The following is a 72,089-nucleotide window of genomic DNA, read 5'->3' as shown; positions in this document are numbered from 1 at the left end:
AACTAAATTATTATTCGAAGCAGTGCAAGTTTACTTGATTTGATTAGATGCATAATGGGTGCGACGAATAAATCATGTTCATTCAACAATTTATTTTTTTGAGTGTGTGAATCATAGTTTAAGATAGATATACAGTAAGTAGTTGAGACAGTGTTGCCAACTTAGCAATTTTGTTGCTAAATTTAGCAACTTTTCAGATTGCCCTAGCAACTTTTTTTCCCCCCTAAAGCACCTAGCAACAAATGTAGCATTTTTTTTTGTTTATTTGGGAATTTTTTGCAATTTTTGATAAGTGACTCTGCTATTTGCAATTGTTCAATTTAATAATAATTTAATAATTGTTCATTTATGATACACTTTGTTAGTAGCTTGTATCTGCGATTGTTGATCAGTTAGTACTCTGTAAGAAAAATGGAAAAGATACTAATAATTTTCCAGGACATTGTCCATTATCACCCTGTAACATGAAAACACGATGCGTAATTTAAAATGCAGGTAAAAAAATCAATATGGGAAATTCTTTCATATTTACACAGTAGATTGTGCCCTAATTTTACAGACCTTTCTTAGAGTGTAGCACACTAACTACTAATACACTGCTTAAAGCATAATTGTTGGGAAGGTGTAGTGTTACTAGTTTACTAGCTATTAAAAAAACTTAAATTGTAATCATTCAAAAACGTGTCAGTGTTCAATAATTCAATTAATTTAAAAATAAAGTCATTTATATTTTAATTTTATTTTTTACATATTATTTTACAAACAAATCTAAATTAACATTAAATTAAAAAAAATATATATATATATATATATATATATTTTTTTTTTTTTTTTTTTTTTTGCTGAGATTTGATGTTGTGAGACAATTTTTCGTCATTATTACGCAATGACGTCATCGCGCAATGACATCATAACGTCATTTAGCAACTTTTAGCAACAAATCAACCTTCCTTTAGCAACTTTCTCTGAAAATTTGTTGGCAACACTGAGTTGAGAAGGACATCACTTTCCTCAAAGTCGTCTATCAATTAATACAACTCTAGTTTTTTTTTTTTTTTTTTTCATTATAATGTCATGACACTTTCCTGCATTATTCCCACCCCAATCCCTTGATGTCCTAAAGTTGTCAAATTTCTCTCAGCAATTTCAATAATTGATTATGTTAATAAGATTCTTTTGTAAGGTGAGGTAGTTTCTATGGAAAAGATAACAGCAAATATGTTTCAACTGATACATACACCGGGGACATTTTGCTCTCACTGACATGTTATTTGTTTTGTTAAACCTGAAGGTTTATCTCATACATAAGTAGAATAGAACAGATATATGTGCTCTTAACACAAATAAATAAATAAATATGATATGATAAATGTTTCATTTAATGGCAAAAATGTATCTCAGTACTTTATTACCTTTGTTCAGTAAGTTTTATTAAAGAGTTAGTCCACCCAAAATGGAAATTCTGTTATTAATTGCTCACCTTAATGTTGTTTTAAACCTATAAGACATTTAACACATGTTAACACACATGAAGACATTTTAATGAAATCTGAGAAATTTCTGTCCCTCCATTGACAGTCCATGGAACTACCACTTTCAAGATAGTAACAACATCTTTAAAATCATAAAATAATCCATGTGACACCAGTGGTTTAACCTCAATTTTATGGAGCAACATGAGTGATTTGTTTGCAAAAAGAACAATTTACCACTTTATTTACAAAATACTAATCTTCAATGCATGTTCACAAGAGCACCACGGTACATACATGAGATCAAAGCTGCAAGCAGATGCCCCATTTTTCACCTTGTGAAAAAAAGAAACAAGGAAACCCTTGTTCCCATCATCAAGAAACATGTCAAACGTCAAAGGCTAGTTGCGAGTGATGAATTGAGAGCATATGCCTGTCTTTCTGAGGAGGGCTACAGGCATGTCAGAGTCGACCACAACTGGAATTATGTGGATCCACAAACTGGACTACACACTTGAAACACTGAGACAATGTGGCAGACATACAAGAGGGAAGTTTGGCATATGCGGGGGAATCGTTCTGAGAAGGCATTAAAAAAAAACAGCTCTGCTTCATAGAATGGACCTACTGGTTAGCAAGAAGATAAAAACGTGGAGTACTTGGAAGGGCTCCTTAAGACATAAGGAATTGTAACCACAATCCAGTTTAAGAAGTGTTGTTGGTTATGCATTAACTTGTATCCTCGACTAGCAATATGTACCCTTGTACCCTCGACTAGCAGTAGTTAAAGTGTGTGTGTGTGTGTGTATATTATTCAGATGTGCTGCTGCTGATACCCTATAAAGCAGGGGTGGCCAACCCTGCTCCTGGCGATCGACTGTCCTACAAAGTTCAGCTCCAACCCTAATCAAACACACCTGAAGCAACTAATTAAGGTCTTCAGGCTCACTTAAAAATTAAAGGCAGGTGTGTTTGATTAGGGTTGAAGCTAAACAATGCAGGACAGTCGATCGCCAGGAGCAGGGTTGGGCACCCCTGCTATAAAGAATAAGATAAGAATCTTAAGAAACTAAGAAACTAATCTTTAATTGGCAATCAACAGATGGTTAACTAAAGATTGTTTAAAAGTTTTCAACCATTCAATTTAATTTAATTCCCATTGTGTAAAGAAGATACACTCTTGATTATATGTTGATATGACTGTTTACTTCAACTGACAGTCTGATAATGAGGTGTTGGTTGCCAGCTTAGAAGATGGTGACTCAATTTACAGAAAGTTAGTTGACCATTATTTAATAAACTGTTGCAAAAATCATATTGACAGTCAACAGACTGTTTTTGTAAGATCTGTAGTTTAACACTTGAAATGCAACTTAAAGTTGAATGTATGTTACTTGTCTGTTGAAACAGTGTTATTGGATGTCAACTGACACACTGTTGACAATACTACTGAATGGCTACTAATAACTAATAGTGTCTCAACAGATGGCCTATCAAAATAAAGTGTTACCATCCATTTCTGTTAAATTCATTAAAAACAAATGTAAATCATATTTAAAAACATCAGCTTTGTGTAACAGGGTTATAGCGGTATCAGTCCAGCTATTTGAGGACAGCAACTTTTGTACTGCCTGCAGCCTGAAAGTCTTAATTCTGCTTTTAATATATATTAATCCTTGTCCACCTTCATATACTGGTAAGAAAATAATTGTCGCTTTAGTCCAGTGTTGTCCAGTCCAACAAAATCCACTAATCTTTTTTGTAATTCATGGACAATATCATCTGGTGTATCCAGGACATTCATTTTGTGCCACAGTGCCGAAGCTGCTAAATTATTTGTGACCAAAACTCTTCCTCTATAGGATAACTGTGGTAGCACCCATGACCACTTAAACAACCGACTACACATCTTCTCTTCCATTCCTTCCCAATTTTTCATCTTAAATGTTTCAGTCCCTAGATAAACCCCTAAACATTTCAACCCCTCTTGACTCCACTTAACACCACCTGGGAGCTCTGGTGGATTTTCATTGACCTTTTTGTCCACAATAAAACCCTTCACATTTTTCCCAATTCACTCTTGCAGTTGATGCATTTTCATACATTTTCAGTGTTTCTTTTAAAACAAACATCTCTCTCATCCTTAATAAAAATTGTAACATCATCAGCATATGCAACAAACTTAATAGGTTTTTCAACAGAAACCCCCTGTAATGTTTTCCTTAACTTACAAAGTAGGGGTTCAATGGCCAATGAATACAACATCCCTGATAACGGGCATCCTTGTCTTATTCCTCTCAATACTGGAATAGGCTCACTGAGCCCACCCCCCACTTTCAACATTGCAGATGCATCATTTTACAACATTTTAATCCATGAAATGAAACACTGACCAACCCCAAAAGCTTCAAGCGTTTTAAACAAATAAAAATGACTAACTCAATTGATCAATTGCAAAAATGCCAAAATTTTCACAGTTCAAACTTGCAATGTCTATTATGTCTCAGATTGTCCATTATTGTTGTATTTGGTATACAATATGTTTGATATTTATTGACCATACATTCTAAAAAGGGTTTCAATCTATTAGAAAGGCATTTTGCCAAAATGTTATAGTCAGTGCATAAAACAGCCACAGGTCTCCAATTTTTCAACAGACCAAGATCACCTTTTTTTAGGTAACAAAGATAAAAATGCTCTTTTACAACTTGTAGGCAATTCATGTTTTGATAGCAATAATTAAAAACTTCATATAAATCAACCTCTTAGAAGGTTCCAAAATTGTTTATAAAACTCAGCCGGAAGTCCATCTACAGTATACCAGGTGCTTTTCCGCTTGAAAGTTTTTGAACAGCATCAGACAGGTCTTTTCAAAGTCAAGCCGTTTACGCTGTTCATCAGAGAGTTTAGTAAGTCTTTATGTAACTCCTTGATGCATTCGACGTCACATTGTCCTTCTCCAAAAAAGTCCATATAGAATTCCATAGCAATTTTTCTCATTTCTTTAAGATCTGAAATCACATTCCCATTTACATCATGCAACATTATGTATAAATTTGGCAGAAGAGTGATGAGGTTCTTCTCCATTTCTATCCAAAATTAAATTTAATGTACAGTTCCAGTCATCCCCCATTTTCATCACAATTTTGTTTTAAAAACTGGTGTAACTTTTTAAAAGTTTGTATCCTTTTTTTCACTAGTATTTGGTGCATAAATATTAATAAAAACAAAAGTAGAACCATTTATAATTGTTTGAACAGCCAAAATTATACCTTTCTATTTCATTGACAGACACAGTGGTTATATTAATCATCCTTGAAAATAAAATAGCAACTCCTCCACTAACATTACCTTGACTCATAAATAAATCACTTCTCCACCCCATTTTCCATTCCACTTCATTCTTTATATCACTATGTGTCCCCTGTACAAATGTTACATCAATATTCTTATTTTGTATGTATTCATTTATACTTGCTCTTTTCCTGCTATTTCTTCCTCCATTAATGTTAATGGAACCTATTCTAAAGCTCTCCATGAAAGAAGAAGACAGAAAAAGAAAAAATAAAGAGGACAAGACAAAAAGGGACAGATAGTTCACCCCTTGTGATTCCTTCATAAATAAACTATGAGTTTCAAGAAGTTTGTTACCTTTTTTTCCAAACTGAATCTTTTCATTCTACTTAACTCTTCATAACTGACAGTCTTTTGTATCTTGATCACTGAAAAGATTTTTAGCTTCTACTTTTCTTCCAAAGGTTACATCAAGGAAATCATTAATCACTTTTACAGTATATAACTGATCTTCAACATAGTTGGAGGGAAGATCTGACATTTCAGAAAGACAATCATCATCAGCCATTTCTTCAGTCACATCAGTGCTTTCAGAGAGCTGAGACAGAGATATATTATCGATTTGATTCTCAACAGTGTCTACATAAATATTATCAGAACTCTCAAAATGGGATTTTTTGACATCACTTGTTCCTGCCTCTTCACAATTCATACTTTTATTTTTACAGTTATTTTTGTTTTCCTTTTTTTCTCTAATTTCTTTTCACTCGATTCCTTCTGTCCTATATCTTCAGTAGATACACTTTGTTCATGAGTACTCAGTTTATTATTTGTCCCATTTTCTGTCTCTATTTCTTTACTTTTATATGCATTCTCCACTTCACCAACGACCGCATGTTCACCTTCTTTTGCTTTGTTGATATTTTCTTCTGTATGCGGGCATTATTTTCCCAAACCTCTGCAGTTCATTTTCAATGCACGGATTGGGTATATATGGTGGACAATTAGAAATGTTCACCTTGTCGACTGCGATACCAACGGTGAAACAGTAACAAATGCTCCACATACCCAAACACCGCTCACGATGAGTTTACTCACAAAACTTTGATCTTTTAGAAAAACTACCAAGGCCTTGTTCATTTTGGATGAAGAAACATTCTGTTTGTTCTCCGATCGCCACGACCGGCGCACCGGCATCAGACACGCACCTGACTCCATGGCGGGGCAACAGAGAGGAAACCTAAAAACCAAAAAACTCAACTTGCCGACTATTACTCCTCAAAAATTCTAAAATATTTAAATTAACCCTATAACTATAGCCTACATAAACATTTAGAAAGAAGAAGAAGAAAAAAAGAAGAAAAAAAGATACAAGAATAGTAAAGAAAACTACCCCAGAACAACTCCAGCTCACATTTCCCAAACTCCCAGCATGCACCGAGAAGGAGAGAGAGAGAGAGAGAGAGAGAGAGAGAGAGAGAGAGAGAGAGCGAGAGAGAGAGAGAGGTTTAACAAGCACTTTATTACACTATAAAACACCAAATAAATAAATAATTACAATTAACAACCTTAAAAATTCACTTCATGTTGATCATCATGAATTATACAATGGACCTCGTTGACACTCCACACATCACAAAAAAAGTACAACATTATTTAGAAGCCTATAATAGGCAAACTCAGTTTCCAGTCTTCCTTTTACCAAACATCAATACATCATTTTAGGATCCACTGTAGCAAGTTGTAAACATTTATTCTTTCTTGTTTTCCAAATTGTCAATTTAGCTGTTCTGATTAAATCATTTAGGTAAACACATTTTCCCCCTCACTAAAAAGTTATATTTCATTCCCTCAATAAACACTTTATCAGAAAATACTTCATTAAAATTACTAAACAAAATCTTTAAAAAAAAAAACAAACAAACAAACAAAAAAAACGATTCAATTCATTTTTTATTTTTATTTTTAATTTAAAGACACATTATGAATTAAATGTGTCCTTTTATTATTGCATGGACAAAATGCTGTACATTTATTTGTGAAATTATAATATAACTATAATAATATACTAATATAGCACTTGCATATTATTGCTTTTTTTGTTGGTTTTGATTGCTTATATTGTCCTCATGTGTGAGTAGCCTCATGTGTAAGTAGTAGTTGGATAAAAGTTTCTGCTAAATGACACAATTTAAATAGAATGTAAATAAAAAATTTTAAAACAAGCCCCAAATCAAATAAATAAGTAAAACAAATAAAATAAATCTCTTCATATAAACAAAATAAGGCTTTCTCTGTGCTCTTTCCATTTAAAATTGGAGGCAACCACTGCATTTTAATCATGATCCAAACAAAGTTGCTGCATACATGCAACATGAGGAGTTTTTAATTGACATTAATTGTATAATTTAGAAATTTTGAAGCAAAAACAGAATGGTTTGACTTCAGTTTTGTGAAACTATACATAAAAATATTTGCATGAAACAGCAGACGAGCTGAATGAGACGCAGATTCACTAAAGTGTTTCCTTGGTTTCTGCTATAAATGAAGCAGCGCTTCACTTATGAACTTTAATATGCATTATACAAAGGCTTAGATGAGAAAAAAAAAATACCATCTAAACTTTTCTAAAGACAGTAAGTTCCCCTCAGACATGCATTAATATAAACTCCTATCAAGACACCTGCCTGCTTCAAAAAAAAAAAAAAAAAAAAAAATCAACACTTGCAGTTTTGGCCATGCCACATCTTTGTTATAAAGGAGTCTCTGTACAGCTTGTATCCTAAATGTCCGGATCCAACTTCTCACATCCACAAAGCCTTGACCCCACTCTTGAACTGGTAAACAGAGTGCTGCTGCATGGATCCAATGCTGTCCACTCCAAAATAAATTAGCAAATGTCCTTTGTATCATTTATACTAGGAATTACAATTCCTTTAAGAACCCTCCTCAAACTACACAACAATGGCTCAATCCACGAACTATATAACTGTCCAGAAAGCAGACTACCTTCTGTTTTTGTTGCTGCCGTATGCCTCTAGTTTGAGCTTTTTTACTATTGAAATCTATTTTATACACCATCATTTTTGTTTCTATAAACGTGTGAATATATCCTCTATCGTATTCTAAAACAAAAACAATCAGAGCGCCTTGTTATCACTAGTTTTATTCTGATTTCCCTAGTCCGCTAGTAGCTTATAGCCCATTAGCATCGCCAGCGTGGTTGTCGCTAAACCCGCATGCATTGCTAATACTCTATTCACACACATTACAATTGCTTTACTCACTGTTACTTGCTTTAATGGCGGATGTATGTCTACCTTTGAGTGCAGGTGACGACACGTTTGAGCTGCATTCGGTCTAAATGAGGCTGACGGAGACACTGAAGAGGGACTTCAGGAGCCTGATCAAGACGGTTTGCAGCATGACGCCCGAGGCGACGATCATCGTGTCAGGACCACTGCCCACGTATCGACAAGGACACGAAAGGTTCAGTAGACTTTTTGCTCTAAATGAATGGTTACTGTCATGATGTAAAGAACAGAAACTGCTCTTTGTTAATAATTGGAATCTTTTCTGGAAGTGTCCTAGGATCTTTCGTGCTGATGGCCTGCACCCCAGCAGAGTCGGAGCGGATCTCCTCTCGGACAACATCTCCAGGACTCTACACTCCATTTGACTAGTAAACCAATTCTCAAATAACTGCTATGTTGGCTTTTGTTCTATCTGCTTAAATGGTAGAAGTATGTGCGCTATCCAATCTATTAAGACTGTGTCTGTTCCCTGAATAGTGAGGTCAAAATATAAATGTAATGTAGGATCTAGAAAAAAAATCTTATCGTGATTAAACCAGAAAAATGTAAAATAAATGAACACAAACAATTTCTAAAGTTTGGGCTCATAAACATTAGATCACTCACACACCCAAAGCAGATATTGTAAATGAAATGATCACAGATAATAGTTTTGATGTACTCTGCTTGACTGAAACCTGGCTAAAACCAAATGATTATATTGGTCTAAATGAGTCTACTCCACTAAACTACTGTCATAAACATGAGCTCCGTCAGACTGGTCGTGGGGGAGGTGTTGCAACAATATATTGTGATATTCTCAATGTTACCCAGAAAACAGGATACAGGTTTAAATCATTCGAAATACTTCTGCTTAATGTTACACTGTCAGATATGCAAAAGAAATCTATTGTATCTCTTGCTCTGGCTACTGTGTATAGACCACCAGGGCCATATACAGAATCCTAAAATAATTTGGAGATTTCCTCTCAGACCTGTTGGTTACCGCTGATAAAATGCTAATTTTCAGAGATTTTAACATTCACGTTGATAATACAAATGATGCATTAGGACTTGCGTTTACTGACTTATTAAACTGTCTTGGAGTAAAGCTAAATGTCACCGGGCCCACTCATCGTTTTAATCATACGCTAGATTTAATTATATCGCATGGAATCGATCTTACTGACATAGATATCGTACCTCAAAGTGATGATGTTACTGACCATTTCCTTGTATTGTGCATTCTGCGTATTGATGATAATAACGATATGGCTTCGCATTATAGTCCGGGCAGAACTATTGTTCCAGCCACCAAAGACAGATTCGCAAATAACCTGTCTGATTTATCTCCACTGCTCTGTGTACCCATAAAAACACATGAACTAGATGAAATGACTGGCAACATGGGCACTATCTTCTCTAATACATTAGAAGCTGTTGGCCCCATCAAATTGAAAAAGGTTAGAGAATAACGTACTGTGCCATGGTACAACAGTAATACCCACTCTCTCAAGAAAGAAACTTGTAGTCTTGAGCGCAAATGGAGAAAAAGTTGGAAGTTTATAGAATTGCGTGGAAAGAAAAGGGTATTTTTAACTATAGACAGGCTCTAAAAACTGCCAGGGCTGAGCATATCCACAAACTCATAGAAAACAACCAAAACAATCCAAGATTTTTATTTAGCACAGTGGCTAGATTAACAAATAACCAGACGCCACCCGATCTAAATATTCCCTCACAGTTAAATAGTAATGACTTTATGAATTTCTTCACTGATAAAATAGATAACATTAGAAATACAATAACAAATGTAGATTATACAGCGTCTAATACTTTAGTTTTATCCATTGCACCCAAAGATAAACTGCAGTGCTTTACAACTATAGGACAGGAAGAGCTAAATAAACTTATCACTGCATCTAAACCAATAACATGTTTATTAGATCCTGTACCCACTAAATTACTGAAAGAGTTGTTACCTGTAGCAGAAAAAACGCTTCTCAATATTATTAACTCATTGTTATCTTTAGGTCACGTCCCAAAACCATTCAAGCTGGCGGTTATTAAGCCTCTTATTAAGAAACCACAACTAGATCCTAGTGAACTGGTAAATTACAGATCCATTTCAAATCTTCCATTTATGTCTAAAATTGTAGAAAATTTGTGTCTGCTCATTTGTGCTCCTTCCTGTAAAAAAAAAAAAAAAAAAAAAAAAAAAAAAAAAGATCCCTATGAGGAATTTCAGTCGGGTTTCAGGCCCCATCATAGCACAGAAACTGCACTTGTTAAAATTACAAATGACTTGCTTCTTGCGTCAGGCCAAGGCTGCATCTCATTGCTAGTTTTACTTGATCTTAGTGCTGCGTTCGACACCATAGATCACGACATAGTCATAGATATATTAAATATTAGATCCTACCTGTCATTATTGTCATGTGCATTATTATTCTTTAGCTTGGGTTAAACTAATTAATTTTACTTGGCTGGAACAGCAGCTACGCTAATCATGTCTCTATTTGCTTCTCTGTTTTGCCACGGTATTTACATCCTGTGGTAACTAGGATTTACACAAGCTCCAGTCTGGATCCAGAACACCTGAGAAGAGATGATGCCAACCCCTCAGAGGACCTAAGATGATGCTAACACTGAGACAACATACAGAACTACCACATTTTGCTATAAGTTTGATTGCATAATTGCTGTTAATAGTGTTAATCGTCTGTTCGTTTACATCTTTTATTGATTTTTCTGAACATTCTGTTATGTGTTCATTTAAACACATAAACTGACAGTCACCACTGATAAGCTACTCCTAAATATTGTAGAAACTTAATTTTTTGTAAAGTTAAAAAGCGCTATACAAATAAACTTGAACAACATTGCCTTATCCCTCTTGTGACAGATATTGGTGCACTTAATCCACCACCTGCTTTGACCATAACAGAAACATTACAATACAATAACTGAATATAAGATATAAAATCATCACCAAACCCCAAATTATTCAAAACATTAATAAGATACTTATGATAAACTTTGTTGAATGCTTTTACAGAATTCAAATGTTGACATGATTAGACTGATTAAAAGCAACTGCATTCCACAATAAAAAAAGATTGTCCATTATAGATCTTTCAGGTATATACTAAGTTTGATAATTGTGAATAATTGTGATAATCATCAGCACTTACAGCATCACAGTTATCAGCACTATATAACTGTTTATAGAAATCCCTTGCCATCTTTCTCATTTCAGCTGGATTTGATGTTACTGATCCACCCTGACGATGAAGGTAACACTTTCTTTCAAGATTGAAAAAGAACATACTCGGGGCATCCATATATTTGATAGAGCAGAACTTAGCCTTTATCAATGCTCCTTTTGCTTGTTCCTTTAAAAGGGAACTTAGCTCTTGTTTTTTTCTTGTTCAATACATCACCCTGTACCCTCTCATTATTACCATCAAGATTTTTCTGTAACAGCTGAATGTCCTTCTGTGCAGTTTTTACTGTTGTTTTAACCATAGTTGATGTGTATATATATATATATATATATATATATATAACAACTGAATTTCATATAAAACAATTCTGACAAAATAATTGCATATTTCCTTTACCCACATCACCATTTACAGATTTTCAAATGAAAATTTCTTCAACTTCCAATTATTCCAAAAAGCTTTTAAATTTTCACAAAAACAAATATCATGCAATGTGGTAATATTTATTAATTTAAAATGTCAATTGTAATTAGTTTTTATATTTTTATTTTTTTTTTAAATTTAAAACCCTGAAAAAAACATTTGGACAGATACAAACATCCATTGCTGTGTTGTTTCACATTTTCTTCAAATAAAATCTATCCAGTCTTGCACTGCAAACCCTATCATCACATACTTTCAACCAGGTATACTGTCTAACTCCTATATTATTTGTTCTCTAAACATCTGTTAATTGAAATTCATGCATACTTTTTAACAATGTAACACTGGATTGACTATAAGGCTCCTCCCCATTCCTGTCAACTGTAAAATCTGTTGTGCAATTCCAGTCTCCCCCATTTACAAGACACACAATATCATCATACTTGTTAATAGCATTTCTTAAAATCATAAAAAAATGTTGCCGCTCTGGGCCACTGTTGAGGGCATAGACATTAACAAACACAAACATAATTCCCTCACATTCAACTTGTGTTTGTAATAATCTTCATTCAACAATTTCAACATTTAAAATATTAACATTCATGTTTACTGAAAACAAAGTATCTACCCCAGGACTATTATGTGTTCCATGGCTCAAAGCAAATTTGCCCTGCCACCACATACTCCATTCAATTTAATTATCCTTATTAGTATTTTTTTTTTTAGAAAAGAAACATTGAACTTTTTAATACTTGAAAATTCTGAAATCATTTCTAATTTACTCCTATCTCTTCCCCATTAATATTTAGAGAACTCACCCTCAAAGCATCAATATAAAAATAGAGGCATAGAGTGGAAAAGGACAGGAAAAGATAGCAGAGAGCAAAAGACACCATGTGAGATTTAGTCATTTTGATGTTTCTAAGAAACGTCTCGGTTACGTATGGTAACCCTCGTTCCCTGAAGGAGGGAACGGAGATGCCACGTCGGTGACCGACGAAAATGGGATATCGCTTCGATAGACCAATCTACTTCGAGTGTAAACTAAACGAGCCAATGCTCATTGGCATGCAATTATTGCATCCAGCTGCCGCTGATCACAGCGTGAGTATAATAAGGCAGCAGGTGCAATGCATACCAGGTTTCACTGAGGAGCCGAGCCGGAGACCTGGCGGCTCAGTGGTGGTAAAGCAACCGTGGCGACGGGACGTGGCGTCTCCGTTCCCTCCTTCAGGGAACGAGGGTTACCATACGTAACCGAGACGTTCCCTTTCAGTCGGTCACTCTCGACGCCACGTCGGTGACCGATGAAAATGGGATCCCTACCAAAGCGCGATGGATGCTGCCCCTTTCAGTGCCCTGTGCGAGCCACCTGCGCCCCTATTAGGTGTAGGCCAGGGCTCGGAACAAGTAGTTCCACTCACCATTGTCAAAGCACTACCTCACTGGGTGAGATTGGATAACACTGGGAAAACGTACCCGTTCCACTTGGAGCAGGGACGCTGCGGAAGCCCCATCCTTCCCGAAGGAGGTCTCGGGAGCAAATACACATATAGGTGTTTATGGAGAAATTTGAGGTGATTCAAACCCTCTTGGAAAGGCAGAAGTCTGCCGGGGAAACACGGGCTCTAAGGCTATACCGTGGACTATACGCATACGAGTATCGCTTAGGTCTCAATATGGAACCCAGCCTTCCATGGTTCTCACGGATTCATCGTGAAGGCCTGGCGCCGGATGTTCCGCCGCGTCCAGCTGCCTAGGGTGATGGAGGATCTCAACAGGGTCTACAGTACGGACACGCTGGAGCAGTTTTAGCAAGCCGACACTAACCCGGGGCCTCTCGGTGCCACTACCCGTTTGAGGTGAGAACACAGGAGGATACCGGCTCTACACAAAGGCTATAGAACCCAGCAAACATTTTAGGGGTTGCCCGGCCCACAGCTCTACAAATATCTGTCAGCGAGGCACCACAAGGAAACGCCCAGGAGGATGCAACACTTCTAGTTGAGTGAGCTCGCAACCTGAATGGGCAGGGCACACCCTGTGCCTGATAAGCCAGGGCTATGGCGTCCACAATCCAGTGGGCCATCCTCTGCTTAGAGATGGCATTCCCCTTCTGCTGGCCTCCGTAACAGACAAAGAGCTGATCTGAGGTCCTGAAGCTTTGTGTCCGGTCTACATAGCATCTCAATGCTTGGACGGGACAGAGCAAAGCCAGGGCTGGGTCTACCTCCTCCAGGAGCAGCGCTTGCAGGTTCACCACTTGGTCTTTGAAGGGAGTAGTGGGAACCTTGGGCACGTAGCTGGGCCGGGGCCTCAGGATTACCTGGGAGTCAGCCGGCCCAAACTCTAGGCACGAATCGTCGACCGAAAATGCGTGCAGGTCCCCTACACTCTTGATGGAGGCCAGTGCAAGCAGGAGCAGGAGTTTTCAATGAAAGAAACTTTGGCTCGACTGAATGCAAAGGCTCGAATGGGCCCTACTGTAGTGATTTCAGCACCAGAGTCAGGTCCCAAGAGGCTATGGAGGGGGACCGGGAAGGATTTAACCTCCTGGCCCCTCTAAGGAACCTGATGACGAGGTCATGCTTACCTAAAGACATTCACGGGGGTCATGGTACACAGCAATAGCGGCAACCTGGACTTTGAGGGTGGAGGGAGACAGCCTTCGCTCCAGCCCTTGCTGAAGAAAGGAAAGCACGACCGCAGTCGGGCATCTTCGGGGCTCTTCTCAGCGAGAACAACACCACTCGACAAACAGGTTCCACTTCAAGGCGTAAGCGTGTCTCGTAGACTGTGCTCTTGCCGAAGTGATGGTGTTCACAACCTCCTGGGGTAGGTCACCTAGAACCTCCGCTTCCCGTCCAGGGACCAGACATGGAGTTTCCAAAGGTCTTGACGAGGGTGCCAAATGGTGCCCCGTCTCTGAGTCAGTAGATCCTTCCTCAGAGGAATAGGCCAAGGAGGGGCTGTCACGAGGAGCACTAGTTCGGGAACCAGGTCCGAGTGGGCCAATACGGTGCCACTAGCAAGACCTGCTCCTCGTCCTCCCGGACTTTGCACAGTGTCTGTACAAGAAGGCTCACTGGGGGAAACGCATACTTGCCTAGGCCCCGCGGCCAGCTGTGTGCCAGTACGTCCATGCCGAGAGTTCCCTCAGTCAGGGAGTAGAACAACTGGCAGTGAGCGGGCTCTGGAGAAGCAAACAGGTCTATCTGAGCAGCTCCAACCATCTCCAAATCAGCTGGACCGTCAGGGGATGGAGTCGCCATTCTCCCGTGAGCATTGCTCGAGACAGCTCGTCGGCTGTATGGTTGAGCAGGCCCGGAATGTGGATGGCACGAAGTGACCTCAGAACCTTCCGACTCCAAAGGAGGAGGTGGCGGGCGCGTTGTGACATGCGATGTGACCAAATCCAACTCCATACCAAGTTTGCGAGAGTTTACTCTTTTCCCAGTTGACCCGAAGGCCCAACAGGCTGAGGTGCCGGAGCACCAGGTCCCTGTGCTCACACAACTGATCCCGAGATTGTGCTAGTATCAGCCAATTGTCTAGATAGTTGAGAATGCGAACACCCTGCTTTCTGAGGGGAACAAGAGCCACCTCCGCGACTTTTGTGAAGACACGGGGGAGGCAGGGACAGCCAGAAGGGCAGGACCTTGTACTGATATGCCCGTCCTTCGAACGCAAACCACAGAAAAGGTCTGCGGCGCGGAAGGATCGACACATGAAAGTACATGTCCTTCAGGTCGACTGCTGCAAACCAATCTCGGGGACGGATGCACCCGAAGATGCGTTTCTGCATCAACATCTTGAACGGTAGCCGATGAAGGGCCCGGTTCAAAACTCGCAGATCCAAGATCGGTCGTAACCCACCACCTTTCTTGGGTACAATGAAGTAAGGGCTGTAAAACCCCGTCCTCATATCGGCTGGAGGGACCGGCTCTATCGCGTCCTTCACCAGTAGGACTGTGATCTCTTCCTGCAGAACAGGGGCATCGGACGCTTTCACTGTAGTGAAGCGGATACTGCTGAACTTGGGGGGATGCCGGGCAAACTGAATCGCATAGCCGAGGCTGATGGTCCGCAGGAGCCAGCGAGACGGGCTGGGTAGTGCTGACCAGGCGCTTAGAAACCGTACAAGTGGGACCAGCGGAACCACAGCCATACCCGCAGTGGGGCAGCGAGGTGGAACACAGGGACCCAACTCGGGCAGTTTGTGAGCAGGCCTGAGTGTGGTGCGAGCGTGGGGTGCAGAGCTCACCTGGTTCCACGGGTTGGCAGAGGGTGCATGAGTAGGGCCTTTGTTGTTGCTCTCGAGCCGCCCGCTGCTGCCATTTGGCGAAGGAGGAGGATGAGTGAGGTCCGGTTGTTTGGCCGTCCGCAACTCTCCGTGCCCTCCTGGGACCCAAATACAGAGAAAACGCGCTCTCTCGTCGAGATTTCCAGATTCTCCCCTGGCCCTCCTCCAGGGGAGGGAGAGGTGCTTTCACCATCCCCCAGAAAGCTGCTACCTCTCTCTGGGCCCACCCGTCCCGGGGCCTCTTGCTCTTCCGCTCACCGCCAGGTTTGACGGGGGTCAGGATGTGTGGGGCGGCTTGCCTACGACCAGCTCTACGGCGCCACTTGCTGGAGGCTGCTGCGAATGCGGCGCGGGAGTGGGGGTGGATGCAGGGGGCCGCCCTCGGCGACGAGCAGGCTGGGGCGCTGCAACCGGTGGACGGGTGGAGGCAGCAGCTGCCCGCCGGGCAGAAGGTTGGACCACCTCAGTCTGCTCCCGTGCAGCCGAGAACTGCTGGGCCAGGTTCTCGACCACGTCACCGAAGAGGCCGGTCTGGTATACAGGCATTAAGGAACTGATCTTTGTCGGCATCCCTCATTTCAACCAGACTCAGCCAGAGATGGCGCTCCTGAACCACAAGCGTGGACATCGCACGACCCAGAGAATGCACGGTGACCTTCGTCGCTCGGAGCGCAAGGCCAATGGCGGTTCTGAGTTCTTTCAGAACTTGCGTGGAGTTAGCACGATCATGAGGGTCCTTCAGTGCCTTGGCCTGGTGCACCTGCAGTAACGCCACAGCGTGTAAGGCAGAAGCAGCTTCCCCGCAAGCCATATAGGCACCGCCAGTTAGACCAGACGAATGCCTATAGGCCCGGGAAGGAATCACCGGGTCTCCCCGCCAGCAGGAGGCAGACTTAGGACACAATTGCATCGCCACAGCGCCTACCCGCCCGCTCCACTGGGGGAATCACCGAATACCCCTTCGCTGCACTGCCATCGAGGGTGGTGAGGGAGGAGGAGCCCACCAGCCAGTTTCTGGCAGTAAAAGGTGCTATCCATGACCTGGTGAGCTCGTCATGCATTTCTGAGAAGAAAGGCACCAGGGTTGGGGCACTGAAAACCAGCGCGCGCCACCTTGAGAAACCAATCATCCTGCCTCGAGGGCTCGGGACGCGGTGGAGATTTCCACTCGAGCCCTACCCTCTCGGCGGCCCAGGAAAGCATAGCTGTCATCCCCACTAGTCCCAGCTTTATGTGGGCATGTTAGTCTCTTATGACCAACATTCCCACATTCGAAACATTTCAAACTCCCAGTATTAGCATAAATCATACAAGCCTTTCCTTCATACAACACTCTAAAAGACACCTGAGTGACACACTCTAAAAGACATCAAGATCCTGTTTGTTCAAAAACATGAATACATGTCTTCTGAAAGACATGTAATGTCTTAATGTTTTATTTTTTAATTTTTATAGGAGTGGTTTAATTTTGATAGTGATAGTTAAATTTCAATAGAGTGATTTTTCTATTTCATCTTTTGTATTTTTTATGGTTATATTAGATATAGTTACCTTAGTGGTCGGCTCAACAAGTGGTGAAACTACAACAGATTCTTAACTTACCATAATTCTGTTGCTTATCAAACGACTCACTTGAACCTCCTTCTTCACAAAAACCACCACAGCCTTGTTCATACGTGAAGCTGACAAAATATTCTTGTATCCAATCTCCTCTCCAACAGCTATAAGCACATCTTCCACAATCACACCATTTGCCGGAACACACCTGACGCCATGACAAAGGGAAACAGGTGGCGTCACCCCCTCCGAGGAGGATGCCATGGTATTCCCACACAAAGTCCACTACCAGTTCACACAATGCGACATTTGAGGAGGATGAATTGGTTTTAAAAAAAAAAGTAATATTAATAATAATAATAATAATAATAATTAAACCTACTTTACATTCAAAATAATTTTGTTATTACTAAGAAAGAAAATTAAATATAAGGCAGAAAACCCGAAACAATCACGCTTTCCACGTGAAAGCTCTCAGACGCCCTCAGACACCCTCAAAGAGAAAGAGAGAGAGAGAGCGAGAGAGAGACTATATAAATATAGTTTACACACAATATCCATTAAATATATGTGCTAAAAATTACATTAAAAATGTGACATTTAACCTTTACAGATTTTATATTTTATTATTAACAGTAGAGCATGTATACTTTGACAATTTTTATGAATGAAATCCCAAATAAATAAATGCTTTTGAATTACAAAAGACTGCAAAAGAATAAAAGTATCACTGTTTCTTTAACATATTCAGTGAGACCAAGTAATGCTTGGCTTGCACTTGCTGTTGCTGAAGTAGGATAGTCCGCATTGTCTACATTTGCTGTTGTTATTGTTGCATTAGTTTTATCATTCTGTTATCTGTCTTTGTGTCTTTTGTGCTGCCTTTTACTAGTTCTTGTATTTTTTACTCTAATTACTTTTCCTTTTGAGCCCTCTGAGCATGGCTTCCCTCCCTCCACAACTCAGTGGTGTCATTCCCACTTTTTCTCCTACATTTGTTATTTCTCCAGTCCTTTCCCTGTTCACTAAACCTCCTGGTGGTCTGGCTAACCCTCTAAATAGCCCTCTTTTTTTGCCTTTTTCTGCTTTGGCCCTGTTTCTCTATAACTTCCTCATATTCTCACAACTCCCTCTGTTTTCCTCAGCTGCTCTTTCTTTCTCTCTTTCTTTCTTTCTTTCTTTCTTTCTTTCTTTTTTCTTTCTTTCTTTCTTCAATGAGATCATCAAGCTTTGCTGTTTCTGTTGATGTGCCACTGCTCTTCCCATCTTTGTTATATATGGCCTTCTACTTCAACTGTATTTTAATGTGAGTATCTCCCTAACTGACCTCTGAGTATTTAAGATCTTGAGAGCAATTCAGTGCATTTGCTATTGTAGACCAGGCTTTGCCCTTGTCAACACTGCCCTTCTTGTACGTCAATTGTTCTGTAAGTAGAATATCTCAATAAAGAACGTCTCGGTTACGTATGGTAACCCTTGTTCCCTGAAGGCATGCAATTATTGCATCCAGCTGCCACTGATCACAACGTGAGTATAAGAAGGCAGCAGGTGCAATGCATACCAGGTTTTTGCTGAGGAGCCGAGTCGGTGACCCGACCGCTCAGTGGGGGTACAGCAGCCGTGTTGACGGGATGTGATGTCTCTGTTCCCTCCTTCAAGGAATGAGGGTTACCATACGTAACTGAGTCGGTCTCTCTTGATGTCACATACGCATATGAACATCTGTTTAGCTGCATATGAAAAAATTGGAGGTGATTGTAACCCTCTTGGAATTGGCAGAAGTCTGCTCTAAGGCTATACCATGGACTTTACACATATGGGATCCACTTAAGTTTCACATATGGACCCCAGCGTTCTACCGGTTTTCAAAGATTCAGTGAGTGAAGGCCCGGCACCAGATGGTCCGCTACGTCTGGCTGCCGAGGGGATGGTAGAGCTCAACAGGGTCTACGATACAGCCTCTCTGGAGAGGTTTTTAGCAAGCCGACACTAACCGGGGCCTCTTGTTGCCACTAGCCGTTTGAGGTGAGAACACAGGAGGATACCGGCTCCAACGACCACATCCAGAAATGCACGGGTGAAACAGCATCCTTATAAGGACGATCTGTCATGTTTTTAACCCTCTGGAGTCGATTAACGCGTATACGCGTTTTGGGGTATTTTCTCCTGATAACCCCGAAAATAACTTAAATTACACTTTCAGTTTTGATCGTACAGATAAGAGCAATACATCAATCGAATCTGTAAAGGGTCTACATTTTTTTTTGTATACAGACATAATAACAACAAAACTTTGTGCACTTATAAAATAAAGATAACAAACAAGGTGTGCTGTCTGCAGCCTTTGTCTGCGCTGATCTTCAGTTACAAATGCGTCATTAAAATGAACTGTAACTCAGTGAATACTCAACGAAGAGACATGAGAGAGATATCTATAGAAAGCCTGACATGTCTAGCTTTTAAACTAAACAAGTGCTGCTGAAAACAAATATTCTGTGATAAAGTAATCCATATGAAAACAACGCGATGTCCGTTTTTCACGTCTCCCTTCATTATCTTCTAATGCGACCACGCCCCCCCGCGCCGAGCGCGCTTTTGAGATTCAAAATGTTTCACTGAAGCGCGCGGCTTTTGAATACGCCCACACAACAGAAGACAACGCAGCGAGATTGTTCTTCAAGTTTTTTTTATTTTACTGTTTGCTTCGCGATGAGAGGAATAAGACACAATTCACCCCAAAAAGATGTGATGTGGTTGAGGATGTGAGATTTGGATTTCCTCAGAAAAAAAGAATGAAGAACTTTATTCAGCAGAGATCATAAACATGAGTAAGTCTCTTTTTATTTATTTATATACTTGTACTAGTTTTCACATAACGTGTAAACATTTTAATAGTTAGACTTTTTCCAAAGACTTTTTCCAAACTATAATTCCTGACTAAATGTATAATCAAGTGAAATATTATGAAGTTTCAATAACAATATACACTACTATACCATTCAAAAACTTGATGTAAATAATATAAATGTAACAAATAAATGTAACTGTAACAAATGTAACAATCATTGCTGTTCTTTCAATTTATACCCCCTAAAAAACCTTAAAAAAATATTCTCAGCTCTTTTCAACATTAATAATTATAATAATAATAATAATGATGATGATAATAATAACAATAAATGTTTTTTTGTAGAAAATAAGATTGTTAAAAGGATTTCTGAAGGATTGTGTGACTGGAGTAATGATGCAAAAAATTCAGTTTGAAAGTCAGCTTTGATTGTTCCTAATAAACTGTTTAACTGCACTCACAAGTGAATATTAAATTATGTCGTGGGATACTTCCCTATATTCTAAATAAACTACAAACATAAAATTATATAGATTTATTTTGTCCTCACATTCTTTCTTGTAACTCATCCCTCTCAGTGACACAGCTGACTGAATGGCTCATTATGCAGCTCATTATGCAGGCCTTTGTCTTCTCAGGTGTGAACTTCATGATAGTTGACGCCTACTGGCATATGACTTTTACCAACAAAAGTGTCTTAGAAAATTTAAATCAATATATTGTTTTCTGTAAGTGAGTAAACAAGATGATTTTCACATCATTTAGAAAAAAAAAAATTCTAGTCTACAAGCTCCAATTCTCACAATTCCTGGGAACCAATTTTCTGTATGTGTTTTATTGCCTTATTCAAGTGATTTAACATTTTTAGTTTTTCACTAACCACGCATAACATTTTTTTTCTCAAAAACACAATCATGTACATACATGCTGCTCACATATTATTATAGCCCAGTTTGTGCTGATTACAGTGAGATTAGACTTTAGCCATTTAGATATTTATAAGAAACTGAAAAAAGCACAAATGTCAGGGCATGACAAAACTTCTCCAGGCCCCAAAAATACCCTTAGACTCCAGAGGGTTAAAGACGCATTCTTTAAGCTCTTTTAGAGAAAAAAGCTCTTTTAGGGAAATGCTCTTTTAGTGCTGAGGCACACAGGGGAATTGTCCGCTTGCAGCACAACAGGGGGGTAGTGGAGCCTGAAGTGTGCAACCCGCTCGACACAGAACGACCACCACTGAAGCATCATACCGCCAACACTAGAAGCTTGCAAGAGCACGTTGAACTTGTAGCTCACTTGAAGACACTGGATGGAGCAGAACGATGTTTGTCGCTCGGCTCTGAAGCGAAAAGCTGGTATGCATTGTATCTGCTGCCTTCTTGACACAAAAAAGACACTCCCTCTTTATTCATTGTACAAAAAATGAAGCAGTTTAGGGAAATGATATCTGCTTTTTCTGCATTATATTTTCTTTTTATTAATTATATATTACATTATATACTTTTCACATTACACATACAATTATTTAATTGAAAATGTTAATATTAAACTTTAACTTATAATGTAATAAATATATAAACATAAATAAAAGGTTTGTTTAACCTATTAAAACAATTTAAGTTGAATTCAGTTGATTGACTTGCATTGATACAGTCAGATATTTTCAGCAGAGAAGTAATCTTCAGCAGAGAAGTAAATTTACCCTATACTGGCAGATGATCTGACCAATCATAATGCAGAATCTTCCATTTTGTCCAGAAAAAAAAAAAAAAAAAATACAGACACAAGAATAGATTTAACGTCGGTGGACTTGAACTTAAAACAAGGTGTGTATTGACGTGTTTCTGCGGTCATGTTTATTTTGTGCTTTAACTAGTAAAGAGGAAGAGATGATGGGTTCACATGCTGCTTGAACTGAGGCACTACAGCAATCTGTCACAACACATTAAAAAGCCACAAAATGGTATTTAATGTTTGAATTTATTAAAAATTACTAAATTTGAAAGCTGAGACTTTGTTTCATGCCAAAAATAAGCTGTATCTTCTTTGCTCCATGATGTATTTTTCACTGCGTGAGAACATGATGTGTGGTGTGACAGCGCCATGGCTTGTCAAACGTAGCAACAGTAATTAAGGGGGGATGGGTCTTTGTGAAAGGTCAGGTGCACCAACTCTCTAGCGAGAAGTGAATCAAACTGACACCCTCCATGTTTTGTGTGATTGGCAAATAAAATGCTGTATTCTGCCTGGCAGGCCAGTAGTAGGCGATGTCACTTTGTGAAGAAACTTGTGGATGCCTGTACTGAACACATTATATGCATGTGCATGATGTTACCATTACCATTCACATTTTTTTAGTTTACACAGAGAAAACAAAGGCACCCAAATGAACAGCCAAAATGCATAAAAAGTTTTCCGTTCTCAGTTGAAACTGGTGTCATGTTAATAGCCTCTTGAACTCTGAGTTAGTTCAACTAGCTTTGTGCAGCAGGCCACTGGAACTGTAGCTTTGTTTCAAATTGTTGCTTCTCATTTCTTATTTGTGCATCCATGTTTCATTTCCTTGCTCCCTTTCCTAAACCTCAAAGGTAAAATATAAATTAAAATTATTATGATTTTTTTGAAGAGGAAGAATTTATATGTGTGTCAGGTTTTTCGAAGACAAAGACTTCTGCATAGGATACACCTGTGTACTGTATACTCATTCGTAGCTCCTCTGGATGCCTCCTCACTACTCGTTCCTCACCTCCTCATGGTGGATTTAGAGAATTGAGATGTCCTTCAAGATGGCTGAGTTAGATCGGTTTCCGGGTCACAGGCTGGAGGACGGATGAGCGAGGAAACAAGAAAGCATCAATTTGAGTATTGAGAGTCACCATGGAAAGTGACACTAAGCAGCAGTGTGCCTTACATTGTCTTTCTGCTTCTTTTGTTGAATACTGTACTGATAAACAGTCTTTGTGCATATCACCACCAACTGGATTGTTGTGCAATCGTTTTTAATATTATATTCTAGTCTTAAATTATTGTTTGGTTGATGCTAAATATATACTTGAAGAAAAAGAAGAAGAAAAAAACAGGTTATGTTCTAAGGTTGGTTTAGTTCATACATCTCTTAGCATCAGAGATATTCAGTATATATTCACTTTTGTTGAGGATGTGACCAATTACATGAAATTCTAAAAAGACAAACTACCATTTCATTCCAATCTCACTTTTAAATTTTAAACTTTTAAATTGCATGTAAATGTACTGAACTTTTGTACTGTACCTGGCTTCCACAAAAGTAAATACCATTGTTTAAAGGGATAGTTCACCCAAAAATGTAAATTCTGTCATTAATTGATCACCCTTATGTCATTCCATACCTGTAAGACCTTTGTTCATCTTCAGAGCACAAATTCATATATTTCTGATCAAATCTGAGAGCTCTGTTACCCCAAAACAGTTCAATTTTGTGAAGCTACGAGAATACTTTTTGTATGTAATCAGCATTGTTTACATTCAAGGGAAAGTGCACGCATGCATGGTACTCTCCAAAATGGCAGAAGACAGTAACTTGGGGGAGAAGAATTGTTGAATAAAGTCATTACTTTGTTTTCTTTGCGCATAAAACATATTCTCATAGCTTCACAAAATTGAAGTTGAGTCACTAATGTCACATGAACTGTTTTACCAATGTCCTTATTATGTTTCTGGGTCTGGGAACATTTCAGTAGCGCAGCAGTCTATGCAGGGTCAGAGAGCTCTCAGATTTCATCAAAAATATCTTAATTTGCGTTCTGAAGATAAACAAATGTTTTACGGGTTTGGAACGACATAAGGGTGAGTAAGTAATGACAGCATTTTCATTTTGGGGTAAACTATCCCATTAAAATTTTTTTCTGATCATTTTAAAAATTAAAAAGTGAAAACCTGACAATAAATAACTGTTGGTTTACAAAAGTTGCATTCAGTTAATTCAACCATATGACAGTTAATGTTAAATCAACGGCAAAGCTAGTGTGGACACTCATTAGTAGAGACTGCAAAACTGAAGAAAGAAAGAAAGAAAGAAAGAAAGAAAGAAAGAAAGAAAGAAAGAAAGAAAGAAAGCTGCCCTCAATGATCTAATGCTAGGTTACCAGAAGCTCATTGTCGCCACCTGGTGTCTTTAGCTTATCTTGATTTCATTGTTTATCTAATACAATTTAAAACGAACTAGCATAATTATGCATAATTACTATGATAGTACTTGAAGACCTTGATGAACTTGCCTGCCAAAGGTCTGAGTGGGTATTAATTGCAGGTCAGGTAAATGTTATTAAGTTATTAAATGTTGTTGTTATTATTTTATTATTTAATGAGCAACTAGTATCATTGGCACACTCACTTGAACGCTCTTTTTTTTTAATGTATATTATTACATTCATTATTTAAACATTAATAACAGTTAATACCAATTAATTAAAACAGTTTAGGTTTATTACATCAATAAACAGCATTACTGATTTATATATGCAGTAGTACTGTTGTTATATAAATATGATATTGATTTTAATAGTAATTTTACATTTTTATATTAAATTATACATTCACAAATGAACACAATTATATATATATATATATATATATTCCCAACTGAGCTTGCCCGTTTACTCTGTCCTCACTCAATCAGTCCCACTCCTACAGATCTTTTTTGAAGGGAGTCAAATGGCCTGATTTCCATCTGCGTTGTCCATCCAATACAGCACTTCCCAGCTCCTGGACCAAACACAGAACCACAGGTGGGATCCAGCCATTGAGGTTCTGGTCTTCCTTTTCTGGCTGGCCAGTTTAACATCCTGCTGTGTGGTGTCTAGGGCATTAGACAATCATGCCCAAACCCACTGGTCTCTTATGCTCATTCATTAAGTGGCAGAGGCAAAGAAACATATAATACAACAAGTGATAAATGGCCCAAACGTTTAGGGTTCACAATTAGAGAAGGCTGGACCTCAAGCTTTTCAGCAGTCAGTGGGTGCCTTTGATGGTTCATGTACCAAAGTAAATGGGGAATCCTACAACCAGTGCTACAGATACCACAAGCTGTTCCCCCTCAATCCAGCTCTAGGCTGTATGTGACCACAGTGCCAAGGTTATTGATGTGTTCACTGGTTTTCCTGGCTTTGTACATGACTCAAGACTCCTCTGACACAAAAATATGACCATGTCCTGGCTCATACTGCTCATCGTGAGACCAGGCAGAGTTGCTTGACAGCCCTGGCCCATCACAGGTGAAAGAGGCCAGGGACATGGAGCACTGGAGGAGGAACTGCGTGCCTCTGACACAAAACCTTATACTTTAGGGTGAAAAGGGCCATGATGCAGCTGTGTCATCTCCCTTGTCAACCCCTGACCCAGCTGGTGGGTTTTTCAACTTCTACAGATGAATAATTAGTTGTATTTAAAATGTAGAATGGAAATCACAATATGGGCTCAGGAATACTACCAGAAGACATTGTCGGTGAACACAATCCACTGTGATATTCGCCATTGCCGGCTAAATCTCTATAGGTCAAAAAAGAAGCCATATCTAAATATGATCCAGAAGTGCAGGTGTTTTCTCTGGGCCAAGGCTCATTTAAAATGGACTGTGGCAAAGTGGAAAACTGTTTTGTGGTCAGACGAATCAAAATTTGAAGTTCTTTTTGGAAAACTGGGACGCCATGTTATCCGGACTAAAGAGGACAAGGACAACCCAAGTTATTATCAGTGCTCAGTTCAGAAGCCTGCATCTCTGATGGTATGGGGTTGCATGAGTGCGTGTGGCATGGGCAGCTTACACATCTGGAAAGGTACCATCAATGCTGAAATGTATATCCAAGTTCTAGAACAACATATGCTCCCATCCAGACGTCGTCTCTTTTAGGGAAGACCTTGCATTTTCCAACATGACAATGCCAGACCACATACTGCATCAATTACAACATCATGGCTGCATAGAAGAAGGATCTGGGTACTGAAATGGCCACCCTGCAGTCCAGATCTTTCACCCATAGAAAACATTAGGTGCATCATAAAGAGGAAGATGCGACAAAGAAGTCCTAAGACAGTTGAGCAACTAGAAGCCTGTATTAGACAAGTATGGGACAACATTCCTACTCCTAAACTTGAGCAACTTGTCTCCTCAGTCCCCAGACGTTTGCAGACTGTTATAAAAAGAAGAGGGGATGCCACACAGTGGTAAATATGGCCTTGTCCCAACTTTTTTGAGATGTGTTGATGTCATGAAATTTAAAATCAACTTATTTTTCCCTTAAAATGATACATTTTCTCAGTTTAAACATTTGATATGTCATCTATGTTATATTCTGAATAAAATATTGAAATTTGAAACTTCCACATCATTGCATTTTGTTTATATTCACAATTTGTACAGTGTCCCAACTTTTTTGATAGCAACATTTCTTTCAACATATTTCATTCAACTCATCAAAGGCCATATGAAAAGATAGAATCGTATTTAAGTTGATTGGCCAAAAAGTTTGCTGGGATCATATAAAAATAAAAATAACATATACACACAAAACCCATACATACATACACGTACATGTTTACACAGATAACATTAATCTGTTAATGTTAGCTGATGTTGTATGACGGCTAGCATAGGTGTAACTTTTTTGGTGTTTTCTTTTTACTGTTTTGGTGGCTTGTGTTAAAATAATGTAGTGCATGATGAAAGGACACGATTGTTTTGTATGTGTCTGCGTCTAGCATTCGTTGTATTATGTTAAAAAGTAATATGAGGAGGTTGTTTTCACATTTAATTTTTTATTCATTTCAAGAGATAGGATTAGCATGGAAGCACTCTTTACATTTTAAATGTATGCTGCCACCCTAAAAGTCAAAGTCTTTTTACATGTGACATTAACACGTAAGTGTTTTGAACTATTTTTGGTATATTTTGGGGGTTAATAAAGGTTTTCTGAAGTAAATTGTTGCATTTCTTTAAGATTATTATGGATATTTAAAACTTTATAAACTGTAATGTCTAGTTTCTAAAGACCTAGTCCTATGCGTGTTCATGGAAGAGTGGCATTCCATCAGATGACGTAGGATACTTATTGTATTTGTTTGAAAGTTATATACACCTAGAATGGCTTGAAGGTGAGCAAATCATGGGATAATTTTCATTTTTGGTTGAAAAATCCCTTTAAGCGCTGTCGTAAACTTGTGCTTAGGAATCCTAACTATCATGCTTGTGTTATGTTAGAAGGAGATATATATGCATAGTTGAGCTGAATGTGCATTGGACAACTGTTGTATGGATTTTAGAACGACAACAAAATTGTTGTTGAAACATATAAACTGTGAGCCCTGGTAATTTGTATCACATCCTAAAAAACAGCAATTTTGTCCAATTCAGTACAGTTAAAAAAATAAAATAAATAAATAAAAATTCTGCTGGGTTTCACAAAAGAAAAAGTCATGTAGGTTTGGAACAACATGATGAAGGCTGAATGTTTTCCTCAGTTTGGAACCTGTTATTTGAGTATGCTATGTTTGCTTATTTCCATCTATCTATTCTAAACAAAATCAGACTAAACTCATCTCTCTCTCTCTCTCCCTCTCCATCTTCTGCTTGCTTGGCACATGTTTTATGCCCTTCCTACCACAACCCAGTGCTGAGAGTGCACTAAACTATGCAAAAACTTAGCCTTATTTCTATTGTCTCAAAAATAACGTTGCCTTTTGCTTACATGGCATTATGGAAAATTACTACTTGTGGCCATACTGTGGCATCCAAGAGAATGGAGCATTCCCATATCATAGTTCTTTTTGAGTTTGTTTGTGTGTGTTAGACTGAGTATGGTGATCATTTAAGGCAGTACAAATGTCAGGTGTGTCAGACTTGTTACAGTGCTGATTGGCAGACACAATCTCCAAGAAGCCAGGTTATTTGTTTACCAGAGTAATTACCTTAGGTTGAGTTCATGTTGGCATTGCAGTCTCATGCTTTTCCACATTCATAACAGATAAACAAGCTTCCTAACAAATAAACATGCTGTTATGCTTAGTAAATCAGCAGGGAATATTACAAAGAACAATAAAAGATCATCACTGTCACTGCTGCAAAGGTTTACATTTGACAGGAAGTTTCATTGCTCCAAAACATAGGTTGAATCACTTGTTAAATTGTTATAGACCCATGTATAAGACTGTCAACCTGTTAATTAATGACCTATTAAAACAAGACACTGTCACACTGTGCCATCATTCACTGTTTGCTAAGGCAAGCAACACTACTATTGCACAGTGTTAGGGTTAGGTATACAAACCCCTAATTCTGCTCATACCAATTGAGGTACAGCCATAAATGATACATCAAATTGTTGAGGAGAGTTGTGCTAATGCTTTTCTAAGCAACCAGACAATGCAATATATCACACAAAACTTATAATAATATGATTCCTAGGAGACCAAGTTATTCTAAAGCCTTCTAAAGTTTTCTTCATAAAATGTAAAAATGTAGTTGCAATTCATGATTGCTGTGTAAGGTAAAAGTCAAAGTTTCATTACTTTCCATGAAACTATTCCATAAAATTATCATGAAATTATAGGTGTGTTCATTCAAGGTTTGACTCCCTGACTAACCTCTGCATACTGAAGGTTTGGAAGAAAATACTTCAGAGGTGCCACACCCCTGCTGAATCTTCATTGGTCAGAAGGACCCACAGCAGACTGACTGATGGCCACATAATGAAAGAAGGCTCTAAAGCCATGAGCCACATCCATAATGAATATAAAAGGAACATTCACATCAACATCTGTTTTTCTGAATTGACGCAGAGGGGATTTTATTTTATTTTTTTTATTTTTATTTTTTCTTGTGAGGGTGGATGCCTGTATTTGTCTGTGTATCTTACAGTGTTAAAGTAGAGAATCGAATAATTTGTCAGAATGACATCAGATGTTAGTTTTATGCTGGAGGCCGCCTTAGAACAGATGGATGACATCATAGCTGGTAAGCTCCATAATTCTAAAGATTAATTTGACTGCTTCAGTAAATGCCTAAAAGTGGTGCATATCTTTGTTCCTGTTTTGTATGGTTTTTAAAGTGTTGGTCACACAATGTGTGTTCATATGGTCTACTTTGTCCATGTGCACTTGTAGCCCATGGGAAAAGGTATTTTCCATACAAAGTGTTACATTTAGTACTGCTTTGTTTATTAAACTTTAGGACCATCACACATAACCCCTGATGACTTTAGGTAAAGAATGAAATACATAAAGCTCTAGGTCATACTAGTTTTACACACAATTGTCTCTTTTAATTTCAAACTAAGTTCAAAGTAGTTGACTTCTAAGTTAATTGTATATATCTGTGTGTCAAATGTATTTAACCGTATTTATTTATTTTTTAATACAATATATTGAATGAACATATCAAAATCAAATATGTTAAATAGAAAGTTAGCCATTAGATGTGTTGTCTACTTATTGAAAGATTAGAACATTACATAAACTCTCAGGAGAAATGTATAAACCCAATATCTAAAGGGGCCATAATTGAAGGGTATTGTGTGTTAATTTAGGGTTTAGCTAACTAAACTATTTGACTGTTTTACAAATACTGTGAATTCAGACATACAACAAGTATGTCATTTAGGATGCAGCCATTGTGTCAGATGTGTACCATGATACTCAATGAGTCTGTCTATGTACAGTATGTATGTATGTTTGTATGGATTTATTGATTGATGCTGAATATGTAAGTAATATGCATGCTAATAAGCAACTTGTTAATAGTGAGAACTGAATCCTAAACTAAAGTGAGACCCTTTAATTCGATGGTCCCCTTTAGACATTCAGTTCACTAAAAGTAACTTTCTTATCAGCTACCAGTCATTAGAATATTAGTAAACTGTCTGCTTATCTGCTAACATTTTATTTTGATAGCCACCCAACACACATTCTACAATGATGCATATTCATATTCATTAGACTTTAATTAGAAGTCATCTTTTTTTTTCATCTCGAGGGAAGCTCAAACATGTTTCGTCACATGTGAGAACATATATTTTAACAAAAAGATTGATACAATCACATTTCAGCATTTATGCCCTGCATATCCGCATTTACATTGTAAATGCCTTACCATACCATTAAGTACAAGCCAAATTAAATTTTGTGCTCAAACATTATGTCACATGTGAAGTCATGGCCTAATGGTTAGAGAGCTTGACTTCTAATCCTAAAGTTGTGGGTTTGAGTCTTGGGCCGGCAATACCACGACTGAGGTGCCCTTGGGCAAGGCACTGAACCCCCAACTGCTCCCCGGGTGGCGCAGCATAAATGGCTGCCCACTGCTCCGGGCATGTGTTCACGTGTGTGTGTGTATGTGCACTTTGGATGGGTTAAATGCAGAGCACAAATTCTGAGTATGGGTCACCATACTTCGCTGTATTTCACGTCACTTTCATACAAACAATGCTGTTGTTTTCACTTGTAAGTGAACCCAGATATAGTATATTAAGGATTTTTTTTTTTTTTCAAGAAATAAGAGATAATATAACATAATGAAGAATGAAGCCTTTAGTAAACCCCAAAAACTGATAGGCAGCATTTTTGTTGTTCATGTTGTTACAATTTCATGTAGGCCTATCCAGTTGTTTATTTAATACAACTGAATAAACAATTTTTTTGACATATCACAACCAGCATATTAATGTAAGAAGCTTATTTACATCAATTGCTATTTAATGTTTATGAACCTGGTGGGGGCGTTGTTACCCATGCAAAGAGGTTAGTCCATCATAATAGAGGTTATATTATCTACATCTAGAGTGCATGCCAAACTCCCGTCCTGAAGGGTCATGGTCCTGCAGATTGTAGCTGATTAGCTGGTTCTGGAGCTAAACCCTCCAGGAACTGAATTTAAACCCATGAGAACCCCTAGAGATTTACAAAAACAAAAGCAGTTTGTTTAAATATCGATAACTAACTAACCAAAAAAAAAAAAAAATCTATCTATCTATCTATCTATCTATCTATCTATCTATCTATCTATCTATCTATCTATCTAGGCATTTTCGTACAGTGTTAGGGATCAACTGTTAATTTAATTTACTATGAAACGGAACGGATATATAAGAAACTGAATACAGACCTGTTCTAAACAGAGTTCTGAGCCAATGCAAAATGTTGATTTCTGATCAGTCAAAAATCCAGAATGGAACGTAGCTGCTTTATGTCCAGGGAAGAGGATACAAAAGTGTCAGAGCTAGTTAAGCAAGAGATCTGGGAAATTAAAAAAATATTGATTATACTAATATACTGATTAGCATGAAAACAGTATCGCCCGCTGGACTCTCGCTGCTGCTTCAGCCATCATATGGTAGATTATCCAAATAAAAGTGTGTGTTCAATAAGCTGACAGAAGTTGATCCATTTTTTTGTTGGAAACTTTTAAATGACAAAGTATTATTGTTGTCATTATAAATATTAATCTTTCCATGGCCACAGAGGAGAATCAGAGATTGTGGGTCACATTCAGTGAACAGTCACAAACTCACTGTACTTTTTGTATTTATTTCAATAAATGGCAAGCAAAATCAAATCCCTAGAAGCTTGTGAACAGTTTTGTAGCATTTTAAAATGCTGGTTTAATGTACTTAGACAGTGATGCTAAAAGACTTAATGCAATATGTTTAAATGTTAAACATAAAGCGTTTTCCTCTCTTTAGAAAACTGTAATGTAGAAAGCCCTTTTGGATTAAGACAGTGATATTTAAAGTTCATATTTTTGGCTCATCTGCACATATTATGCTTTATTAGTAAGATGTGTGTACTGGCTTGGTGCATTAAGCATGTTCTTTAAATGAGAGGAAAATGCGAAACTTGTAAATAAACGTGTTGCGTTCACAATTTAAAACTACAGTTCAAATTAAGTTTTTTTTTTTTTTTAATCTATGATCTGTGGAATATCGCTGTAATCTGTCACTGTCTAACATCTGCTGGAAATCCAGGTAAACGTATTCCTTGTCCGGATTTCCAGCAGATGTTAGACAGTGACAGATTACAGTGATATTCCACAGGTCATAGATTTAAAAACCAGTGCGAACACATCAAAAACCAGGAATTTCCACCAGTAGTTCTAGGAACTATGAAAAGGTTCCTCCAGTGTTATGGATCAACTGGGGATTGTTAACTGGTGATGGGTGCATGCATTGCCTTGTCCAGACACCCACACTTGTGGTCTTGGCCTTGAGAGCATGTGCACGCGACAGGAAGTGCGTGCACAAGACTGTCCCAGGTCTTAAAACCGGTAAAGCGCAGTGCCCTTAATGCACAATAAATCCACACTGTCTCGAATACTGCTCCAGAGCACTATTTGAGGCTTAGTGTATCCCATCTTGCATCATGTTCTGAAAATATATTGTAGACATTCTAGAAATCGTAGAAATAAATAAGACTTTTTGCAGAGATCTTGCGAGTTAAATATTAATATAATTATTAGATATTACATATAATTTGGTAGTTAAACAGTGTTTTTACGTTTTATTGGTGCACAGATGAGTAGTGGTGATATTTATTTTGTAACATTTGCAACTGCTTTTATCACTTAATTAGCACCACAAATTAAATTGTCATGTTAAAGAAACTACTGAACAGACATTTAGAAGTTGATTTTAAAATGCAAAGTATTTAAAATAAAATAAAAATAAAGCTATGTAAACACTTGCATTTTTTCAACACTATAAGTGTGTCCCATCAGGTAATGAAAAGTTCGATACACATTAGTGGTCTTCATCCTCACTTGAACACTTGGGCCAAATACAGGAAAATCTGTCATATATGTTTTCAAGTGGTCAAGTGCAAAGACAAGTGTGGGTATTTGGACAAGGAATATGTTTACCTGGATTTCCATCATATGTTAGACAGTGACATATTAGAGCGATATTCCACAGATCATAGATTAAAATAATAATAATAATAATAATAATAATAACAATTTGAACTGTTGTTTCAAAATGTGAACACAACATGTTTATTTACAAGTTAGGCATTTTCCTCTCATTTAAAGAACATTCTTAATGCACCAAGACAGTACACACATCTTATTAATAAAGCATAATATGTGCAGAAAAACAGATGAGCCCAAAATATAAACTTGAAATATCACTGTCTTAATCCAAAAGGGCTTTCTATATTAGGCCCGACGGTGGAAACGCTGTGCAATTTTGTCTTTATCACTTTCTTGGTACATTAAGCCACTTTAAGCATTTTAGAAAGTCCCCTGTTCAAGTTTGGCTAATTTACAACACTATAGTGAGAGTCATGCTCACAAAGAAGGTAATTTTAACTATTGAACCAACAAAATCAAAACTTTCAAAAACACACAGCAATGTGATTCTTTTATTGAGTGAGAGTCAGTGAGTTTAATCAGTGACATTAACAGATTTACTATTCGGCGTCTTCTCTGCAACCTCCTTCAACATAGAATAGGTGAAAAACATATTGCATTGTCCAGTTTTCTCTCAAAACGATGATCTGAGTTACTATTGCAATTCTCGATGGAGCATGAATGACATACACCGGAGACATTTTTCACAGTCACGACAAACAATCAAATACTGCCCTAAACTCAATAGTGGAAAGGCAGTGCTATCCTGCAAGTATGGCGGATAAACAAAGCAGTTTCCCAGAACTCAATGCAGTGTTACGTCACATTCTCATTCTTTATAGGAACTATCAGTGACACAGTGTATGCTGATTGGCCAAACGCATACGAAACACCGGCTACCTGGCATTTTAAATTAGCCATGTAAATATATTACTCCACGAACATGGAAAACAGCGATAATCGCATTTTGTTGGCTGCAGCGTTGTGTTCTTTCGTCAGCCTCGATGATAACACTGCAAGTTGTCATAGGAGATTTATTTAGAATATTGTGCTCTTTTAATCATGTAAATTGTGCATTTACATTCCATTTCCATTATCATGAAACCCACAATAAATGAAACCCATGAAAAATAGCTCCGGACACAGTAACTGTGGCAAAAGTCTACTGTCCACTTAATTTGATTAATTGATTAGTTGATTGTGAAATGTCTGTTTATGATTATGTGAAATGACTCTATTGTGTTACTGCTTTTGTACAGTTGAGCTTGGGAAAGGCGCTATATAAATTAAACATATTATTTTTATTATTACCTCTTTTGTCTTTGTCTTGTAGGGTCTAAGGCTGTGGTGTCAGCGGATGATGTTAACTCACTAGAGGTACATACCTTTCCAGTGTGTCCTGCTCATCTCAGGGTTCTCCAGCTGGCTGAGGAGCTGAAATTTTCTCTGGAGGGACAGATATGTGCAGAGGACAAGGACACCCTGCGGAGACAGATGCCCTCTGCCACGGCTCAGTCTCTGCTGCTGTGGCTTGACAAGAGATCAGAGATTTCAGTAGGAACTTTTTATTATTTGATTTTATTTGATTTATTTTAAAAACTTAGTCCTTGCAAGAGTTAAATTTTGCTATTTACAGAGCATAACTGTCACAGTACAGTTTAATGATAGTGGTATTTTATTAGTGATATTCTAATGAATGTGATTATTTTTTGCACAACAGTTTGTTCTGGTCTTATCCACCTTATTCCAAATGTGGAAGTAAGCCTATTGGCGAGACTTCCAGTTCATTGTCCGCTTTAGAGAAATGACGAGAAGAATAACAACATGCAGGAAACTGTAAATCTGTTTGAATTACAAACCAGTGTGTTCCTAATTAAGATAATCCACTAAAATAATATGGTAAGACACTCCAATTAGCAATATCACGCAGCAAAACAAGTGGTTTTGTACAGCTAAAAATAGCTGGAAGCAAATGAGACCGGAAGCAAGACCCATGTGAAGAATAAGGTGGATAATTTAACTGGCTGAGCAGCATTCTGATAATTTGTGTGACACCACTGAGATGCTTTGCTATTTGCATCACTTCACATTTCTTCATTTGAGGTTCTCCAGTCTACAATATGCCAGTGATGAGTTGTTTTTTTTTTTTTTTTTTTTTTTTTTTTGGCTGGATCGCTTTGAGTAAGGTTTCTCTTGCCAGTGAGCAGAAAAAAATAAAAGAAAAAGAAAAACCACAGTGGAGCTGAAAAGGTGCTGTGTGAATTGTTTGATTGTACCAAAGCATATATTCAATCAGATATTTAAGAAACATGCTAAGTTCATATACATGTTTTTCTTAGAGAGAGAGAAAAAAAGTTCTATAGCCAGCTATTCTGTTTTGAATATGCACTTATGTCAGATTGTTTGTTAATGTTTTGGTCTGTGTGATTCCGGCCACTGCCAATTTACCCAATAGTATTTTGACCCCCAGGTTGCCAGCTGGTGGAAAACACAGCAGCCATGGATGCTAGCAAAAGAACTGTCTCAGAGATTATATCCTAAAAAGCATCTGCTTCCATCTAAAAAGCTCAGAGTCAAATTAAAATAATAAATTATTGTCACCATCCATTGTCAGTTGTGCATGATCATTTTGCGTGCCCACAATCTGGTAACCTGTGTTAATGTTGAGTCTAAGGAGATGGTATAAGTTTAGAAACAAGAGGAAAAAATGGTTTGGCAAAGGAAAAAAGAGTGGAGGAGGAGTGTAAAGGAGGGGAAAAGGGAGGGGAAAAAAGAAAAAAAGAAAATGAGGGCAGTTGGCAGGAGTGAGGCCTGATATTACAGACCGCTTCTTCAAACCAGATGCTCAGGAACCTAAACCAAAGGCTAAACTTAGTAGTAAAGACAAAGAAGAAGAGAAAGAACTCACAGTCTTTACACGAAGGGTGAAAAGAAAGAAAGAGGCATTCACTCTCCTCATGTCTGAGATAGTTATAATGCTAGGAGACTTAAGGATCTTATAATGGCCCTGCAAAATGGAATGGGACGTTGATTTTTACAAACACTTTGCATGGCTTAAGAAGGTAAGCATGACCTTTTCTGTTCTTGTATACTTCTTTTTTTTTTTTTCATTCATGTCCATCTAAATGCTTAATATTGCATTTGAAATACTTTAAGAACAACTTAATAATCTGTTCATTAGTGGATGTTTTATATGATTAATGGGTTAAGCACCAAGTGAGATGCAAATCCATGCAAAAGCCTTTTTTAAGGTTTATTTAATTGTTGGTTATGACAACAGTACTTCTATTAGATATGCATTTATTATATTTATATTGTGTATCCAGATGTGCAGTGTAGTCAAGTGCACAGTCCCATTAAAGTATGCCAGATTGTGGTAGTCAACTGAAAACTGAATCCTCCACAACCACCTAGAACTAGGAAATTTCAGCATGCAAATTGTGGGAAATAAATAAATAAATAAATAAATAAATAAATAAATAAATACTCAGTGGGTGCAATTACTTAAATTAAATAATCCCTAATGTAAAATGCATGTGATATTCAATACGTGTTCATGGCATTAAAAGTTTATGTTGGATTGTGAGTGCTATATACTGTATAAGGACAGACTGCTTACTTTTGTTTTAAGCATGCAACATGTTTTTCATAAGATGCTGTGCAGCATTCTGTGGGATTGTCCAAATGCATATATATTAGCTACATCGCCCAGCCCTAGAGCCTGCGTTGTATGCCATCAGCTTTTTTGTCTTTGAGAGCTATTTGTTTACATAGCAGCATATGATTATTGTGAAACTCTCAACCAACCATTTCAGGAAGTGTGTCCACCATGTCGTAGATATCTGACACATGCAGACACACAAGTTGTGTGTTATGTGCTTGGGTGAGAAGCATGCATGTTCAGTTCTTGAGAAAGCTGATGAAGAAGCTCGCATTTGAAGTTAGCATTTGTCTCTGTTTTCTAGAGAGATGTGGTAAAGATGTCTGTCCCCCTGGCTTTGGACCCTCTATGGCCGAGGCACAGCATATACTCATCTTGTAGGGGCTGCAGTTCGAGTTGACAGAGGAATTGGAGAGAGGTACGTCTCTCTTGTGGTCCTGTCAGACACTTGAGGATCCTGGAGAGGCATCTTTTGAGTCTTCTGATCCAGCAGATAGCATTTTGCTGGCAATATCCAAACAGGAAGAGATGGATATGATCGAATAAGGCATGGATGTTTGCAAGTGAGCTTTCCCAGCCTCCCAGCCCTGCATACAAGGAGCTGCTGGATGTGATTTCCCCATTATGTTTGGGCAGTAAAGCTGTAGCTCTCCTGTGGTTCCCTATGGGTACAGTTTTTTAGATGATATGTTTGCTCGCCTCAGGTAGTGGCAGGGTAAGGAAACTAGAAATGTTCTCTCTGGGTCAGTATTCCCTATAGGTGGTGTCTAGCAGTTGACCCACAAGGAAGGGATGCCATGCTTCGGGCCTGCCAGCAATGTTTTCTTTAGACAAATAAATTAATGATGTACATTCATGCACCCTCTTATACCCTTGGGCACACCTGTAGTGATGTCATGGACTGTCGATGGCCAATGGAATTGTCAGGATTTGACACATGCTTCAGACACTTCATAATCAGTATCTCGTTCCTCTTCTTAGGGTACACTCGTAACCCAAGACGCTCTTCTAATCTTGTCCTGGAGGTCCACTGTAGAGTTTAACTACAACCTTTATCAAACACAAACTAATCAAAGTCTTCAGGAAGACCAGCACATTGCAGCCAGGTTAGATTGATAAGGAATGAAGGTAAATTATGCAGGACTGTGGACCTCCAGGGTCAATATAAAGAACACTTGTGCCGCCCTTATGTACACGACTTTCAAAGTCCTTGAATTGTTTGTTTGTCTGTTTGTTTGTTTTTCAACACAGTACACAACTGTCATTGTCAGTTCCAGTCAAAACACATTTTATACTACAGGACTTGGATCGGAGATAGAATAGATATTGAACCAGCTAAATTGGCATTTAGATCATAGGGGTGGGAATCTTTAGGCACTTCACAATCTGATCCGATTCTGATTCTGGGAATTCTGATTCCGATTCCAAAATGATTCTTGATCTACATTTTTTCCCTAATTAATTCTTCTTCTGTGCAAATGAATCTTTACAACTTTACATTTTAACCAAAATTGTAGTTTCTATGCTTTTTTCTTTAATAGTTGGAATCTCTGTATGTCAGTACTGCCATCTTAAAAATAGGTGTGAATCTTCACTGGTTTCACGATTCAATTCAATTATCATCATCATTATCAACTCAATATCACGATGCATTTCATTCTCAGTTTTCTATATTACTGCACATGGATACATTTTCATATTAATTTTATATCAAATTTAATGTGTTCAAAATTTCCTTTATTTATTAAATAAGCAGACTACTTTTTAAAAGAATTACTTTAAGTTTTATTCAAGTATCCGAAAGTTTACATACAATAGGCTTAGTTATGGGGTTTTCTTTTTTCCTCAGCATTACTGCCATTTGATTTTTATTGAAGAGATCGTAGACAGTGGCAGTTTTAACAGGCTGCATTTACACTAATGCACAGATCTATTTTGTTATAGCAGATGTTCTGTCCTGCTCTGAAAACATAACTGAATGTATTTACATCAATTTAATATAAAAGTATTCGGAGATGCAAGTGCATTTAACTGCAGCCGCGATCGAGCTTCAGGAAAGCAAAAACAAAGAGCATGTGAAAGTCTGCCAGAGCGCGAGTTTTGTGCATCTAATAGTACTGCATTCCAAACAGCATAAATTAATTTAAGTCCATGTTCAGTGCTGCACACTAATATATATATATATATATAATATATATATATATATATATATATATATATATATATATATATATACAGGTCGTTCTCAAAAAATTAGCATATTGTGAAAAAGTTCATTATTTTCCATAATGTAATGATAAAAATTAAACTTTCATATATTTTAGATTCATTGCACACCAACTGAAATATTTCAGGTCTTTTATTGTTTTAATACTGATGATTTTGGCATACAGCTCATGAAAACCCAAAATTCCTATCTCAAAAAATTACCATATCATGAAAAGGTTCTCTAAACGAGCTATTAACCTAATCATCTGAATCAACTAATTAACTCTAAACACCTGCAAAAGATTCCTGAGGCTTTTTAAAAACTCCCAGCCTGGTTCATTACTCAAAACCGCAATCATGGGTAAGAGGTTAACCCAGAAGGCCATCATTGACACCCTCAAGCGAGAGGGTAAGACACAGAAAGAAATTTCTGAACGAATAGGCTGTTCCCAGAGTGCTGTATCAAGGCACCTCAGTGGGAAGTCTGTGGGGAAGGAAAAAGTGTGGCAAAAAAAACATTGCACAACGAGAAGAGGTGACCGGACCCTGAGGAAGATTGTGGAGAAGGACCGATTCTAGACCTTGGGGGACCTGCGGAAGCAGTGGACTGAGTCTGGAGTAGAAACATCCAGAGCCACCGTGCACAGGCGTGTGCTTTTGAACCAGAAACAGCGGCAGAAGCGCCTGACCTGGGCTACAGAGAAGCAGCACTGGACTGTTGCTCAGTGGTCCAAAGTACTTTTTTTTCGGATGAAAGCAAATTTTGCATGTCATTCGGAAATCAAGGTGCCAGAGTCTGGAGGAAGACTGGGGAGAAGGAAATGCCAAAATGCCTGAAGTCCAGTGTCAAGTACCCACAGTCAGTGATGGTCTGGGGTGCCATGTCAGCTGCTGGTGTTGGTCCACTGTGTTTTATCAAGGGCAGGGTCAATGCAGCTAGCTATCAGGAGATTTTGGAGCACTTCATGCTTCCATCTGCTGAAAAGCTTTATGGAGATGAAGATTTCGTTTTTCAGCACGACCTGGAACCTGCTCACAGTGCCAAAACCACTGGTAAATGGTTTAATGACCATGGTATTACTGTGCTCAATTGGCCTGCCAACTCTCCTGACCTGAACCCCATAGAGAATCTGTGGGATATTGTGAAGAGAAAGTTGAGAGACGCAAGACCCAACACTCTGGATGAGCTTAAGGCCGCTATCGAAGCATCCTGGGCCTCCATAACACCTCAGCAGTGCCACAGGCTGATTACCTCCATGCCACGCCGCATTGAAGCAGTCATTTCTGCAAAAGGATTCCCGACCAAGTATTGAGTGCATAACTGAACATAATTATTTGAAGGTTGACTTTTTTTGTATTAAAAAACACTTTTCTTTTATTGGTCGGATGAAATATGGTAATTTTTTGAGATAGGAATTTTGGGTTTTCATGAGCTGTATGCCAAAATCATCAGTATTAAAACAATAAAAGACCTGAAATATTTCAGTTGGTGTGCAATGAATCTAAAATATATGAAAGTTTAATTTTTATCATTACATTATGGAAAATAATGAACTTTTTCACAATATGCTAATTTTTTGAGAAGGACCTGTATATATTAGCAGTAATATATATATATATATATATATATATATATATATATATATATATTACTGCTACTTCGTCTTTATACCCACAAAATGCAAACACACATTGTATTTAAGAACATTTGTATTTGTATGTGAACATGCATACGACATTTAATTAAACATCAAAACAACCATTCTTGTTATTTGATGTTTTCTGTGACATAATACAGACCATTATGCACTGTTTTACATTGTTTTATAGAGCAAATATTCAGATGCAAATCTTGTTAGTACATTAAATATTTTACACATCACTGACATATTCCACAGATTACTTGAGCTTTAATGCATGGAGCTTGTGTACCAAAACCTTATTATCAAAATAAACCTCTTAAGAAATTCCTCTCTAAAACCCTACATGGGCTGGGTATAGTGAAATCTTGCCAAAGAGCTGTGAACTATTCAATAGAAACAGAATCATACAGGGTGTTGAGAAACGATAAACAGCCGGTTACTGTATGCATATGTAACAGTAGTTGTGGGCTTTATGTGTAATGATTCTTAGTGTTTCACTTTCTTCTCTGTTGATTGTTAACATAACTCTAACTACCTGTGAACCACAGATCAATGTTCAAGGCTCAGGCAATGGTGAGAGCTACCAGGAGCGACTGTCTCGTCTAGAAGGAGATAAAGAGTCTCTTGTGTTACAGGTAAAAACGTGGGCAAATTGTTACAATTACTTTCTTAAAGTGCATCTAAAGAGCATTTGTTTCAATAAATAGTTTAAACATCAGTGCTGTATGACATCAATGTAATCAAGTTTGAATAGGAACAACATTGACAGCATACAAAATGTAACATTAGTTTCATAAATGTCTGTTTTATGAAGACATTTTGCGAAAACCTTTTTAGTTATAGCTTAAAATAATTGAAGAAAACCGTTAAGTGTTCCTACTGTAGCCAAACCAGTACAATTGTGGTGTTTCATGGGTACAGACAGGGCTTAACGGATTAGTCCTGTTCTGGCTTGTTGGGTTTTTGACAGTAAGTACACGTGGGTGCTTCGACTGGGGTTGACGAGAATATTGCTTTAATTTGTTTGAAACTCTGAATAACCCAATGATTATTTATATGTTGGGACTTTCAAATGATTAATCATGATTAATTGCATCCAAAATAAAAGTTTTTGTTTACATAACATATATATGTATACTGTGTATATTTATTATGTATTTATAAATACATACACATACACTATATATTTAGAAAATATTTACATGTATATAGATTTGTATATTTATATTCTTATATTTTTATATTAGATCTAAATATATTTAATATATAATCATTACATTTTTCTTAAATATATACATGCATGTGTTTATATTTATACATGTATAATAAATATACACAGTCTACACATATGTTATGTAAACAAAAAAAATATATATACATTTTGGATGCAATTAATCATGAATAATTGTTTGAAAGCACTAGTATATGTATATTCAGTCTAATTAGGAATAGAATAATGAGTGTGATTAGACTCTGAATAATTTATACTTTACTTTTTTCATACCTGGGATAAACTTTAGAAGGACAATGGACAAAGATGATGAACCTCAAATGAAACTTAAATTAAACCTGTTCCTCAGGTGGGTGTGTTGACAGATCAGGTGGAGGCTCAGGGAGAGAAGATCAGACACCTGGAGAATTCTCTTGGTGAATATCAGCACAAGCTCAACTCCACTGAGGAGATGCTTCAACAGGTAGTAATATATATATATATATATATATATATATATATATATATATATATATATATAATACATTATATATACAAATTATTTTCATTTTCCTGTTTGTATTAGAATTTATTCAAACACTGAATAATTACAGTAAATCCATCAAAGTATTTGCCACTTTGCAAAGTATGCATTAGACTCTGTCAGATTCAAAAAGCAACCAATGCTGATATGTGTTGCGCAAAATGTAAAGAGCACTAAAATATTCACACATTTACATCATTAGTCATCTGCTGTTTATCCAGCGTACATTCCTTCACACTGACTGGGACGGCCTGGAGCGGTCATGCATTAAAGAGTTCGGGTTTCTGAAGGCAGTAGGTTTCTTAGTTGACTTGTCACTTTTTTGACAGTGATCCTATTTTCAGAGACCTGAGCCATATCTATAGATCTGAATACCATAGAGACTTGACATTGGGCATTTGTGATTCAGAAAATATAAAAATGTGGTTCCTATAATTTTAGTCTTTAAACAGCTATGATTTAAAAGGAATCTAATTGCTCACATTAAGAGAAAAAATCTGCACCTGATGTGCCTGAAAAGCAACTTTGGCATCTGTGTGGAAATTCTTCGGTGGGATTCCAGGAAACTGGTCATCACATCACCTTGGCAACTCAAATATTTAAATATATAAATATATAAATATAAGTAGTGGTGGTGTTCCAGAGCCGGCATTGACATGGACATTCAAATTGGCTTGGGAATTAGCTAAAAGCAGGTAACCTGCTTTTTCTTCTGTAATCAGCCAGTGTCCAGTAAAAAAAAAAAAAAAAAAAAAAAAAACAATGTTGTATGAAAGTAAGAAGTAAGAGAGAAGCAAAGTTGTCTTGAAGCTTTGACGTTTTAGTAGACCTGCTAGAGGCATTAGGACCATTTATGAAGATAAAATCTTTCGAGGCATGGTAAGACATCCATACCATTTTTCAAGGACAAAATTGACATTCCGCTGCTTGTAAATTTATTTATTTTTCTCATAAGCTAATTGCATATTTCTGTTTAACTCACCTTTGCTTTGAAAACTCTTTGGTTGATTAAATCTCCAGTCTTCAGATGGGAAGCTTTTCAGGGCATGTGGCTGTGGTCATTGAGGTTTTGGCCTTCAAAGGCAACTGCTATTCCAGTGACATGGGCCTAATATTTTCCATATGCTGTCTTTGAAAGACTTGGAGCTCACGTAAAACTCTTCAGCACAAGCTACTGACATTTTGAAATGTTTTTTGGGGCTTCTGTATTGTGAAATAGATTTATGTTCAGTGTCTGAGTTTAACCATCAAGATCAAAGAAGGCAAGACACTGCTTTTATGTTTTACACCAAGGGTTCTCAAAGTTTTATTTTATAAATCGACCACTTATTCAGTTGATTTGCATTGAAACAAATCAGCCAGTCTATTGGGCTGTAGCTGCTGGTAGCATGTTTAAAACAAGCATTCAGGTGATCTTTATTTAGTGTTGATGTGTATTTGTATTTGATCATCTTCAAATTGAAAAATACTGTTTCACACAGGTATGTACAACAGCTTCTCGCATCTCAGCATGTCTAACAGACATTTCTTGTTAAATGACGGACCATCACCTTCAGCTTATCCTGGCTAAGACAGAACTGTTTGTGGTTTCAACAAACCCATCACTTTGTTAAAATTTCACCATCTAGTTAGGCTCATCAACCATAATTACTTAAAAAACAGCTAGAAACCTTGGAGTTGTGATTGCTGATAAGCTGAATTTCTCAGACTACATTGCTAAGCTGCAGATTTGCTTTATACAACATAAGGAAGATCAGGCCTTTCTTTCAGACCATGCAACCCAACTCCTTGTTAAAGCTCTTGTTCTATCCAGACTGGACTATTGCAATGCTCTCTTGGCAGGTCTTCCAGCCACTTCTATCAAACCTCTACAATTTATCCAAAATGCCACTGCAAGATTAATCTTTAATGAGCTGAAAAGAACACACGTCACACCTCTGTTCAATCAATTTGCACTGGCTACCGGTAGCTGCTCGCATAAAATTCAAGGCATCAATATTTGCCTACAAAACCAGCATTGGCTCTGCACCCCTTTACCTAAATTCATTACTTTAGAGTTATTTGCCCTCTAGAAGCTTGCGTTCTGCAAGTGAACAACACATTATTGGGCCATCTCAAAGAGACACAAAATCACTTTCACTGACTTTTTCATTAACTGTTCCCTCCTGGTGGAATGACCTGCCCAACTCAATCCGAGCAGCTGAGTCCTTAGCCATCTTCAAGAAACGACTAAAAACACATCTGTTCCATCTTAATCTGACCCTCTAACTCCTAGCACTTTCTATTCTATTTTAATTCTACTTTATCTATTTATCTTCTTTTTTTTTTTAGAAAAAACACTAGCTTTATATTTCTTCTATTCTATCTACCTGTTTTTCTTTGTGTGTGTGTGTGTGTGTGTGTGTATATATATATATATATATATATATATATATATATATATATATATATAAACTTGCTAAGTGTACTGTGTTAGGCTGACTGAGACTTATCATTTGCACTTATTGTTGCTCTTTTGTTAGTTTTGATTGCTTCTATTGTCCTCATTTGTAAGTCGCTTTGGATAAAGGTGTCTGCTAAATGACTAAATGTAGTTTTATTTAATTGTTTTATCTTTGATTCTGTGTTGGTGTTTTTACACCCATTCTGTTTACTATAATCAAATGTAATGCACTTTTCCCACTACGATCAGAACTTTCAAGATCTGTCTCATGCTCTCTCTCATGTGTCAGTCCCTGCGAGAGAAGTGGGTAAATATAGCCCTCATAACCTGTGTATATTTAGCCATTGTGGGACAGCAAAGTACAGAGATTTTGAACGGACTTTGTGCCTCTTTAAGAGTCCAGTTCCTTAGTTTCCTTCATTTGTGTGCATGTGCATGTGTTTACATTTGTGTGTGGACTCTCATAGGAGCTTCTGAACAGGAGTTCTCTAGAGTCACAGAAGCTGGGGTTGATGGAGGAAGTGTCCTGTCTAAAACTGAAGCTGGGGAACATGGAAGAGAAACACATCAAGAGTGCTGAGAGACAACATAAAGCTGAGGTAAAACTCTTATAAAATCTAAGATAAAACTCAACAGATTCTGATTGCACCCAAAATGGATTAAGAGATGCAGATAGAAGACTATAGTCTGTATACAATGTGGTCTTATACCCCCCCTGAAGCTAACTTATTTAGGCTACAACCAGTGGATATGTAGTGTATTGAATTATATAGACATAATATATATATATATATATATATATATATATATATATATATATATATATATATATATATATATATATATATATATATATATATAACATAGAACTTTGTGAATTGCACAGATCCAATTCAGATCCAATTTTACCACAGATCTGGAGCAGAGTGGCACTGATATGTACTCAAAATTGCTGAAATGAAATGATGTAACCTATGTTCACATGCAAGAACAACAACAACAACAACAACAACAAAAACTGTTAAGGGACCAAGTAAGCTCAGTTTTTGACCAATAATCTCAAAAGCGCCATATATCATTAAATTTTTCAGTCTTGTAAACAAAGTCTTGTCTCTTAAAGTCTTGTAAACTCTGTTATCTATTTTCTAGAAGAAAAAAAAACCCTGCTGTTTTGACTTACGTCAAATAATTTGTGTCTTTTAATTTACAGTGTTCTATTTTCATGTAATTACTATGTTCAGAGTAACTACTGTGGGACAAACTGGTTGATCTAAAATATACCTTTCCTCTGACATTACGATGTGCTGGCATAAGCTGTGTGTGTTTGTGTGGTTGTGTACCTTTCATTTAACCATTATCGGCCTCATGCAATACAAGCAGACAAATTTCTATGTAATGGTCTTGAACAGTCTAGTCTAAATGAAAAGCCAGAGTGTTTTTAGCAGGGATAGAGTGTTAAGAATGACCTCAGTGTGATGTCTGACAACTGCTGGGCTTCACACAGTTAAAGAATGACACCAATCCACCCGTGAGCACTCTCTCTCTCTCTCTCTCTCTCTCTCTCTTCCTCACTCACGAGGTCCTGGCTTTCTACCTGATATAGATAGGCCAGTTTATCATCTAGTTTACCATGCTGTTGGTGTCACATGGCGTCTCACATGAAAGTTATTTTATCCACGTGCTGGAGACGACAGTACAACATTTTTAACTTTTATTAGAACACATGCTCCTTTGCTGTAAAAGATGCTACAGGAGTCTGTGTTTGACAGGTTATTATTATTATTATTATTATTATTATTATTATTATTATTATTATTATTATTATTATTATTTTACTTTATAAACTTCATGGCTGTCTTTGCTTTTGAAAGTTACAGTTATTTTTGTCACAACTTTTGGTGCCTGACATACTAAAAGTTAAGGGGTTATTATAGGTTATGAAGCCATTATGGTTCACACTGGAAAGCCAAGTTCCTCAGCTAACGACAGCTTTATGCATTAAATTGTGAGTTAACTTGATATGTTTTTAAAGATTAGTACTCAGACGATGAAGTTATTTCAAACACCACATTGGAAACTGGTTTGTGTTCAAATCATGATTACCCATACAGTATATCCTGGAAAAGAAATTTAGTCACTTGGCTCTTTAACAAAAGCTCTTATATTTGAGACCTTGGCTTGTGTGAAATGGGTCAGTGAGATATTTACTCGTTTAAAAGAATATTTCAGAAAGCCCAAGCTGATAGGAGCAGACAGCATGTTTTCTCATTGCGGTTTGTTTAAAAGGCTAGTAGATGAGCTGTTGAGTGATGTTTATGAATGATCCTGAAATGTTCCATTGTATTAAACCAACAGAGTGTCCTGGAAAAGCAGAATGAAAGAAACACTAATTTGTAAGAAATAGCATGCTCTCATGATTATGCATAACTTTTAGTTTTGGTTATTGAGTACTCACCTTGTTAAAACAAACAAACAAACAAACAACAAATACTACATTTGTATTGTATAAAATGATAGACCACAGTTTATTATATATATATATATATATATATATATTTTTTTTTTTTTTTTTTTTTTTTTTTTTTTTTTTTTTTTTTTTTTTTTTTTTTTCTCGATTGGTCATAATTTAGTTTGGGGATCAATTCTCAGCTTTGTGAACATATGTTGATTAGTTATCTAGCCAGAAAGAATCATGAGCAGAAACGTTTTTATTTTGGGTATGTCATTTCTATCTCCATGCCGAAAATGGGGGGTGACTGGTAAGGGGTTAAGTAACTACAGAACTATGCCTTTTGCCTCAAAAAACTCATAATTTGCTGCTCATTAATAGTTAGAAAGGTAGTAAGTTTAGGTATATATATATACAAAATATATAACACTTATATTTAAACTATGAATCTGTTGTTTGTAGTGGTACTAAACTGTGTTTATGTGTAATGACACTGACTGATAATTATTATACATATAAAATGATGTTACCATTCATTATTTATAATGGTTGGGAAGAGAAAAGCACAAGAGGAAAGGATATATCAGAGGTTACATCTAGAAAACACAAAGGAGACAAGTGATTTAATAATCTAATTATTCAAGCAACCCGCAGAACACAGACAGGAGGAAAATACTGCATGTCTGCTTCCCATAATCCATTCTTTCCACTTTCTCTTACCTTCTTTTATCCATTCTTCCCTAATGCTATTCCTTTCTGACAGAGTGTAGTGAATCTGATTAGCGAGCTTCAGGAGCAGATGTGTAGGATTCGACAGGAAATCTCTAGTAAGATCCAAGAGAAGCCAGCGGAGATGGTCCCAGGGGAAAGTTGTGGCAGTGAGCCAGCACATGCCTCTCTGACTGAGCCAAAGCCAGCGGTGGGTCTGAGACCTGGACACATTTAAACACTGTGGAAATGTGAAATAAATAATTGTGGACACCCTTTGGATCTGACAGGTTTAAAGTCATAGTCTGTAATCTGCAAAACACAAAAAAAAACAAACATAGTTTGTGTTTATGAAATGGTGTCCAAATTAGTAACACTTTATTTTGAACAGCCCATTTTAGATATGAGTATATGAGATATAAGTAACTTTGCAACTTCATGACAACTACCAGACAAAAAGTATTAGTAGACAGTCTGCTTAATTTCTGCAAAAAATTTATTTTGATGGTCCCTCAACAAGCCTTATGCTAACTGTAAGTAACTTTGCAAGTATATATCAACGTATTCTACTAACTCTAACCCTAACCCTAACCTAATAGTCTAAAGAGTGTTAGTGGAAAAGTGATTGCAAAGTTACTTATATTTTGTAGATTGTCTAAAGTGGACATGGACAATCAAAATAAAGTGCAACAGTTAGAATTGTTTTGTATTAAATGGATGGCATCTTTCTATACTTATGCATTGTTATTGATCAATAGTGTTTGTTTTAGTATGATTTCTAATAGAGCTCATCAGTGACTTTATTTTAAAATAATGTTTAACCATTTGAACATGTTGCGCACAGAATTTAGAATGAACTGTTTTTCAGCTGTTTATGCAGACATCTTACTGGGATCAAGTACTGTAAACTGTGTAATAGAATGAGTCTGTGATTTGTTGTTGTTGTTGTTTTTTAAATGCAATTTCTTGTCAGACAATTTATTGCTGTGTTTTATGAGGCCAGCTGCATAAACTGTTTAGACTAGTCTTAAAAAAGTTAGTCATCTATTTTTATTTATTTATTTATTTATTTTAAAGACTGGTCATAACTTTTTAAATTCAGTTATGAAAAGGTAGATTGTTCTTATTTGTATTGGAAAAGGAAGACTGATACCCCTTGGCAACCGTTAGTTGGTCAAACTAGCTCTTTAGACACAGTCTTAACATGGTGGATAAGTTTAGGCTACTGGCCCATGTTCTAGCATTACCAAATCCCATACTATATATGCAGTCACTAGCTAACTTCATCAAGATAGCCTGACAAAACAGTATTGCTAGATGCATTTCCCATTGCCATCTTAAAAGTTTATTTTCTAATTCAGCAAGCTCTTTTTTAAATTTGGAAAATGTAATTCTACACCTAGAATTTGGCTATTAAACTATTCATTTTAAATCAAATGAATGGCTTATACAGTAGCATACAGTATATAATTGCGTAAGAAGTTCTGGGAAGGTCTTGGAATGATTGGTAGTGCATAAACTGTGCTGTCTCTTATCTGTCAGTAGATTTATTTATTATTTATTTTTATTTTTTTTTGGCTGTAGTTATGTCTAAATTGCTTGAAAAAGCAATATTTTCTATTGTTTAACCCTTTCTATTGTTTACCAGAAGGGTGGCCAGTCCTGTTCCTGCAGATCCATCTTCCTGTAAAGTTCTGCTCCTACCCTACTGTAATCAAACACACCTGAACCAGCTAATTAAGACTGGTGTGTTGGTGTAGGGTTGGACCTAGGCTGCGTACAGTTCACTTTTAGACATGCACTCGCGAACTTCCCTAAGCACTTACCCCCGGGGGAATCCCCGCCGTCATTTTGAAGCACGTTCCACTTCGTCAAGTGGACAATGGGAGTTTACATGGAAATACCCTCAACCCCTCGATTTTGACTGAGGGACCGAGTCTGCTTCATATGCACACTTCAGGCCGCTCTATAGATCACAATGCAATACGGCTATGACATCATCACAAATCACGTTTAATTTACCCCCACCCAAAAAACTCTATAATATATAGAATCTATATACGATCTGGGAAAACCCATCAGATGTCGCCTGGGACATTTGCAGAAAATTTGAAAAATAGGTAGAATGTCAATTTTTGTCAAAATTAGGGTTTCATTCAGTTATTATTCTGTAACATCTTGTCTATCATCTCTGAAAATATATTGGCAAAATTTGCTTGTTCAGTGCAGAAAAATTGTGATTTATTGCAACATGCAGAAAAGACTGTCTTTCTCTCATGTTAAGAACACGCTGCAGAGGTTCTTTCTCTTAAACAGTTAACCTATCAAAATAAACCACGTAACATATATAATAAAGGTGCATCAATGCACTTTTCCCGCCAGTCATGTGTAAACTATGGCACGCAAAGTTTATTTATTTATTTATTTTTTAAATATTGTGAGATGCGGAGCGCAAGAAAACAACACAGTCTGATGCTGCTCACTTAGATGATCTTGCTCGTCTCAGTCTGCTCAATCATGGTGATGTCAGTGTCCTAAAAGATGTTATAATGAACTATTTCATATCCAGAGATGAAGGATCGGATGATGAAGTTACTAAAGAGGAGGAGTCCGTTGACAGTCTGTTATATGCGCAGGTGTGCTGCGCTCTCTTTTCTAAAAATGTAAACTACAAGGTACACTATTCGTGCTATCTAAAGACTATGTCCATCATGATAAACAGCGGAAAACTGTCCTCTTCAGGGTAACGTTAGTCTGTTAGTGTAAATCGTTAAGTAGAAGTGAAACCCGTCTCACTTTAATCCCGTTTTTCTCCAAATTCCATTCCAGAAAATCATAGCTATCAGCCAACTTCAGATAGCCATAACTTTTGTTACGTTCAAGCTATGGACAAAATAAAAACAGTTTTGGAAAGGGCTTAAATCTTTCATATAGTATCAATACCTAAAAAAGGTCAAATTTCACCATGTGTTGGGTTTTCCTAGATCGCATCACATTTATAACAGCCCAAACACACCTATATACATATAGAATGCTGCACCGAACAAATTTTCTAAGCGATCAAGGGCTTAGGATGTTCCAATTCAGCCCATTCCAAGGGTTCCGCCAGTAGTGGGCACTCATGTAACTTAATCAATGTCATACATCCGAGTCAACGAGACGGAATGAAGTTAGTGAGTGAAGGGCATAAAAAAAGTGAACTGGAATGTAGCCCTAGACTCTGCTGGTATCACAGCTGGTTGTAAATGTAGTAGTTGAAGCAGGATCTATTTGCAACAATATTAAAATTTATTGAACAAAACACAGGATGCATGAAACATGAGACTGGACAACAAAAAAAAATATGCAAAAATAATGGACAACTCAACTGAAGTAAACACAGGGCTTAAATACACAGAGAACAAATCAGGGTAAGCAGAAACATCTGTGAACTACAGTTCTGAAACCATAGAAATTAACCAGTGGTGGGAAAATTGGAACAAAAAAATATTGGGTTAAACACAGGAACAAGGAAAACTAGAACAAAACCCAAGCAGACCTGCACAATCATGTGACAGCCGGAAGGTATTTATCCAGGAACAGGATTGGACAACCCTGCCTAAATAGACCATGGTAACCATGATGTATTACAACAATGTATTACAATACTTAATTGTTTTTTTTTTTTTTTTTTTTTTTTTTACGTGGGGACATTATTTATTCCCATATTACACTATTCATTACTGGTGTGTGCATTATTACACAGAACCTGCTTCAGGAGCTCAAGATGCTCAAGCATCGAATTGAAGAGCTGGAGCAGGAGAAGATGCAGTACGAGCAGAAGCTCAAGGTGACACAGGTACTGCAGCACAAATGTGATTGTGAATCACAAAGGCACACATTTTGTCCCAAAGTTGTTGTTCACATATTCCAATCTAACTCATGTTCTGATCAGCTGTGGTCAATGTAGCAATGTCTCTGCTTTCTATAATGTCCTTTTTATACTCTTGTAAATATTTACTTTGCCTTTTTATTCATGCATATCATTTTAATTAATTCATTTGTACATTTTTGGCTATATCATAATGAAGTGTTTTTACTCTCTCAGGCAGAGATCATGAGTTTACAGCAACTGCTGAGCTGTAAGAACTCTGAGATAGAGAGTCTACAGGCTCAGCTGCTCTCCAGAGCTCCAGTGTCTGTAGACAGCGCAGAAAGAGGTGCTGCTTTCTCTCTCAAATCCATCTTAAGGCTTGCCCTGATGCAGTCAATACTAATGTTAAAGGCTATTTAGCCCTTTGTATTTTTTACAGCTGTGTCTAATTAGTTGTGCAGGTCAATGCATGTTAATTAGTGATAGGCCGATATTTCTCAATTTGAGATAATTTGTCCCATAACTGTGTGCACTTGGCTAAGTAGCAAAAGTATTATATCTGCTGTGTTTAAATCAGTTGTTTGTCCGACTAATGAGGGACAGTGAGAGAGTTCAGGGAATGCATGCATTCCATATGCACTCAGTTTCGCATGCAGTTTTTGCATCCAGATGTTGTTAGTTACATACAGTACTATATATGAATAGCAGTATGAGTAGTATGTCCAAAAATGCAGTATTCATATAATAGTAGGGAAAACATAGCTAAGTGACTTGCTGCTTCCGAACGAGGTTCTGAAAAGCATGGCTGATGTTGCAGACTTTATAGAGCATACTTTATAAATGGCAGAGAATAAGTTCTTCATTAAATATAGAGCATACACTGACAGCACACAATTTCGGGAGCACATTGTCATTATTCTTGTAATTCCCTTTTGTGATGTTATAGTGGCACTGAAATTGCACACTTAGCCTTTAAATTATATCTGCATTACACTGGCCATTACCTCCCTTGCTCTTTAGATTTTGCAATTAGCCTTTGAAAAATACATATCGGTCAATCACTAATGTTGACAGCAGTTATTAGTAATTGCCATATGTGTATGCTGTGTGGTGTGGTAGCTAACAATGTTTCTTTTTCCTTACTACCATTCACTCACCATTAGAGGAGATATACAGAAGGAGACTCAACACCAAACGTAAGCTTGTTTATATTACACAAGTCCAATTAAATTGCTAGAAAGATTAATGCAGAATTCATCTGCGTACATAAAACTCATTTCATTTGATTGTGCAAGTTCTCACTTGTTTTTTATTGTTTTATGTGACCCCATAAACTCATGCCTGTGTAAGTGTCTTGTGAACTGGTGACTCTAAAATGAAGTTTATATTACCATTTATTGCTCCACTTGGCTTTCCATGGAAAAGTAAGATCAGTGTAATTCCTGTTTTCTATGTCTGTATATTTTAATTATGTTCAGGGAAGTAGATCTTAAACATTTGTGAGGTTTATTAAATTCTAGACTGAAGTTACTAGACACTGTAAACAATCTTGCAGATCTTAAATATATAGTTTGTGCATGGCTGTCCCATAAATTGTTTATTTCTTTTTTTCTTTTCTTTCTTTCTTTCTTTTTTTGTTTTTGTTTTTGTCTGTCTGTCAACAGATCAGGAGCTACAAAGGCTGAAGACAGGAATGGAATCACTTATTGAAGCAAATGATGAAAAAGTAGGATTTTAAATTTTTTTTTTTTACTTTAAACACACACACACACACACACACATATATATATATATATATATATACAGGTGCTGGTCATATAACTAGAATATCATCAAAAAGTTGATTTATTTCACTAATTCCATACAAAAAGTGAAACTTGTATATTATACTGTATTCATTCATTACACACAGACTGATATATTTCAAATGTTTATTTCTTTTAATTTAGGTACCCTAGTGAAAAATAAATATATGAAAATGTACTGTATTTGAAATGCATTTATTTTATGCCAAGTATACTACAAATACATTTTCATATTTTTTTTGTACTTAATAAAAATACCATGCAATTGTACTTTTAGTATACTAAACAGGTATACCTGATGGCCTGGTTTCACAAACGGGTTTAGCTTAAGCCAGGACTAGGCCTTAGTTAAATTAAGCAAATTTTACAAAAACACCTTAGAAGAAAACATTGCAGGTGTGCATCTTGACACAGAACAATGAAACTGACATATTTTAAGATATTTAAGATATATCCAAATTATAGCTCACTGGGTCAACTCTCTCCTCACCATGTTCACAGGGTGAGCAAGAGTAATTTTGAGCACACTGGACCCTTTGTTTCTCACACTGCCCTGTGTTTATGGATTTAAGTGTGTAGAATGTCTGTGGAACTGAAGCCAGAAGCAGTTTCCCCAGATATGTGCCAAATACTTGGACTTACAGTACCTATGGCAGAGACTGCCTTGTGTGCCATGTGATCAAATTTATTATTTGGTGTCTGTAATTTTTTTATTATTATTATTTATTTATTCTTTTTTCCTCCCTCCAGGATCGTCAAATAGAAGAGCTCAGTCTCCTCCTCAGCAAGTTCAGACAAATGAATTACATCATGACTTTAGTTCAAGGTAAATTCTTAAACTACTTTTTTTGCCTGTTTTATCAGATAGTCAATGGTTATATACCCATCAAAACCATTTTAAAGAGATTTGCCAGAACATATTTAAAATACAAAAAGGGCACTGCAATCATGCATTAAAAAAATGTGCATAACAGGTTTATTTTTATTTTTATTTTATTTTTTTTCTGACAAGCTCATTTTTATTCAAAGTTAAGTGATAATCTTTTGCTGATCAGGTAGAAATCGTTACATGAAGAGTGCATTGTTTGTTGGAAATGTCAATGAGATTAAATCAAAACCGAATGATTATTTTACTAAAATTAAATCACACTTGATGGGAGTTATGATCAGCTTTTGAAATATTGAATTCCAGATAGCTACCCTAGTGAAAAATAAATATATTAAAATGTACTGTATTTGAAATACATTTATTTTATGCCAAGTATACTGCAAATACATTTTCATATTTCTTTGTACTTAATAAAAATACCTTGCAATTGTACTTTTAGTATACTAAACAGGTATACCTGATGGCCTGGTTTCACAAACGGGTTTAGCTTAAGCCAGGACTAGGCCTTAGTTAAATTAAGATATTTAAGCAAATTTTACAAAAATACCTTAGAAGAAAACATTGCAGGTGTGCATCTTGACACAGAACATTGAAACTGACATATTTTAAGATATGTCAGAGCAAGATATTTTCAGTTGAGACAGCTCAAACATGCATTTTAGTCAGGGATTAGCTTAAGCCTTGTCTGTGAAACTGGGGGAAAGTCTGCTAAATCGGAACAACTAATTTTGTACTTTAATCAGTGAACTTGATTCATGTGGACTAAAGTCCAATTAAAGATACTGAAGTATATTTGATTGTGCTAAAGTGGAACTACTGCAAGTATACTTCAGGTACACTTTTACACATTTAAAGACTGATGTTGTTCAAAGTTCTTAAAATCTTCATCAATAGTGACATTAAGTTGGAATAAAGTTGGAATATTTCTTAATCAGTAAGTCTCGAGCGATATGTCAGTAAATATGTTAATATAGTTTAACTGTACTTATTATGAAATAAATGTATTTTAACTAGAGTAAAGCTTAATAATATGTAAACGATGCCTTCCTCAGACCCAGAAGACAAATCAGCACAGATAAACAGCGAAGATGGAAAACAGAACGGGACTGTAAAGATGAAGACTTTAACACATAAAGCTCATGCTGAGGTGTGTGTGTGTGTGTGTGTGTGTGTGTGTAGGTTCATGAGTATGAGTGGCTGCTGACACTTACATTTCCTGAACCATTTCTGAACTTATTTTTTTTTGTCTTTGATAAAGCTGACCTTTAGTAGCTCATCTCCTCTGCTGCTTTCTTCAGTTTCTTCTCAGAAAGATGCAAACCCCAGGTAAGAACGTTTGTACATGAATACCTACTGTAATTTCAAAAAGTAGAATACATGTCACATATGACTAGCAATGTTGTTTTCCTCAGGTCCATCGGTATGGAAGACTCTGAAAACAGCTCAGCACAAAAGGTTTGACCAAACAACCAGTCTAATTTATTTGAAGTTGATAGCTGTTGATACAGAAATATTTCTTTATGGTTTGTGTGTGTGGTTTACACAGAGCTTATAAAATCCTAAAATGATCTTTCCTAAAATGACCTAAAATTCTTTCTAGTGATTCACTCTATTTTTTAGGCTGTGGATAGAAAACTGGTAGAGCCTGTTTTTTTCAGAGGAGGTATAGAAATAATTGTCTTAAGTTATTAATCTGTCATCATATTTTCTCAATATTCTAGTTGAATTAATACTAAATAAGTCAGCAAAACTGAAACCATGGCCATGATGTTATTGGCAGTGGTTTAATGCTGATGCGATAATAGGAGGCTTTTGAAGATTAAACATGTTCTAAGTATGTCTGCAGCAGCCAGCATTACCTATACTTCACTTATCACCCATTTTTATAGACTCGACCAGCTGATAACAAACATCCAACACACCCAACAGTGTTAAGTCACCCAGAGAAGGGAGAGAGTGAGGCGAGTGACACATCTGACCAGAGGACACCAGAGAACAAGGATGAAGACATCAACCTTAGTATGAGATCCTTTCTTAGTATCTTGTCCTATGTTGAAGACACTGCTGATTCTTTTAAGCCTATCATACAGGGTTCTTACACCTTTTCCAAAGTAAAATTCAAGCACTTTCAAAGTACATTTTCAAGAGTTTCCAGCACTTTACAACTGTGGTAAATTATGTGTTTACATACATACTTGAATTCTTCAGTTTAGATGTTATTATGCTAATATCAAACCACAACGTCATATTCACTAAATACTTCAAACTGGTAATTTTAGTAGCATGAAAAACAAGATGGTTACTCAATTCGGGATTAAACCATACAGAAAATAAGCAACAAACATTCCTGATTAATGACTGATGATTTCACTGAATCTCGCTGTCTACATCACAAAATTAATTTCTTGTTTACATCGTTTCTGCTTTTTATGATGACAATATTCGAGAGAGTACAGAATACATTCAATGAGTGCATGATCTGAGCACAACTGTAGCGTTCTGCAGATTTTTCCTCACTGGTCACTAATCTGTGCTCAACACCATGTGTGATTTGTTATAATGCCTATTAATAACCTAACCCTAATGCTGGGGAAAAAAACCTGCATAAAGAAATTGTATGCATTGTGAGCAGATCTTAAACATATGCCACAATAAACACTTTTCATTAATTTTCACTTTTCACTTTAATAGCGACAGTTTTAAAGATTTAGTTTAACTGAGCAGGGAAATTTTTGTTTACCTTTTATATGGCTCGAAAGCACAGACTCTTCCATGAAAAAAAAAAATGAAAAACAGACTTAACAGGAGGGTACTTAAGTATTTAGTTCTTGTTTTAACCATAATTTGTCATTTTCACGCAATCGCTGATTGAAGAAGCAACCTCCCGGCAAGTTTTTATCTCGCGCTCTGCTTCATCACATTCAGAGGCCATGCGTTAATAAAGATCACACTACAGCCACACGCACGGACTCGAGCGGAGCTGCTTATTTTAAGAACTGAATTAGAAAAGTCCATCTGAATGACATGAGAAGTGACCAACCGTTTTGACATTTTATGCAACTTTTATCAGAGCTGGTACTATAAATCTGAAATTAGAAAGGACTTACGTTTCTAAAAAAAAAAACGTTTGTACAACTCAAATCATAGTCCAATTGCAAATGGCAGAGATATATGTCTGAATATTATTAGAACAAGTATCTTGATTTCCTGCTTATGTGTGTGTTTGATCTCTCTGGGCATACCCACCCATCTCTGGTGTGTGTATATATATATATATATATATATATATATATATTTTTTTTCATATATATTTTTTTAGTTTAGTGTGTTAGTTTGGAAGCTTTAATATTTTTTTTTTTTTTGTATGTAGTTTCTTCTGCTCATCAAGCCTGCATTTATTTGATCAAAAATACAGAAAAAAAAATGTAATATTGTGATATATTATTACAATTTAAAATAATTGTTTTTAAATTTATTATACTTTAAATTATCATTTATTTCTGTGATGCAAAGCTGAATTTTTAGGATCATTATCACATGATCCTTTAGAAATCATTCTAATATGATGATTCATTATCAAAGTTGGAAACAGTTCTGCTGCTTAATATTTTTTCAGAACATGTGATACTTTTTTAGGATACTTTGATGAATAAAAAGTAAAAAAAAAAAAAAAACATAGCTATGTTTTTAAAAATATTAATATTTTGTAATAACAATATGCACTACTGGTCAGTAATTTGGGGTCAGTAATTTTTTTTTCTTTTTTTTAAATAAAATCAATACTTTTATTCAGCAAGGATGTGTTAAATTGATAAAAAGTGATGGTAAAGAAAATATATTATTAGAATATATATTATTAGATTTTTTTTTTTTTTTTTTTTTTTTAATAAATGCAGTTCTTTTTAACCTTTTATTCATCAAATATATTAGACAGCAGAACTGTTTCCAACACTCATTATAAATCAGAATATTAGAATGATTTCTAAATGATCATGTGATACACTGGATGTTACATGTGACACTGAAGGCTGGAGTAATGATGCTGAAAATTTAGCTTTGCATCACAGGAATAAAATATAGCTGCAAGCAGCGATGCCGGGGCCAAGCCCTGAAGGGCTGTAGCCCAGAGCGGAGCGGGAGGAAGAAAAATGCCAGAAACCGAACGCACGTCGGGACAACTGAACGGTCCAGAAGTAGAGTAGTTTGAAATCGAACAGACCTTCAGACGAGAATGACCAAAAGCACATATTTAATTTAATGTGAACATACACAGAAAATCCAACAACTGGAACAGAAACAACATTAACCACCCTGGGATTCGAACCCACGACCTCACGGGTTTGGAACCAGCGCCTTAGCAGAGTGAGCCACATTAGTTGACGCACATTTGAGAAGCCACAGAAGCGAGGTTAAGGTGTGAGAATGATCTCTCAAAAGCCTGAATTAGCATTTGAGTCAGATTAGCATGCTAAGCTAAAAAATGCTAACGTTGCTCAAAGTTAACCAGATAGCTCAAGACACCCATTAGAATGAATAGAAACGTTTTAGCATGTTAGCTAATTAGCATGCTAAGCTAACTAGCACAAATCAACTAGCACAGGCACGGTCAACTTCAGAGATGTACATGTCGGGAACGGGAGTGTAAATCAAAAATCTGTTCAGTCATTTCTGTCCGGCCTGGTCTGAAGATCATCTGATCAAATTTTGAACAAAATTGAACAAGATTTTCAGGGAGGAGTAGCGAAAAAACAGGTTTTTCATTCATTTCAATATGGCGGAGAGACACCATATTGGAAAATGACAAATGGGACATCATCAGATTCAACATTACCCAAGGAACGAAATGACATAAAAATAACAAAAATCGATCAACGATTTCAAAAGTTATAAGGGGTTTTGCAAGAATCGTTATATCTCTTGAACACTAGGTGGCGCTGTCTTCAAACTTCCGGGGTACCTCCGGCACATGGTGGTGATGATGCCTACCGATTTTTATGCAGATTTGTCAAGTAGATCAAAAGATATCGCAATTTATGACAAATTTCAAAATGGCGGAAAGGTGGTCCAGGTGGTCTTGACAAAATTGACATCCACAGATTCGGAATGACCCAAAGAATGCATAGACACCAAGATCATAATTTTCTGATGTATTGTTCAGAAGTTATAAGCAAAAAAGTGATTTTTTGGTATCTCAACACCCATAGGTGGCGCTGTTCCCAACTTTGGCATGGACCCTCAGATCATGGTGTAGATGAAGTGTACCAAGTTTGGTTTCGGTTGATCAAAGTTTGGCCGAGATACAGCATCTAAACCGATTTTAGGTCAACTTCGTTAGGTTCACAATTTAATAACTTTTGAACAAAGATGAATATCAAAAATCTGTTCAGTCATTTCTGTGCGGCTCAGTCTAAAGATCATTTGAGCCAAATTTCAGAAGAATTGGACTAATTTTGAAGGAGGAGTAGTGTTTAGACTGAATACTGTACTTTTCAAAATGGCCGCTACTGTAATGGGCGGAGCCTTAATGTAAGGTATGGAATGGAATCTGCATGAAGAGCATGTTCAGGTGTACTAAGTTAAATTTTCATGGAATTAGGGGTTCAAGAGTTATTAACATTTGAATGTTGAATTTTTGGACTGGTGGTGGCGCTATAGAGTTGTGCCTAGAGACCCCAAAGTTGGTCAGATCACTATTCATGGCCATCTCTACAAGTGTGCCAAATTTCATCATTTTCCCATGTTCCCTTCATAGGGCTGCCATAGACTCCCATTGGGGAAAAATAATAATAATAAAACATACAGATACAATAGGGGCTACAGCCCTTCGGGCTTGGCCCCTAATTATTTTTTTTTTGTATATTCAAATAGAAAACTATTATTTTAAGTTGTAATAATATTTCACAATATTACTGTTTTTTCTGTATTTTTGATCAAATAAATGCAGGCTTGATGAGCAGAAGAAACTTCTTTCAAAAACATTAAAAAATAGTAATGTTTCCAAACTTTTTGGTCTGTACTGATATATATATATATATATATATATATATATATATATATATATATATATATATATATATATATATATATATATACATATATGTAGTAAAACCACTTACCATTCCTAAAACCCTGTGCCTTTTATAAACTCTAATGAAAGGGTCTCCAACAGGAAACAGATCTATCATGTGGGCCCCACCTGTTCAGGAGCCACCCTGTAACTGAAGCTTGACTGAAGGGAGGCAAATCATTGCCAGATGCCTAAACATGCTTTGACAAGCAGGGAGACTGGAGACAGGCCTATGAAAATCTGCTCTGTTAGTCTCCATTAGCACAGCTGCTTTCATTTCATTAATTTATATCTCTAACAATGAACTAATAGTACTGAAGACCAAAAAAACACAAAACTTTGCACAGCGAGTCCTTTGTCTTTGGTAATTGCATGTGAATTTTACACGTGTAAATCATAACTAAAACTGTTTAATAGGGCTGAATGCCACAATCAGATCTTTCCCTCATTTTCTCCCTTTTTCACTTTTTTTTAAAAGACACTTTGACTGTATTCAAAGGAATGTTTCAGTTTATTTTTAGCAATGCACCACTCCTATGGTTTCTGTATCTGATTACTGCAGAAAATAAATTAAATCCTCCTAGTCTGAAAAAGGAATGGAAAAAATGTTATTTCAGTTAAAGCCAGAGCGGCCAAGCATGCATAACTGCAATTAATTATTCAATTATTACACTATTTCAAAAGTATAACCATAACACTTAAACATTACCAGATGTTAACATGGGATTATAATCACTCTTCAACCTTATCTGTGCAAAACTATTTCCAGTCTTTGAACACATGCTATTATCACTTGTGCAAGCTATATAATTTATAAATAACTATCATAAAGGAAAATTCCAACAGAGATTGTCATTAATGAATAACTAGAAGTGCATCCCTCTTTAAAAAATACCCCATCTAAAAACAACTCTACAGCTCTGATAAATTACATTTACTGAATGCTGCAGTAAAAGAAAATGCTGTAACCAAAACACAAGCATTCATGCATGCATGTCTGGGAGGTCGACTGGGCGAAGGTAATTTGCCCTGATCCAGAACAGGGAGTTCAGCGCAGCATCATCGAATGCCGTTAAAACGACAAGCTGGCTGAGCTCAACCACATACTCCAATAGGGAAAGGTCTTTGCGGGCAAGGGAGGTGAACTTTGCGGTGAGGGAATCCATGGGGAAGGAAACTCTATGCAAAAAAAAAAACCCTGAATGGAGAACGGAAAACAAACGGAGGGAAAAACACGCAGAATTAACTGTTTTGGTCGGGACTTCTGTCACGATACACTGCCGGAAGGAACGAATGAGCCGTGGATAAATGAAACTGTCATTTATTAAATCCAACACAGGATAAATCCACACTTGGAAGGGAACAACTTGTAGACCCAACAAACACAGACTGAACTGACTGTGGCTTAAATGCACAGGATAACGAGGGAATTGGGGGGGACACAGGTGAACAGAAAGACTAATTAAGAGACAACCAAATAATGGCACGTGAGGGTAAAACTGGGTCACAGGGAGCAAAACACAACAAAGACAGTCCAATCCTGACACATACAGTACATACATACATAAAATAATATCAAATTGTATAGTGAATATTTGCACATATTAGCACATGCTTCCTCTTTATAATGCCTTACTTTTTTTTTTTTTTTTCTTGAAAATATTTTATACCATTCTGTTGCTGGTTGCTACTTGCCATTCAGCAATAAGTAATAACTTTTTATTATTATTCCCCAAAGGAATTACAGAGAAAATAATGGACACGACCAATTCTGACCTTTCTTCAGTGTCTTCTGGAGTTGACTCTGGCCAGCAGTCTCCTGTGTTACAAGAAAACGTCAAAAATAGCAGCATACGCAAACTTTGGGGAAAGTGAGTTGATTATGACCAGGGGCAGTTGCAGCATTAAATTATGAAAATGCTACAGTTACATGCATCTTCCCTGTTTCTGTGTGAAACCAATGAAAAACAAGCATCTGACAGGATGTGTTTGTATTGAGGATGAAGAGGACAGGTGTGCTGTCAGATGACATTGAGCCCACTCAGTTCAAGAGAGGAGGGTTCAGGGCCACTGCTGGGCCTCGGCTAACACGGACTCCTGATTCTGGAAGCGCATCCCGGTAAAGTTTCCTTCATAAACAGACAGGGTCAGAGGTGCAATAGCTTTTCGAAAGGACAATATAGATAAACTGTTATTGCTTTGATGATGTTATTATCTTGTCATCATTAGTGCATACACACCTTTCTCTATGTGGACGACGGAACAGGTGTGTGGTTGGCTGGAGGACACTGGTATGGGGCAGTATGTCAGTTTGGCACGTCAGTGGGTGGATAGCGGACAAACACTCCTCTCTGCCACCCCGCAGGAGCTTGAGAAGGTTTATTTTTAATTTATATCATATTATATTTGGGTTATATTAGTAAGAATGTACTCAGCATGATGTAACATGATCAACCATAATTTATTTATTTATTTTTAAATCTAAAATCAACCACAAAAATATACTTTTCTGCATGAAAGTCTTACCGAAAAAAGTACAGTTCCCATGACTCTTATGCACTGTTTTCAACAGGAGATTTGTATTAAACATCCTCTGCACAGAAAAAAGCTGCAATTGGCTCTCAGAGCTTTTAGTAACAAGACAATGGAGAAATCTTCAGAACTGGATCACATCTGGGTTACGCGTATGTACTACTACTAATAAAATTAGCTAGATTTGAAGGAAATACAACTGCTTTGCTATGCAAAAAGAAAAGAAAAGATTGACACTTTGACAGTGTTGAAATAAATGCATGTGTTTCCACTATAAACCCTATTTTCCATCTGTAGGTTGGCTTGATGATGTTGGTTTACCACAGTACAAAGATCAGTTCTATGAAAGCAAGGTTGATGGCCGCATGCTACAGTACCTAACAGTGGTAAGACCAAAAGTTGTGTTAAAAATGCCGGGTAACAATATTTTTTAAATTCACATATTTTTACCCTTTAGAAACTGATGTTCTTTTCTCACAGAACGATCTCTTGTTCTTGAAAGTCACCAGTCAGCTCCATCATCTGAGCATTAAATGTGCCATCCATGTCCTCCACGTTAACAAGTTTAACCCAAACTGCTTGAGACGCAGGCCAGGGGATGAAGTAAGACAAACTGAAGATTAAAAACTCACCATTTCAACTTCAGAATTATATAGGATATTCACATCTCCACAAAGGACAAAACTTGGAACACAGAAAGACTATATTTCAGTTTATTTATTTATTATTATTTTTTTGCAGAATAAGACATCTCCATCTGAGGTGGTGCAGTGGTCCAACCATCGTGTGATGGAGTGGTTGAGGTCGGTGGATTTGGCTGAATATGCTCCAAACCTTAGAGGCAGTGGCGTTCATGGAGGCCTAATTGTAAGTCAGCTTTCACTGGTCTTTAAAGTATACTGCTAATGATGTTTAAATATTCCCATACATTAAATAGACTATATATGTCGTGTAGATAACAGGATTGTCCAATTCAGCAAGTGAAATAATTTCTAATACACTGCATTCGCTACGTTGATTGTCAACACCTTTTTATAGACATTTATTGGTTAAAAACTGAGGGAACACTTTATTTAGTACTCGGAAACTTGTCCTATCCAAATGAACAAAATTAGGGTTATGTAGTGAATTAGCTCAAAAGGGAAATGTATATAAATAATTAAAATTAATTATATTAAGTTATAATTATTTATCTCAGCTGCTAGAAGTAGTTGTAGAAGAATTCATATTACAGTCAACTGTTAATTAGTCATTACATTCAGTGTAATTTCATAATAACTAAGAAGTTATTTTTGTAGCCACAAAAAATAAATTTCTTGCCATACTAATGCATTAGAGCATGTACAGTAGCAACATCAGGAATCATTTAAGTGACACTGATCTGCAAGTTTTATTAATTAAATCACAAACACATGACTAGTCTAAACAAACATATACAATGATGCATACATGGGTATATGGAAAAGTGAAAATGACCGAATAAACCAAAATCAAGCAGGGGAGGAATGGACAGTTACAAATCAGTTTAACCATCTCAAGGGACCACCAGTGCCTTTTTACAAAGGCGTCTACAGCTTATATTAAACCTCTGTTTCATTTAGTTAAATGTACAATATTTCCATTGCCTTGGCCATTGAAATGAGCATCCGGATGCAGTCTCGGATGAAAGTCTTGATGGTTTGAAGTTCTGATTGTGTTGGAATAGCGATCACGTTCTTCCGGGACTGAAGAGTGACGAACACCAATGTTATTCTGACCCAGTAGATGTCAGAAGATTTTTCTCCCGAGTAAAAAGTTACAACATGGCTTGTTTATAAAGTATGCATAGAACAGTATACAACACAAAATAAAATATACAAGAACATTAATAATACACACAATGACCTGGGGATATGCATGTTCATTCATGGAACTCTTTGGTTATGAATTAATAAATTAAGTAATTTTCTATGGACAGTATGTGTCTGTTTTGAAGTGAATTAAGTGAGAGTAAAACTCTTTGTGAATTCCATTGGGCCATAAAGCATGTCTTAATCTTTTAATCTGTCCTTGCTGCTATTATAACCAGAGGCCTGTTCTGCCTCTGGTTGTTAGCTGTGGCTTCACAGATCTTGGCACCCTGTCCAGTTATTGGGTGAGGGGTTTGTTGGATTATTTGTTAAATATGTGTCTGATTTCTCCAGCTGTTACAATTAGGAAGGAAATATGACAAAGAGGAAAGATATAAATGCTGCTATTTTATTAAACAAAACAAAACAGATAATCAAACCACATGGCAGTGCAAACAATATAAGACAAAGAACTGAACCGAAAGAGAGGCCAAGACATAGCTGAATTGATAAGGGTGTAAAACAAGGAACAGGTGTGAGAAATCAAATAGCTCAATGGGTCACTGTGGTGACAAATGAAAAGCACGAACACATGAAACAAGAACAAGGTTATACAAATTAAAACTCCAAGAAACACCAACAGTACATTCCTATCCTGCTAGGCATTGTAATAATAATAATAATAATAATAATAAATACACACACACACACACACATAGGGTGATGATGACTCTAGGGAGGAAGGAAGGAGGACTAGGACCCCCAGATGAAAGAGTCAACGGTGATGCCACAGAGTCAGTGGTGGCAGAGACCACCAAAGAGCTGTCCTTGGTGGTCTCTGCCACTGCCAGCTCTGTGAGAAGAGAAGAGGCAACAAAGAAGCTGGCTGTGGAAGGGGCCACAGATGTGATGGTGATGTCAGCTAGAACCAGTGGGATGACCGAAAGAGTTGGATTCTGGAGAGGTGGAGACCTAGGCAGAGCCAAGGAGATGAAGATCCAGGGCCACACTGCTGGTCTGGAAAGTTAAGGCACAGATGCAGGCTCATTGGACTAAGATGGAACCATAAACTGAAAAAAGGATTTGTTGGTGTTGTTGTTTCAATTGTTCATTGAGAAGAAAAGAAAGAAAGAAAGAAAGAAAGAAAGAAAGAAAGAAAGAAAGAAGTGGACTGTCAGGATAGTGGGTCTGGTGGGCAAGGTCCAAGAAGTTTCTGGTGTTGTTCTCGAGAGAGTGATCTTTCTGGGTGAGAAGAAAGAGATGGACAGCTTCTTGATCAGTTGTATTGTATTGATTGTATCTGTCATGACAAGTGAGGCAAATAGGACAAGGAGGCAGGTATTTTATTAAAACAAAAGATAAAAGATAATCCAAATAGGAATAATAGCAGGAGAAACCACGTGACACCAAATAATACTAGACAACGAACTAAACTGAAAGTGGATAAGATATACTAGAACTGATAAGGGGTAAAACAAGGGGCAGGTGTGTTAATTTTGTATTCATTTATATTGAAGCTAGGGCTGTAACTCAGATGATTTACATTTAACATGTATATGACGCTTTTATCCAAAGCGACTTACAGTGAATTCAGGATATACATCTTTTATTTTTATTTTTTATCAGTATGTGTGTTCTCTGGGAATTGAACCCACAACCTTTTGCACTGCTAACGCAATGCCTCTGACCCACAGGAACGCTACTGATTATATTGTCTACCTGCAAACTACAAAACTGAGAAATCTTTTAAGCACTTGTGAAACAATGCTTTAGCATGTTTTAAAGTTTTCAAATAATAATGCCATGGACAGTTTTTATCAATGAACTTCTAATTTAATCCAATAAATTATTGGTGTAACCACCCTTGACCCTTGACACGTGTGCACAGTTTTTAAGGTAGTTTGTTTTGTTGCTTCAGTTTTTCTATAGATTCATGAACAATTGGTTCTGTTTCCGGAGTGAATCAGTGTTTTTTAATTAATCAGTTAGCCAGATTATTTAATGACTTGCTCATTAAAGCAACACTATGTAGTTATTCAACCTTAAATTAATGTCTCTAAAATTATTCAGTGGTACAACAACTCTTAACCAGATGAATTCTACTGCCGCTGATACCTGAGCAGCCTCCTACTGGCTACAACCACACTCTGTTAGTATCGTGTTCGGGTCGGTACACACAGCCCCGCCCATCCCCTGTCAGCAGAAGAGTGCAACCTGCTTTACGGCTTTTTTTTATTTTACTCGTGGCCTGGGTGTAGTTAGCCAACAGCCAACTATAAGACGAAACAATCTAATATGCAAGTCTCAAAACCAATGCCATGGCAGAGCCAGCATAGAAACCAAAGAGGGTTTTGTCAGATTAAGCTAAATAGTTCATAGTTTTCTGACATTTGCTGTCATTTCGACACCCAAGATCCAAAAACTAATTCCCCAGTCTACTTCATGTCTGAAGGTTTTTTTTTTTTTTTTTTTTTTTTTTTTGGAACATGCAAACACAGACAAGTGGAATAACACAATGAGAATTCTTAAGACTCTTGGACAGTTACATTAGCATAATTTTTGTGTGCCCCAGAGCAGGCTTTTGTTTGCACACTACTGGGAGGTGTGAAAACAGATGCACATAGTTTAGCACTAGGTGGATTTGCGTGACCTGCTCCATTATTTTTAGACCCAGAAACACATGCAGGCACATTATTGCAGGACAGAGCTGAAGACAAATACACAACATTACTCATAGAAAGGGACCATTTTTGATTGGCTCCTCAACTTCTTGGTATTTACAAAAGGGCTGAGTAAAGGGCTTTTTTTATTTATTTATTTTTTAGAATGCTTATTTCAGTGCCAGAAAGTAGTAAGATTTTATGTATGGTATTTTATCTATTTTAAGTTGTTTATCTGTTTTAAATTGATAAACTGATTTTACTTTAGCTGTAACATTACAATAAATATCATGACTATTTGGGTGAAATACCACTCTAAGTTATTTGTTTTTCCATGTCAGATCCTGGAGCCTCGCTTTCAGTCAGAGACCTTGGCCATGCTGCTCAACATCCCTCCACAGAAGACCCTCCTCAGACGCCACCTCGCCACTAACTTTAACTCACTGGTGGGGCCTCAGGCCCAGCAGGAGAAACAGGAGTTTGCCAATGCCAGTGGACATGCACCACTAACCACCACTGCCAAAGTCAGGGTATGATATTCCTAAAAAAAAAAAAAAAAATCTATTTTATGCTACATATAAGTTCCAAGTATGATTTTTTTCATGTTGTTTTGTTATTCATTTCTCTGTCTTAGCCAAAGAAGCTTGGTTTTACTCATTTCCGACAACTAAGAAAGCTCAGAGTGGATGAATCAGCAGATTATATCTGCCCCATGGATACAGGGACCCCACCAGCTCTGACTGGGACACCACAGGGGACTTATGGAAGCTTCAGGGGCATTAGCCCCAACCTGGCCAGAGACTCAGACAGACTGGAGAATGCTGGGTCTAAGAACTGATTCATTGCTTCTTCAATTTAGCCATTCTTAGCCAAACAATGTAGTGCTTACTGCCAGAAACACCATAAAGTGCCAGCACTGCAGTAACTCCACCCTGCTGCCTGAAGAACTTCAGCATTAACACCATCAATCAGAAGAACCCCAGAACTGATTCTTCATCATGTGCATCATGTAAATGCTGGAAATGACTGACCATGGGCTATTAACATTGAAAATTATTATTATTAGTAGTAGTAGTATTGTTGTCTGTCTGTCTTAGGTAGTTCCAATGCTGAAATTTCACCTTGACAAGGTGATTTGAGTTTCCTGATTTTATTACTTTTAATGAATAATTTATACCTATCCCTGGCAGGGGAAAGGGGTTTTGAAATTACCAATAAACTGTTTCTTTACTTTTCTCTCTCTTTCATGATATGAACAAACCTTTTGAAAACACTGAAGTAAAACATGTATGCCATATTTAAATTATGCATTATAAGATAAACCAGTAACACTTTAGAATACTGTTCCATCCTGAATACACAGGAGCAAATAATTAATGCAGTATTAAAATTATGTTAACTAAATTAACAAGAAATGTGTCTCTTGCTTATATAACCCTGGCTTTCTGAATAGGGAACAAGATGTGTCACTGGAGTTTCTCTAAAGCCGGTATAGAAACTAGGAATGGCTCAGTACCACTCTTTTTATGTCTGATACAACAATGGTTAATATCTGCTGATAACAGTTTTTTTTTTTTTTTTTTTTTTTATCAGTATACAATATCAACACACTACTTCATTGTAAATGAGGACACACACACACACCTACATATGGATTCAGAAGACTTAGAGTACAATTCTTTCTTTCTTTCTTTATATAGCACTATAACAACTAAGTTGCCCAAAGTGCTTTACAAGGTAAACAGCACCCATGTTAAAATGCCATAGAAAGTAAATGCGTTTATAATTTGTAAACGTTTTTAATTTGAATTTAAAAATAGCCGAGTCTGTACTGTTCTAATAGCTAGTGACAACTTATTCCACAGATTTGGACCACAAATGCATTACCCTCGAGTCTTGATCTAGTTCTGGGCACTGTTAAGAGTGCCAGATCACTGGATCTAAGTGATCTAGATGGAACATGTCTTACGAGGAGATCTGCAGGATAAGGTGGAGTGAGGTTATTAATAGACTTATATACCATGACCAGGATTTTGAACTCAATTTTGTATTTTACAGGTAGCCAATTCAACGAAACAAGGATGGGAGTGATATGTTCATATTTTCGTGTGCGGTTCAGGAGTCTACATTAAAAAAAATTGCTTTTTGGTCTAACTTAATAAAATTATGACGCATATTTCCACGCATTTAAACTGATGAATTTAAACTAAAGAGTATCTGAAAAATTAAAAAAACGGCTTAACTTTTGTGATTGAACATAGATAAATATATATCTCTCAGCCAATGAATTGGTGTGTTTCTTTCAGGACATCCTTGCTGAATAAAAGTATTGATTTTATTTAAAAAAAAGAGAGAAAAAAAAATACTGACCCCAAATTACTGACCAGTAGTGTATACTGCTATTACAAAAATTTATATTTTAAAAACATTTTTTTTTTATTTTTTTTTTATTTTACTTTTTATTCATCCAAGTATCCTAAAAAAGTATCACATGTTCTGAAAAAATATTAAGCAGCAGAACTGTTTCCAACTTTGATAATGAATCATCATATTAGAATGATTTCTAAAGGATCATGTGATAGTGATCCTAAAAATTCAGCTTTGCATCACAGAAATAAATGATAATTTAAAGTATAATACATCAATATTAAAAAAAAAATTCTGTATTTTTGATCAAATAAATGCAGGCTTGATGAGCAGAAGAAACTTCTTTCAAAAAAATTAAAAATAGTAATGTTTCCAAACTTTTGACCTGTACTGTGTGTGTATATATGTCTGTTTTCTGATTTTAATTATTTATTTTTGTAAAAAGTGTATATAGCGACCGGATGTAGACCTATGTATATAGTATATATATATATATATAACTAACTATATATATATATACTATATACAGCCCTGAACACCTTGATTAGCTGGTTCAGGTGTGTTTGATCGGGGTTGGAGCTGAAATCTGCAGGACAGTGGCTCTCCAGGAGCAGGGTTAAAGACCCTGTCCTATATGTTGCCACAAGCCCTTTGTGCCAGCCACCAAAACAGAGAATTAACTGATTTGATTTAATTTAAGCTATGCTTTAAAACTTAATTGGTATGTTTTTTTTATTTTTTTTTATTATTGTCTTTAACTCCAATTGTAATGATAAGTTGTGGAAATTGAACTCAAGTGTACAAGTTTTCCTAAATTAAACTTAAAGTTATACATTATGTTGACTACTTGTGATTTTTGTCTGGTTTGTAAATGTTGATTTAACTCGTGGCTGTCAGTTAACGTTGGGGGAGGGGAGAGAAGTTCTTTTTAATTATAATTATAAATGAAGGACGTTAAGATTTAATTCTTGTAAGCAACACATTGACCGTGCTCTGCGAATTTAACAACACCATGGTGTTTTCCCTCACCTTACCAGAACACCAAATGGTAAAATAATTGAATAAATCACTTTGGTTCACAGCTTATACCGTATTTTTGTTAGTTGGTGGGTGTGTAGTAAACGTGTAATACCTTAACGTTACTGCAGCGGGAAAGCGTTGTTTGCCTTTGAACAAAATGTCCATTGCCATAGCTAAGTTAGTTAACTTAGCCAACATTACACAGCTCATTTCTGGGCAATCTAAGTGGAAATCACATGGTGATGATCAGCTGGGTGTTTGCGGGGTTCTGTCTAGTGTAGGACGTAACATGAATAAAAAAAATTTAAAAAATCCAAAAAGCAAAAATGCTGCAGTTTTTTTCCGGCCTAGAAATTTACGAGGTGGTCACATAACATTATATACGTCAAGGAAGCCATACTTGCAGCGCTCGTTTATAAATATTTTAATCACCTTTTCTCATACTTCTTTCCAGGTAAATGCAACACATAGTGCACAAAAAAACACTTACGTTTTAGTATAAACTATGTTTGATGCGATGCTGATGAGTTGTGTGTTTAGAGCAGTTTGTTTTACTATATGAATAGTTCGTCATGAGTTTAGTCTGCCTGAGCGCACATGGTTAGCATGGGTGTTTTGCGAATAGCGTGATAGTCCGCTGTTCATTATAAATGGTCATTATGTTAATGTTATTTGAGTGTAACTTATATGAGTACATGATGTTGTTTCAGAGTTAGGAGTTATGTGTGCATTTGGGTAATTTAACCCCTTCATGACTGTTAACTGAGTTATGCATTGCATTCGTCATAATCAGTAGTATTGTACGTGACAGGACAGGCAGAGAGTTCGTGGACGGCCTCCTTGGCCGTGACAGGGCAGGCAGAGAGTTCGTGGAAGGCCTCCTTGGCCATGACAGGGCAGGCGGAGAGTTCGT

The 72,089-nt window shown here is 36.9% G+C and overlaps 1 protein-coding gene and 1 long non-coding RNA gene across 7 annotated transcripts in view; both read left to right on the top strand.

The window, feature by feature from the left end:
- The window catches only part of LOC122143932, an 11,052-nt gene extending 2,731 nt beyond the window's left edge, over positions 1-8,321 (top strand). Inside the window, exon 3 of the long non-coding RNA XR_006159440.1 lies at positions 8,099-8,321. This is a non-coding gene — a long non-coding RNA (uncharacterized LOC122143932). The remainder of the gene's footprint in view (positions 1-8,098) is intronic.
- A 27,775-nt stretch (positions 8,322-36,096) lies between these two features.
- Positions 36,097-69,025, top strand: LOC109109084 (liprin-beta-2-like). Of its 6 annotated transcripts, XM_042754513.1 has the most exons (24): positions 36,099-36,350; positions 37,254-37,367; positions 41,349-41,435; positions 42,381-42,494; positions 45,465-45,596; positions 48,210-48,365; positions 51,900-51,992; positions 52,242-52,353; positions 53,171-53,203; positions 53,672-53,733; positions 54,563-54,638; positions 55,754-55,848; positions 55,960-56,027; positions 56,114-56,156; positions 56,591-56,720; positions 62,507-62,639; positions 62,768-62,887; positions 62,998-63,145; positions 63,341-63,452; positions 63,598-63,686; positions 63,781-63,903; positions 64,042-64,167; positions 68,131-68,319; positions 68,424-69,025. In XM_042754513.1, exons 4-24 carry the CDS (start codon positions 42,483-42,485, stop codon positions 68,625-68,627), a joined length of 2,256 nt encoding a protein of 751 aa, XP_042610447.1. In that variant the 5' UTR covers positions 36,099-36,350; positions 37,254-37,367; positions 41,349-41,435; positions 42,381-42,482; the 3' UTR covers positions 68,628-69,025. The 6 variants fall into 6 exon arrangements, with proteins under 6 accessions (XP_042610443.1, XP_042610445.1, XP_042610444.1 ...); XM_042754509.1 differs by lacking the exon at positions 37,254-37,367 and having other exon boundaries at positions 36,097-36,350; XM_042754511.1 differs by lacking the exons at positions 37,254-37,367; positions 48,210-48,365 and having other exon boundaries at positions 36,097-36,350.
- Positions 69,026-72,089: the final 3,064 nt, after the last annotated feature.

Source organism: Cyprinus carpio, unplaced genomic scaffold (genome assembly GCF_018340385.1).
Source record: "Cyprinus carpio isolate SPL01 unplaced genomic scaffold, ASM1834038v1 S000006534, whole genome shotgun sequence".
Taxonomy (NCBI): Eukaryota; Metazoa; Chordata; class Actinopteri; order Cypriniformes; family Cyprinidae; genus Cyprinus; species Cyprinus carpio.
This window is presented reverse-complemented; position numbering and strand designations above follow the sequence as displayed.

Excerpts from the sequence above, each read along its gene's own strand:
- LOC109109084 (XM_042754509.1), top strand. The coding sequence starts at position 36,303 with ATGGAATGGGACGTTGATTTTTACAAACACTTTGCATGGCTTAAGAAG. Across the intron at positions 45,597-48,209 it reads AGAGACAACATAAAGCTGAG|AGTGTAGTGAATCTGATTAG; the intron begins GTAAAACTCTTA and ends CCTTTCTGACAG. Across the intron at positions 56,028-56,113 it reads CAGAAAGATGCAAACCCCAG|GTCCATCGGTATGGAAGACT; the intron begins GTAAGAACGTTT and ends TGTTTTCCTCAG.